This window comes from Propithecus coquereli, unplaced genomic scaffold, assembly GCF_000956105.1.
Source record: "Propithecus coquereli isolate 6110/MARCELLA unplaced genomic scaffold, Pcoq_1.0 Scaffold122, whole genome shotgun sequence".
In the NCBI taxonomy this organism is placed as follows: Eukaryota; Metazoa; Chordata; class Mammalia; order Primates; family Indriidae; genus Propithecus; species Propithecus coquereli.
The window spans coordinates 3,333,423-3,402,610 of record NW_012136303.1 but is presented as its reverse complement, the minus strand read 5'-3'; the positions used below and the strand labels follow the sequence as shown (position 1 = coordinate 3,402,610).

Genomic DNA, 69,188 nt, shown 5'->3' with positions numbered 1-69,188 from the left:
GCTACTGAATTTGGTTTTGCTAGTATTTTTTTGAGAATTTTTTGCATCAGTGTGTTTTTGTTTTTGTTATTATTATTATTATTTTTTGGTTTAGGATGATTTATTATGGGAACTTACTTATAGAAGCATGGTCTTTGGTGGCCATAAGACAGGTAGATCTTCCACACGGCAACTCCTGAGACCCAGGGCTTATATCTTAGGGAAGAAGTATACGTGGTCTGGGAAGAATGCGTAGGTGGTTAAAAGTGTCATAGCCTATTATGTATGCAGTAACATCAAGGGTTGTTTTGAAGGAAAGTGAAACTTACAGTGAATAGGTGTTCCTACATAAAGACTAATGCATTAGCTAGACACTTTGGAGACATTCCTGGACTTGGGGTTAGTCAGGTGGATTAGTGTTTAAAATAAAGTCACTTTTGTCCCCACAAATAAATTGCATAAACATTGCATAAAAGATGTTAAACAAAAAGCACTCATCCCCTTAAAAGGAGAGAGGGAGAGGACAATGAGGCTAATGACCATCATGGCATGGCCAAATAACACAGTCTTAGTAGGTAGTTATTGGACCTTTTTGACCAATGGATCTGTGCTTTGCAGGTGTGTACCACCACTGAGTTTCACAGCCTTCGGTAAATAAAGTGATTTGCAGTTCTCTTTTACTGGGCATTCTTCTATCGTGAAACTATTTGGTGAAGAGAAGCTTGAGTTTCCAATGCACTTCCATCAACTTTATTGGAGCTGGTTTTGTACTATGGTCACCCATTTACCTTCCTTCATGATTGATTCTCTGAGAGCCAGAGGACCCTGCCTTGGATGCTCAGTGGAAGAACACCATCTGATGTCTCCCAGTGTCTTGCACTGTCGCTCTCCCGTAGCAGAGAGGTGGAGAGGTGAGAGGCCAGGGCTCACTCCATTCCAGTGAGACAATCACTTCCTTAGGCTACTGCCCTGACCGCTCAAAAATGGGATCTGCCTCTGGGCTCTAGTGAGGGGAGAGGAACCCACCTCCCAGTTGGCCGATCAGAAACATGTTACCCATATAGACAGGCGTACACCCCCGTTTAGTTGAAGTGGGCATGGCTAGAGGAAGGGGAAATGTCAACTAGTTTGGCATTTTTTTTCTTCTTTCACCCATGGATATAAAATGAGCAGATACTTTGGGATGTGGTTATTGGTTATCTTTGGATAACAAAACAATAAATAGGGTTTCACACAATATAAACCTGGCTCTTGCAGTCAGTGAAAGCTGCTGTTGCTTGAATGATGAAAAATTGTTTCAGGTACAGGCTGTGTTCAAGATGTCAATTATCAAGGTTTTGTTAATCCCCTAGAAGTGCACGGCTCTGCCTTGGATCAGGTCAGTCATCTTCCTCCAGAACTGAGCTGGAATCCATCCCTTTGAACTTTGTCTATCTCATTTGATGGAGAGTGATAAAGGCCAGATTGAGTGACTAATCCATTCAAAATGAAGGTAGAGCATGTTAGCCAAGGAAGAGTTAACTGAACTTCAAAAAATGACCTTGATTGGGAGGCAGAGATGGGAGGATCCCTTGAGGCCAGGAGTTCAAGACTAGCCTGGGCAACATAGTGAGGTCCAGTCTCTACCAAAAAATAATCTTAAAAAAATTAGCTGGGTGTGGTGGTATGTTCATGTAGTCCCAGCTACTCACTCAAGAGGCTGAGATAGGAGGATCCCTTGAGCTTAGGAGTTCAAGTCGAGCCTGGGCAACACAGCAAGACATCTCTGATGATTCGTTTGGTCCCTGGCTGCAGCTTCAGTTTGCTCTGTGATGGGGCTCCCGCCTGCTAAGTGTGATGCTCCGCGTCAGTGTTCATCAGGGATGTTAGTTTATAGGTTTTTTTTTTCTGTGGTGTCATGGTCTGGCTTTGGTATCAGGATAATGTTGGCCTTGTAGAATGAATTAGGATGTGTTACTTCCTTTTCAGTATTTTGGAAAAGTTTGAGAAGGATCAGTGTTTATTCTTCATTATATGTGTGATAACTTCTCCAGTGAAGCCATCAGGTCCTGGTTTTTGTCCCTGGTACCTGGGCCAATGGGGAGCAGGTTGACACAGGTTGAGCATCTTGTTTTGGACTTCTTTGAAGATAAGAATAATCAAGATTTTTTTTTATGTTGTTAGCGACATGTTTTGGGGACACATTAGCCATCATGACATCGAGTTCTGAGTTAGCAGGAGTGAGGAAGCCTCTGATCTCGCCTTCCCGGCTGGACTTGCTCTACCCCCTCACCGTGCTCTCAGCCTCACGCAGGGTGCCAGCAAGAAACTCTCTTCCCATGCTTGCCATGCTGAGTAACTTCCCATGGTGGCCCCCCCATGGGCCATGGGAGTGGCATGTAAGGCAGAAGTGAGCAGAGGGGGGACTTAGCAAATGGTTTGATCAAAGTGAGACTTGAACAAGAATTTGGTTAAAATGCTTTCTTGATGATCAGCTAGAAATTCTGGGTATTTCATGATAGATATAGATGAAGAGAAATGAGTTCCTTCCCTAAATCATTTTGAGTTGAGTTACAGGTCTTGAAAAATCTTGTTTGAACCCTATGTCAAGTCAAACTTGTATGTCTTCATTCAGTAAACATTTATTGATCATGTCCTATATGTCAGACATCGTTGTAGTTACTGAGGATAAAGTAGTGAACAAAAAGACACAAATCCCTGTCCTCTATAGCTCATAGTCCAGTATGATGTTCCTTGTCACCAGCCAGGTAGGAAGGGTGGAATCACCGTCACTGTTCTTGTTGGGTACCCAGGAACTTGGGGACCAGGTGGGTGCAGTGACTTTCCCAGGTTCCCTCAGCCCTGCTGAGCCAGGCCTACCTCTCTCACGCAGATCATCTTCCTGCAGACCAGGCCTCGCCAGCTGCACACGGCTGCCCTGCTGAGCAGCTGCAGCAACGGCTACATCTATGCCTGGTCCCTCCACGGGAACGGAGGCCTGCTGGGAAGATTCCCCGTGGACCTCAAAGACAATGGGGGTATTGTCGTGGGTGCCATGGCCACTGACAAAAATGACTGGATCCTCATCACAGGGGATTGCAAAGGACAAATCAAGGTGAGGAAAAGCCGGCATTAGGATTGAGGGGCTGGTGCCAGCCAAGCTTTTGGCCCCCTCTTGGTTGCACATGGCCCTTGCCTAGTGCCTGCTCTCTCTGGGTACTGGTTTCATCTGTAACACGATGGGGGGAAGAGGGTGGATTGCCGTAGAAGGCCTCTCCTGCTCTGTACGCCCACAGAAATGAGGGAGGGCTTGGTGCAAAAGGCCGTCCAGGAAGCCTTCCCCAGGGAATCCCATGCTCCATCATCGTCCTCTCATGACTCCCTCATCCCCAGTCGTGTGGCTAATCTGCCACCAGCTGTCTCAGGAACTGATTTTGTGCCTTGTGATAAGACATGAGGCAGGATTATCTTGTCCTTGAGCCAGTCACACCCTCTTTGCCTGCTAGCCAAGGAGTCTGGCCTAGAAGATCCCTAAGGCCCCTCCTGGCCCTGAGTGGCCAGGTGTCTCAGAGACGTAGATAAGAGCTGCCCCCGGAGTGAAGAGGAATGGTTTGGGAGGAGCTCACAGAGCGAGGTGGGGTCTGGGTCAAGGGGTGCTAGGCCACTAACCCATACTTTGTGCCTAGATCTGGGACATCAAGGATTATTGCATATTCACTGACCAATGGTCATCCCAATTCGATGGGGGTAAGAGCGTCTCTGAAATAGAGAACAAGTTCCGGGTCTTAATTCCTCAACAGCCTGGGATCAGCTTCTCATACTACATTCCCTTGGAAGAGAAAGAGGTAGGAAGATTACTAGAAGGTTGCTCAGGAAAGTGCCTGTGAGGCCCGCTAATGAGCCAGGACCGTGGTTCCCTTACTGAGACGATGAGCTTTCACGTTTCTTGGTCGTGGTTGTCTGGCTGATGTGGGAAAGTCTTCGTTAACCAGAAGCGATCAATAACCAGTGATACACAAGAATACACACACCAAATACGTGCACTTGTACACGCACACACAAGCACACACCCCCTTCCATGGGCTTTGATCTTTGCAACAAGGACTCTGAAGTCATGAATTCTTTTTAAAAATAATTAAAATATTTATGTGTTTTCTTGAACAGACAATACATTTACATGGATCAAAAATCACTTGATATTTCCCTGATGACTAATAAAGTCGAGCACCTTTTCATTAGTTATCAGGAAAATGCGTCTTCAATAATGGTGCTGGAAAAACTGGGGATCCATATACAGAGGGGTGACATCGGATCCTTATCTCACACAGTATACAAAAATCAACTAAGATGGATTAAAGACTTAAATGTAAGATCTGAGACTATAAAACTATTAGAAGAATACACAGGGAGAAAGCTCCATGACATTGGCCTAGGCAATGGTTATTTAGATATAACCCCAAAAGCACAGGCAACCAAAGCAAAAACAAATGGGACCACATCAAACTAAAGAGCTTTTGCACAGCAAAGGAAATAATTACCAAGGTGAGAGGCGACTCACAGAGTAGGAGAAAATATTTGCAGTTGGGCGCGGTAGCTCACCCCTGTCATCCTAGCACTCTGGGAAGCTGAGGTGGGAGGATTGCTTGAGGGCAGGAGTTCTAGACCAGCCTCAGCAGCAGTGAGATCCCATCTCTAGTAAAAATAGAAAAAAATTAGCCAGCCAGCTAAAAATAGAAACAAAAAATTAGCTGGGCACGGTGGTATGTGCCTGTAGTCCCAGCTACTTGGGAGGCTGAGGGAGGATTGCTTGAACTCAGGAGTTTGAGGTTGCTGTCAGCTAGGCTGATGCCACAACACTCTAGCCCAGGCAACAGAGTGAGACTCTGTCTCAAAAAAAAAAAAAAAGAAAAAGTATTTGCAAATGATACATCTGATAAGGGATTAATAGCTAAAATACATAAGGAACACAACTTAATAGCAAGAAAACAAATAAACCAACAAAAATTGGGCAAAGGACCTGAATAGACATTTCCCAAAAGAAGACATACAAATGGCCAACAGATTCATAAAAAAAATTATCACTAATCATTGGGAAATACAAATTTAAAACACAAAGAGATATCACCTAACATCTGTTAGAATAGATATTATCACAAAGATGAGAGATAAGTGTCAGCAAGGATGCGGAGAAAAGAAAACCCTTGTGCATATTGGTGGGAACGTTAAGTAGCACAACCACCATGAAAGACAATATAAAGGTTCCTCAGAAAACTTAAAATAAAACTACCATATGATCCAGCAATCCCGCTTCTAGGTATATATCCAAAGGAACTAAAATCAATATGTCGAAGGTATTTCTACATTCCCATGTTGATTGCAGCATTGCTCACAATAGCTAAAATACAGAATCAACCTAAGTGGCCATCAATGGATGAATGCATAAAGAAAATGTGCTATATATATACACAATGGAAAACTATTTGGCCTTAAAAAAGAAGAAACTCCTGTCATTTGGGACAACATGGATGAATCTGGGAGACATGTTGCTAAGTGAAATAAGCCAGGCACAGAGAGACAAATACTGCATGATCTCGCTTACACATGGAATCTAAAATGTCAACCCAGAGAAGTGGAGAGTAGAATGATGCTTACCTAAGGTCATGAACAAGTTAGTGTGGGATATGTCCAGAACTAGAACTCGAGCCTGTGTCCCAGGGCCCCTCCAACCAGGCTCTGCCACCTCCAGCCCTGTGTGCCCTCTGATGAGCCTGTGTGGTGGTCGTGGTATAAGTAGTTCTCCTGTACTGTCCTCTACAGGTCGTGGATGGCCAGACCATTTCCCTGGTTCCCCCCAAGCTCCTGATTACCTGGAAGGGCCATTTGGATAGTGTGACAGACATCCTGTATGTGGACAGCTTCCAGCTGGTTATCAGCGCTGGCCAGGACCGGAACGTCAAGGCTTGGAAACTCTCCGGTGATGCCATTGGTATGTGTCCTGCTGAAGCTCAGCTATGCCCTGTGGCCCTTCTTGTCCCTGGCCCTGTTAGAACGTAAGCTGGCATGAACCTTACATGCTGTGGGGAGGGGATGTCAGGCCACAGCAGCTGCCTTTGCTCAAATAGTATCACAGGATGTGAGTCTGCCCAGTTGGCCATTCAACAGTCTGTCCATTCATCCACCAGCTACTCAGCCATTCGCCCATCCACCCAACATTGTTTGCCTTTGTCTATTTCTGTAGATCGTATATCCGATAAGGTATATTTCTCTTTTTTAAAAAAGTAAACTTAATTGTTATATATAAGGAAAAATGCATGAACCAAAAGAGTTTAGATTGATGAATTTTCAGAAGGTAAAACTATACTCATATAGTCACCATTCATATCAAGGAGCAATTAGTATAACCACCATGGAAAACAGTATGGAGGTTCCTCAAAAAATTAAAAATAGAACTACCACACAATCCAGCAATCCCACTGCTGGGTATATATCCAAAGGAAATGAAATCAACATGTCAAAAGAGTTATCTGCACTCGCATGTTTATTGCAGCATTATTTATAATAGCCAAGATATGGAATCCACCCAGTTGTCCAACAATGCATGAATGGATAAAGAACATGTGGTATCTATACACAGTGCAGTACTACTCAGCTATAAAAAAGAATGAAATTGTGTCACCTGAGACAACATAAATGGACCTGGAGGACAGCATGTTAAGTGAAATAAGCCAGGCACAGAAAGACAAATACATGATCTCAGTAGTATATGGGAGCTAAAAAAAAAAAAAGAGTTGATATTGTGGATATCACAGAAGTAGAGAGTAGAACAGTGGTTACCAGAGACTGGGGAGGGGAGGGAGGAGAAGAGGACGGGGAGATTTTGGTCAACTGGTACAAAGTTACAATTATTAATAGACAGGAGGAGTGAGTTCTGATGTTTCATAGCACAGATTGGTGAAGATGGTTAACAGTAAGGTATTGTATACAACAAAATAGTTGGAAGAAAGGCTTTTGAATGTTCTCACCATAAAGAAATGATAAATGCAAGAGTACTGGGTACACTGAATACCTTGATTTGATCATTATATGATATATATGTATCAAAACATCAAATTGTACCCCATAAATGTGTGCAATCCCAATGTATCAATTAAAAAAACCAAAACCAATACTCTAGGGGTCCCCCGTGTGCCCCCGACTCTGACCACCACACTTGTTATGTAGCAGATCTCTAGAACTTTCACATCTTGCATGACTGAAACTATACCTACTGAATTGCAGCCCCCATTCCCCTCCCTCCAGCCCCTGGCAACCACCATTTCTGTTTCTAAGAGTTTGATTACCTTAGATTCACAATGTTCCTAAGGTTCATCCATGTTCTAGCATGTGACAGTGTTGCCTTCTTTTTAAAGGCTGAATATTCCATTGTATGTGCACAATACATTCTCTACCCATTCTTCCGTCGGTGGACATTTAGGTTGTTTTCACCTCTTGCATATTGTGAGTAATGCTGCAGTGAACATGGCAGTACAAATATCTCTTTGCGATCCTGTTTTCAATTATTTTGAGTAGACACCTAGAAGGGGATTCCTGAATCATATGGTAGTTCTATTTTTAATTTTTTGAGGAACTCTCCTACTGTTTTCAGTAGTAGCCTCACCATTTTACATTCCAATCGTCAATGCACAAGGGTTTTAATTTCTCAAAGTCTTCACCAATACTTGTTATTTTCTGTTTTTCTGATAGTAGCCTTTCTAATGTGAATGAGGTGATACCTCGTTGTGGTTTTGATTTGCATTTCTCTGATGATTAGTGATGTTGAGCATCTTTTCATATACCTGTTGGCCATTTTGTATGTCTTCTTTGAAGGAATGTCTAAGTCCTTTGCCCATTTTAAAATCAAGTTATTTGTTAACAAATAAAATTTGTTTGTTATTGAGTTGTAGGAGTTACTTATATATTTTGAATATTAACCCATTATCAGATATATGGTGTATATTTGCAAAATATTTTCTCCCATTCCATAGGTTGCCTTTTCACTCTGTTGATTGTTTCCTTTGCTGCTCAAAAGCTTTTTAATTTTACGTAGTCCCACTTCTCTGTTTTTGCTTTTGTTGCCTGGTGCTTTTGGTGTCATATCCAAGAAATCATTGCCGAGACCAAGGTTAGGAAATGTTTCCTCTACATTTTTGTCTGGGAGTTTTAGTTTCAGGTCTTATGTTGAAGTCTTTAATACATTTTAAGTTGATTTTTGTGTGGTGTAAGGTAAGAGTCCAATTTCATTCTTTTGCATGTAAATATTCTGTTTTGCATACCATTTATCTTTTATTTTTTTTGAGACAGAGCCTCACTCTCTTGCCCGGGCTAGAGTGCCGTGGCGTCAGCCTAGCTCACAGCAACCTCAAACTCCTGGGCTCAAGCGATCCTCCTGCCTCAGCCTCCCGAGTAGCTGGGACTACAGGCATGTGCCACTATGCCCGGCTAATTTTTAGTTGTTTGGCCAATTTCTTTCTATTTTTAGTAGAGACGGGATCTCGCTATTGCTCAGGCTGGTTTCGAACTCCTGAGCTCAAACTGATCTGCCCGCCTCGGCCTCCCAGAGTGCTAGGATTACAGGCGTGAGCCACCACGCCCAGCCGGCCGGATGGGATTGTTTTCTTAATTTCCTATTTGGCTTGTTCATTGTTAGTGCAGAGAAATCCAACTGCTTTTTGGGGATTGATTTTGTATCCTGCAACTTTGTTGACTTTGTTAGCTCTAGCAATTTAAAAAAAATCTTTATGGTTTTCTACATGCAAGATCATGCCATCTGTGAACAGATAATTTTACTTCTTCCTTTCTGATTTGGATGCCTTTTATTTCTTTTTCTTGCCTAAATGCTCTAGCTAGGTCTTCCTGTATTTTGTTGAATAGAAGTGACAAAAATAGACATCCTTGCCTTGTTTCTGATTTTAGAGGAAAACGTTCAGTTTTTCACTGTTGAGTATGACGCTAGCTTTGGACATTCCTATATGGCCTTTATTATTCTGAGGTAATTTCCTTCTATTCCTAATTTGATCAGTGTTTTTATCATGAGATGACATTGAATTTTGTCAAATGCATTGTCTGCAGCAACTGAGATGATCATGTGGTTTTTATCATTTGTTCTGTTAATGTTGTATGTAACATTGATTGATTTTTGTACATTCAACATGTTTGCATCCCAGCAATAAATCCCACTTGGTCATGATGTATAATCTTTTCACTGTGCTGTTGAATTCTGTTAGCTAGTATTTTGTTGAGGATATTTGCATCTCTATTTATCAGGGATATTGACCTGTAGTTTTTCTTTTCTTATAGTATCTTTGTCTGGCTTTAATATCAGGATAATTCTGGCCTCATAAAATGGGTTTGGAAGTGTCCCCTCTTCTTTAATTTTTTGGAAGAGTTGGAGAGGGACTGGCGTTAATTCTTTAAATGTTTGGTAGAATTTCCAGTGACTCCACCTGTTGCTGGGCTTTTGATTACTGATTAAATCTCCTTACTATTTATAGGTCTGTTCAGATTTCCTATTTCTTCATAATTCATTCTTGGTAGGTTGTGTGCTTCTAGGAATTTATCCATTTTTTCCAGGTTTTCCAATTTGTCGGCATATAATTGTTCATAGCAGTCTCTTATGAGTCTTTGTGTTTCTCTGGCATCAGTTCACGTCTCCTCTTTCATTTATGATTTTATTTGTTTCAGTCTTCTCTTTTTTTCTTAGCTGAATGCTTGCCAATTTTGTTGATCTTTAAAAAAATAGCTCTTAGTTTTACTGATTTTTTTGTATTGTTTTTCTTCCATTTTGTTTATTCATTTATTTATTTTTTCAGGCAGAGTCTCACTTGGGTAGAGTGTAGTGGTGTCATCACAGCTCACTTTCTACCTCAAACTCCTGGGCTCAAGTGATCCTTCTGCCTCAGCCTCCCGAGTAGCTGGGACTACAGGCATGCACCACCACGCCTGGCTAATTTTTCCTATTTTTAGTAGAGACGGGGTCTTGCTTTTGCTCAGGCTGGTCTTGAACTCTAGACCTCAAGCAATCATCCTACCTCAGCCTCCCAGAGTGCTAGGATTACAGGTGTGAGCCACCACGCCTGGCCACTATTTTGTTTATTTATACTCTAACATTTATTATTTCCTTCCCTCTGTTAACTTCGGGCTTAGTTTGTTCTTCTAGTTTCTTGAGGTGTAAAGTTAGATTATTTATTTGAGATTTTTCTTCTTTTTAAATGTCAGCATTTACTGTGATAAACTTATTTCTTAGTATTGCCTTTTGCTGCATCCCATAAGTTTTGGTTGCTGTGTTTTCATTTTCATTTGTCTCAAGATATTTTCTAATTTCTCTTTTGATTTCTTTGACTCATTGGTTGTTTAAGGGTGCATTGTTTAATTTCCACGTATTTGTGAATTTTCCAGTTTTCCTTTTGCTATTGATTTTTAGTTTCATTCCATTGTGTCTGAGAAAGTCTTTATTTCCCCCTCAAAGGACTTCCCCCAGGAGTCCTTTGAGCTTCTTGTACCTAGATGTCTAGATTTCTAGCAAGTCCAGGGAAATTTTCCTCCATTATTCCCTCAAATAGATTTTCTGACCCGTGTGTATTTCCTTCTTCTCCCTCAGGGATGCCTTCGATTTTTATATTAGGCCTCTTTACATCGTCCCATATTTCTTATAGGCTTTTTTTTTTCCTCTTGTTTCTCTGCTCTGTCTCTTCGACTGACTTGTTTAATTCAAAGGTGTTGTCGTCTAGCTCTGAGATTCTTTCTTCTACCCGACCTAACCTATTTTAAGACTTTCCACTGTATTTTGTATTTCCTTGAAGGAATTTTTCTTTTCCAGAAGTTCTGTTTGATTTTTCTCTGATAATTCCATTTCTTTAGTGAAATTTTCATTTATTTCTTGCATTGTTTTTGTGGTTTCTTTGCGTTGGGTTCCTATTTTCTCTTGTATTTCATTGAGCTTCCTTACAATGAAAGGAAGCTCCCTACCTCTGGGCAAAGCCCACCAGAGAGGGGCTGAAGTGGCCCCACTCAGCCAGAAAGTCTGTGTGTGGAGGCAGGGCTGTCTGAGACCCGCAGTCTGGAGCAGGCCTTGCTCCTCTCCACCCTCCCCTATTCTGTCGTTTCACCCGGTGTCTGCTGGCAGACAGGACCTCAAGCCAGGCTGAGCTCCCCCACGACTGTGATGTGGGCCGGGAGGTTCCCTGCCCAGGATCCCTGCCTGAGCTGGGAGTGTGGTCCTCCTGTGGGTGAGGGGTGCCCCATGAGCACACTGTAGCTAGGACTCACACTGCACTCTCCCCCCGATCTTCCCCTATGGGCACCCACGCCTCCTGAGATTAATTCACAAATATCCCCTCCGTGCCTCTGGCCAACACGATCAAGACCTGGGGGTACCCGACCTGGCCTGTGTGCCCATCCCTGAGACCCTGGAGATCATCCTTGACCATGCCAGGGAGAAGCGTGCTGGTCCCGAACTGCCCAGGGGGTGCCCAAGCACCAAGGATTTCATGTCCCTCCGCCTCGGGGAGTGCCCCATTCTGATGGGGTCACTGGGCAAGCAGCACTAGGGAGGGCTGGCGGGCAGGGAGCTCACAATTTGAGCACCCCTTGACCCACTGCTGGACTCCAAAAGGAAAGGTCTGAGCCCTGCTCTCTGTGGAAGCCTCTGTGTGGCGGCTCAACTGTCTGTCTTGGCAGCCACAGGTCGGGGAAGGGAAGGAGGGAAAGAGGCTGGATGGAGGAAACCTAGCATTCTGGCCCTGCCCGCCCCTCTCTCCCAGAGGCAGTATGCGCAGAACGGCCAGACTCTGGAGTCACGCAGGTCACCTGGGACCCACTGGACCCCTGTGGCTCCTGTAGGCTGGGCTGAAGCTGGGAAGTGTCTGTGTGGGAACGAGCAAGACAAAACCTGAGGAGTCGAAGCCCTCTGGGGAGGACACAGTCAATTGTTTTTTTGATGCACAGAAATTTTTAAATTTAATGTCTGTTTTTGCTTTTGTTGCCTGTGCTTTTAGTGGGTAATTTTGAATTTTTCTCATCTGATTTTCTAACAAAGACTAAAGTTAATGCCTTTACCTTCTCTTGAACAAGACGAGGACCTGAATAAGCAAGCTTTAACTTCTTTAACTCCCCTCTCCTACTTGTCGTATTTTGAACTTCCTCCTCCTGCCTTCAATGTTTTTATTGCCTAACATTTTCGTTCTACCTTGCTCTTGATTTCAGGTACTGTATTTTTTAGTATTAGAATGCCCATTTTGATTCTTTCCTATAGATTGCAATTCTCTGTTGAAATCCTCATTCCACTCCCCATTTTCTTCATATTTTCCTTAATTTTATTTAACATTATTTATAATAGTTTAAAAGTTTTTTTAATCTGCTAACTCCAATGTCTGAATCATCTGAAGGGTCTGCTTCTAATGCCTATTTTTTCTTTTGATTAGCGGTTATATTTGCCAGCCTTTTCACATGTCTTATATGTAAAACAACAACAACAAAAAAACCTTTTCTGGACTTTGTATAAAAGAACTGTGGAGACTGAAGTTGATATTATTTCCTCCTAGAGTGTTTGCCCTTTCCTCTGTTTATGGCTGTTCACCTCAATCCAAGCAGGCATTGAGCTGGGTTGGGGCTGGGCTGCAGCTTTAGGGAGACCAATTTGCCTCTGTCTGTCACAGTGAAGTTTGTTGTGTTTGTTGGAGAGATCTCTTCAGTGGGACTCTGTCTCCCAGTGAGCTCGTTCTGTTTTGCTAGCCCAACCCCTCGAAGCCAAGCCTCCCCAGAGCTCAGCAGATGTCCTAACAGGAAGAGCGGCTGTGCGTTTAGGACTCCACTAGACTTAACCCATCATGCCGGCCACAATGGCTGGCAGAAGCTCTGCTGGTTTCTCTCCTGTCTAAGCCAAGTCTGATTCTTACTCAGCCTGTGCCCAGACTCGGGAATGCCCCCCAGCCAAGAAAGCAGCTCCCAATCTCAGTTCTTCTTGGAAAGACTCTTCCTCTTCCGTAATTTTAGTCCATCCAATCCTTTTTGCTTCTATGGCTGTCCAATGATTTTTTTTAAAAAATGATTTTGTTACCTGTCTTATTTTTCTTAAATTTTAAAACTCTGTAGCAGGAGAATGGCCTGACTCACTATTCCCTACTCAGAAACAGGACTCAAGTTTCCCTATGTTCACTACCTACTTTTTACTCCAGCCCCGTTCTGCTCCACCCCTACCCCAAATTCACCTTTGACGGGTGTCTGGTCGTTTTATGCTGTTGCCATTTTATACCTGAGCTACCTGAAGCCCACCTGAGGATCATTCGGTCACTGCCCCAGTACGCTCCCATCTCATCCCACCTGTGGGCAGGGTGCTTTAGGCCTGAGCTCCAAGCGTGTCCTAGGGCTAGTGTCTGGTTCATGCAGATATTGTTGCGTACCCAGCGTAATGCCTGGCAGATGGTGGGCACCCAGTATTCGGGCGAGTGCATGGGCTGGGGGTAGCGGGTTGCTGGCTAACACTTGAGGGTGGAGGGTAAGGCACAGAGGGTTCAGAGGAGAACACTAGTCCTTGTTCTGAGCACGGTGTGGTCAAATCACAGGAACGTTCGGCCTGACTATGTGGAAGGTACTCCATGACGCCGCTGGTGGTCTTGAAGAACAAAAAGCAAGCGTAGAGAAGGCCGACTCCACAGGCACCACCCAGAAAGCCTCCCACCTGGAGCTGCGGTGAGTTAGCACAGCACACTTGATCTTCTCTGGCCGGAGGAGGGAGATGCCATGAGCCTCCCCAGGCTCTAGGAAGCCTCTGCCTGGGTTGGGGAGAGCTGGCCGTGGTCGGGGAGGGCCCCCGGAAGGCCAGAGCTTGGGACCTGCAGGCAGCTTGACTTCACAGGGGGCAGCTGTGGCAAGAGAGCCTGAGGCCGGGTTCTAGCCCAGCTCAGCTGAAAGACTGAGCCGTGAAAGGGGGAAAATATAAAACCCAGGCGCTCCCATGGGGCCCTGCCCCGGAGCCAGGCTCAGATTCACCAGGGCCAGCTTCCCTGCAGAGGTCGTTTCTGCACGTCCAGGGGATTGCCTGGGACCCATGGCCAAGGCTCTGGTCCTGAGCAGACATTTGTGTTACTTCCCTGGTCCACAGGGAAGAGCAGGCGGCTTGCTACTTGTTCCTTCCCATCTAGGTTTCTCCCCTACCCACTCCATCCACTCCATCCTTATTCCTGACCAAGTCTGAAATAATTTTGGTTCATTCAAAAAAGAATTTATGGAGATCCTGCTGACTGCTAGACCTTGTGCTAGGTTCTAGAGATCCAAGACATTCCAGACAGGTCCTGCCTCACGGAACTGCAGTTTTATGTGATAAGTGTTGGGAGTATTAGAACAGGGATGACTCAGAGGACAATCTACCTGATTGAGTGAGTGGGTCAAGTAAGGAAGGCTTCATAGGAGAGGAAATTTTAGATTGGGTTTTGACACGTAAGTAGGAGTTTGCCAGGCACCCACAGAATCTTTGTGGTTCTTGACATTTCTGTGGGGGATATCAAACAAGGCAAAGGTAGGGCTTCTCTGAGGGAGGGGGGTGGAGGATATTTAAATATTCCACAAGGGGTCAAAGTAAGGCCAGAACAGAGTATCAGGTCTCCAAGGAGGAAAGCACAGGTGGTGGAAGAGTGGCAGGGCTTTCTGGGCCAAACGAACCTGGGTTTTGCTAACGTTAATTACACACTCGCTCAGTGAGGGGCCCTGGGGAGTCTGGCCTCCCCAATCAGGCCCTTGCAGGGTGGCGGGTGGGGGGACATCACAAGAAAGAAAGCCCCTCACGCTAGGGAGGAGCAGGATCTCGCGGAGGCCCTGGCGTACCAACGGCGGGAGCAGGTGGCACTGCTGGCCCTCCTGAACGAGAAGGCAGATATGGAGGTGGAAACTTGGGACAAGCTGCAGAAGCTGGCCCTGATGTCCCCACGGGCTGGAGAGCGCTTCCCGGAAGACATCGAGGACAGCTGGAGCAAGTGGGAGTCGCAGGGCAAGCAGGTGAGGCTGGGGGAGCATGGGGATGGGCAGAGAGGCTCCCCTGCCCCCCATGGCTTCACTCTGGGCATGACTCCTGCAGGTGAGCAAATTCTTAGGAACAGCATACAAGCCCAGGGAGCGGTGGCGCAACACGGGGTTCCTGTCCACCCACGTGCAGTATGGCTGGATGAAGCAGCAGGTGAGGCAGGACAGGCCGTTCCCCGAGAAGCTGGGGCGGAGGCCAGGGCATCCTACCCCATCAGCAGCCACCCTGTGTCCCACACGACCCTTCAGTGGGGGTGATGGGGACATTCGTCCTTTTAAAGGACTCTGGGCCACAGGCAGCTCTGGGGTGAGGCTGGTCTGGCTGGTGTGTTTGCCAGGCCCCTGGCTGAGGCTGTCGGCGCAGCTTAGTCCTTGAAGACAAGCCTCGTTGGGCCTATGGGACGAGGTCCTTGGTCCTAGCACCTGGCTATGGCCTTCAAGGCGTTTACCATGGCCTGGGGCTGCTCATCTGCTTGTCAGTATATTTCCTGCCTGTGTCCCCGCCACTGTGGGTGCCCAAGAGCAGACACAGGTGTCATGGTGCCACAGTGAGGGACAAAGCAAGTAGATGGAAGGAGTGGCTCTCCTTGGGGAGAAAAAGAGGGAACGAGGGACTTTGGAGAGACCAGATTTGAGCTCCATCGTGCGTCTGGCCCGGGGAGGTTGCAGCCTCTCCCTCCTGTCTGCCACAGGGGCGTTGTGGGCGCCCCTCCTCTCTCTGGTGGGGATTAGGAACAAATGAGATGATGGCAAAGGCCATGTCCCTGCAGGGGAGAGCTTGGTATGAGAGGGACCACTCCGGGGAGCTCTTAGCACCTAGGCCTCACACAGGGTCCAGCCCGGGGCCTCGCTCTAAGAAGGGAACAGTCTGGGTGCCGACCTCACGGGGTTGCTGCGAGCACCGAATGATGGTGTGGAGGGAGGGCTGGGTGCTGGGCCTGGAGTCGAGCGGGCGTGGGCCCGTGGGCCGTGGTCGTTAGTGACAGCCACAATACTCTGGCGACTTCTCCTTTTGCATGGGAAGACCTCCGGGCCCTTCCTTCCTGTGAGCCTGTGTTGGTCCCGGGTGCGCTCGGCTCCAGCGGGTGCCCGCGTCCCCCTGCTCTGTTCCCGCAGATCTCGCCGCAGGTCTACCAGAGCCTGCACTTCGCTGAACTGACGCCCATCCAGCAGCCCGACTTCCCGACCAACAGGGGCCCGCATGTCCGCATGGTGCCCCATGACATCCAGAAGGACCTGGAGCCTGGCCGGGAGCCGACCGCGATGGAGGCCATGGCCAGCATGCTCCCCGCCACCTCCTCCCCCTCTTCCTTTCTGTCCCTGACAGCCTCAGCCTCCAGGTTGCCGGACTCCACCTTGCCCGCCTTCCCGAGGCCCAAGTCCTCCAACTTCTTGCTGCGCCCCTGGTTGGCCTCCACGGCCCAGTCCACACACTCGGTCCCACCCCCAGTGTCCAAGCCCAGCCTGCAGAGGTCGGCGAGCCCCATGCCCGGGCCTCTGAAGACCACCCTCATGTCCTCCGTGGAGAAGGGCCCCCACCTCAGGTTCTGAGGTGCCCTGGCCTTCTCCCTACTCCTCCAGCAGGGTGCCCCGGCCCGTGGGGTCCTGCATGTCCCTGGCTTATGCCCTGCTAGGCCCAGAGGGTGTGGCCCTCCCCCCCTACCCCCGTCTGTCTCTCTGGTGAAGTCCGCCTGTCTCCACCCGTCTTCTCTCTGGCTTCGCACCAGAGTCCTGGAGAAGAGAATAAATTTTCTTAGATGTGGGAGTTCCACAGGCAATGAGATTGGGTTGAGTGTCCCTTGCTGCCTTAGGTCCCCACTTATCTCTGGGACTGTCACATCCCCTGGGCAGACTCTGGGCAGAGGCAGGGAGGAGGGCCCCTCCCCTAGGACACATGGGTGCAGCTGGCTGAAGCCCGGGGTGGGGGTTTTGCAAGCCTCGTGCTGACGTGGCGGGTGGGTCACACTTCTGGGGCAGGGGGTTGGCTCGGAACATGGTTCAGCCCGTCCGATGTCTCCTGCTCCTGGTGTCTGTCTGTCCTTCCTCACCACGAAGAACCCTGTGTTTCCAAGCTGCTCTGACCCGTCTGCAGCTTGGTTCTCTCGGGGCCTTGGTTTCTTGCTCCCTCTGGGCCTCACAGCAGTGTAGAGGGGCGGATTGGGAGGACTCCTACAGCAACTCGGGCACAGAACCCTCCCCACGGTGTCCGTGGCCTGGCGTGGGGCGACCGGGGGCTGCTGGAGCCCTGCCTTACTCTCAGAGCCCCGGCCAGGCCGGCCCTGGCAAAGCCGCCCCTGTGATGAGATGAGCTTCTGGCAGGGTGCAGTCTGCGAGCTGGGGCCGTCCCTTCCCTGGCAGAACCATCAGAGTCTGGTTCGGAACAATGGTCCCTGCCCTGGCAGGCGGGGAGGAAATGGCAGAGCTGTGACTCACACGGCTCACCTAGGGCCATTGTTCAGTCACACCCATTTGGCACCCTCTGCCTCCAGGCCTGCGGTGGGGGCTGCCAGGGGCCCACTAGCATTTGGGAGTCACAGGGCGTGAGTGCTAGAAGGCCCCCCAGGGCTCAGCTGGTCTAACCCTGTCATGATGTGCTTATTTTTTAATGGGAAACTGAGGCCCAGAGAGGGGCTTCATAGGGTCACAAAGCAAGTTAGTGGCAGAGACAGGAATTGAACCTGAGTCTTAGAAGTCCCAAGGCACTATTCCCCTTCCCCAGCTCAGTGGTATAATCAGTAGGTACGTGCCATGTGCTACGTAACGTGTTAATATCTTCACAGCACCACCACATATCCCCATTTTATAGATGAGGAAACTGAGGTGCAGGCATGTGAAGGTCACTTAGTGACTCGGTGGCAGCCAGGGCCCAGGGTCCTAGCTCTTTAGCACCGTGTGTTGATTCCTTGAAGGCAGGGGTGGGCCCAGGAGGGACAGGCAGGATTTGGAGGGAAAAGTGTCCTAGAAGGAAACTGGAACATTCTAGGTGTCTTGAAAGGTGTGTGTCTGGAAGGCTGGTGCCCTGACCCCGCCGCAGGACTGGTGTTTCTAGGAGGCCGGCGTGGCCTGGAGCTGGGTGCTCAGTGCGACATAGGAGGGGAGGGCCTGGGGCGGGGAGGCGACATGCGTGAGTTTCCTATTGCTGCTGTAACACGTTACCCAAAAGTAGTGGTTGAAACAGCACAAATGATTTCACAGTTCTGGACTCTGAAGTCTGAAATCAGTTTCACTGGACTCAAGTGAAGGCGTCGGCAGACCCGCGTCCCTTCTGCAGACTCCCCGGGAGGACCCGTCCCCTGCCTTTTCCAGCTGCCGGGGGCCGTCTGGGAGCCGGGGCGTTCTCTGGGTCACGGCCCAGTGTCAGGCTGCCATCTGCTCCTGCAGTCACGTCCTCTCTCACTCAGACCTCCTGTCTCTTTCTCTTTTTCTTTATTTTCTTACCCAAATTCACACACACTCAAGTCCCACTTGTCTGTCTCTTTTAAGGACGCTGTGATGACACTGGGCCCAGCCGGGGAATCCGGGACAATCTCTCCATCTCGAGTCCTTAACTTAATCACATCTGCGGAGTCCCTTTTGCCATGGAAGGTGACTGTCACATGTTCCAAGATGAGGACACGGACATCTTTGGAGGGGCCCTTATTCTGGCTACCACAAGGTATATCCAGCAAGATTCTCACCCTTCCTTTCTCTTTGGTCCCTGGTTGGCCTTGCGGATGCTCATGCCATCCTCACTGTGCCCCCGCCAAGCAGGGCAGGTGGTCATTGCCCCCATTCTACAGATGGGGAGACCAGGCCCACAGAGGAATGACGACCTGTATAAACTGAGGCCCCACCAGAACCTGGCCCTGGGCCCCTCAGACCACAGCTCTCTCCAGTCTGATTCATCTGGCTAATTTATCACGAACCTTAAAAGAGAACATAGGTCATGATGTTCTTCATATATGAAGATATCATTCTTGGGGGTCAGAGGTGGCGAAGCTTGAGGCCCCACCAGCCAGACCCCACCACCCTGATCCCCTCATGCCCTTTCAGATTCAGTGTCCATGCAGGGGCATAGCCTGGGGCCACGCTTATAGGGAGGTGGCGCCCACATCACCCCCAGACAGCCCAGGTCACCGGGTACCAGGCTGGCAGAGCTGAGGCCTGTCTGTGGAGCCAGTCGGGGCAGGGGGCTCCAGAGATCAGCTGCCACATGGGCTGGAGAAGGCTGGGGAGGCCTCTGGCCCTTGGATTTTCAAGCTGGGTCTGCCTGAGTCCCCATGAGCCACTGGAAGGGGAGGCAGACGGGGCAGGAGGTCCTGGGCCTCCTTACCCCATCGCAACAGCCCCTACGTGTGAGCCTCTAACACGCAGTTAGTGGCGAGGGTCTGTGCAAGGCGGCCTGTGGAGAGAGGGCGCTGAGGTCAAAGCGTTGGGAAACTACTCGCTCTGGTGCACAGATACCCAGCCCCTGTCCACGCACCAAGAGGTCCTTGGGCCTCCCTTTGAGCAGCCCCAGGGTCTAGGGGCTCTCATGGCACTTCATGGGTGTTTGTGGGGCTTAAAGCTTATACAACATTCCCTTAAGAAAACAAATCTGCAACGACAGGTACAAAAACCAGACTCAGGCCTTATCAGGGGCCCCGAAGCTTAAGCCTCATTAGCTTCCCAGGAAATCCGAGCCTGGCAGCCCTCGTTGTTTTTCACTTTCCCAACAAATGTCCATTAAGTGCTTTCTGGTCTAGAAAATTCTTCCTTACAGTAGAGCTGAAAAAGGCGCCCATTTGGGGCCCAGGACGGGCTGGACCAAGAGGCTCATGGCTTGTGTTCCTGGGGTCCCAGGTCCTCCGTCTGCCCCCAGGAAGAGGCGCTGGGAACCAGGAACAGTGTGCTCAGGGTAGGGGCACAGGGGTGAGGGGCCCACCTGCCCAGGCCAAGCAGACCCCCGGCAGGCCTCCCCTGACCTGCCCACACAAAGCCCCTTCTCAGCTGGTACTTCTGCCCTTGCATCCTGGGCTCCTGGATGGCCCCTAAATGCTGGTAACAAAGTACCACACACTGGGTGGCCTTCAACACAGAAATCTTTTACCTCACCGTTCCCAGGCCACACTCAAAATCAAGGTGTCAGCAGGGCCACCTTGAAACCTGTAAGGGAGAATCCATCCTTGCCACCTCCAGCTGCTGGCGTTTGCCGGCAGTCCCTGCTTGCTGTTCCTTGGTTTGTGGATGCGTCCCCAAGCTCTGCCTCCGTTGTCACGTGCCATCGTCTGCATGAGTCTTCCTGATGTCTTTGGTACGGACACTAGGCATATCGGAGTGAGGGCCCGTCCTACTCCAGCATGACCTCGTCTTCACTAATGACGTTGGCAATGGCCCTATTTCCAAATCAGGTCACGTTCTGGGGTACCGAGGGTTAGGACTTCAACATATCCTTTTGGAGGACACAGGTCAACCCGTAGTAGCCCTCTAGGTGGGGGGAGCAGAGGAGAGTGTGGCCACACTGGAGATGTTTTCAGGTTCTAGAGCTGGCACCGGAGGCCAATCTCCACGGTTGGGTGTGGCCAGGGACAGGAGGTGGGACTCGGACCACACAGATTTGGAAGTGAGTCGTGGGACTGGGGCGAGGTCACAACTGGGATTGGAAAGGACACCAGGATGGGCAGGGCGTGGGCGGCTGTGGCCATTCTCATAGGGGCTAGGCACGTGCTTCTTACCAGCCCAGGGTGAATTTCCAAAGCCTTCTCTTGCCCACGAGCTCCCTGGAACAAGCTGATGGCCTTCCTAGGCATTTGCTCCACTTCACAGCGGGCCAAACTGGCGCTCAGGGAGGGATAAGGGTTCGCAGCTGGAAACTAGTGGAGCTAGGATTTGAATCCAGGTTTTTCTGAGCCAAAGCCCTCTGATCCTTCTGCTGTGGCCTGCTCTGGGCAGCATCTCAGGAGGAGAACTCGGGAAATGGGGAGGCGTGTGGGGTATGCGGTGAAGGTGGCAGGGGGCCAAGGCCAGGCTCAGGGCCACCCCATCTCTGCGCAGAGGCTGTGGGGATACATGGGCCTCAGCAGTCACCAGGAATTGGGGGGTTTTCTTAAAGGCCTCTGCACAGCCCTGAGCTGGAGGGTGATCAGGGTTTCCTTTAGAGACCAAGGTCGTGACTTAGTGGCCATCTGGCTGGACACTAGTGGCAAGGACAGGCCAACCTGTGCCAAACCTCCACCTGGCCCTGAGACTCTGTGAGCCCTTCCCTCCGTGGACCTAGCCCCGCTACAATACCCTCTTACTGCGTTTCCCTACACGTTTTGGTTCTGGCGTGTTGTAGGCACTTAAGAAATAATCGTACGGTCTGAGTCCCACCTCCTGTCCCTGGCCACACCCAACCGTGGAGATTGGCCTCAGGTGCCAGAGCACGCAGGCGGCCCCCCAGGCAGCAGGTGCCCAAGACGCAGCCCTCACAGGCCCCAGAACGCAGACAGGGCTGAGCTCCACTAACAGCGACACGAGTGGCCCTGTCTGTCCTGCTGCCCATGCTCAGCCCCTCCTGCCAAGGCCCTACCTGGGATGTCAAGCAGAGAGTTCCAGAGCACCGTGGTCAGAAGGAGCTTAGAACCCAGGTGGGGAAATGAAGGCTAGCGTCACACAGAGCTGGCATGTGAGGACCCTGGACTGGAGGGCCTGTCACCAGCCCCGGCCGGTGACCACACGCCCCTTCCAGCTCCTGTCCCCTGCTCCCCGGGCCCTGGCTCCTCTCTGCCTCTCCTCTGCCTTTTGCACCAGCGGCCTTAAAACCTACTTAGATTTAGCTGTTTTCTGATTCTAAAAGTAGCACAGGCCGAGAATAGAAAATTAGGAAAATAATAGAAAAGCACAAAGGCCAATAAAAACCATTGGGATCCTATCACCCAGAGACCATTTTGGCGCATTTTCTCCTAGATTTTTCTCTTCCTCTGTGAACTCATGCACATACCCACATACACTCGCACACTCACGCACACTCATGCACACAGCCCCTCCTGGGGCTGGACCTTCTCCAGGGTCTAGAGCCTCCGCCAAGCTGCCCTTGAGAGAGCAGGAAGACACGTCTCCTGTTCGCCCCTAACCACGCACCGCAGACGTCAGACAAGGCAGCGAGCAGCCCTTTACCTCCAGTGGAGCAGAACTGTTCCCCGGCTGGCTGGGCTGAGGGGCATGGCTGCGGGCTGGCAGCCTGAGTGTGGGTGTCCCTCCACCAGGACAGGGGGCGTGAGGGCATCCAGGGGAGTGTGGGGACAGCTTTGTCCTCAGAGAGAAGCCATCGTTGACCGTGTTTTCTGGCACCACTTCCAAGTTGCACACTTGCCAAACACTTGTTGAGTATCTGCCGTGTATCAGGCACTGGGGACGGCAGAGTAAGGAAGACCCTGGCCTTTTCTGTTGGGGACACAGATCACTCCTTCACAGTGTGAGTGCATCTTCTCGGACGTTCATCGCAAGGCTGTCTGCCTTGAGCGCATCCTCCTCCGTGCCAAGCGCCGGGCATCCGGAGGTGAGGCAGGCGGATCTCACGGGAGAGGGGCAGGTGCTGGAGAGCAATCTGAGACGGCTGCCTGGAGGAGGGGGTCTCTAGGCCCAGCCAGGACCTTTGTGTTTGCTGTTCTCTGCCAGAGAAGGTCTCCCCCAGAGGGAATGGCCTCTCCCTTGTGCTCTGCTCAGATAGGCCCTCAAATGCCCTGCCGCCCTGCGCTCTGTCACACCGGCCCAGCTTTATCCTCTACACGTTGTTCCCTGTGTACTGCTCATCACTTGTCCCCTCCCCCAGCACGTCGGCTCCCTGGGGACAGGACCAGGTCCGTCTCGTTCCTGGTTTCTATGGCTGGCACGGTGCTGGGCACATAGCAGGTGCTGGATGACCGTAGATGGTAATGGCCGTCAGCTCAAAGCTTACTTTCCGCAGGAGGTCTTCTGAGGCTGCGCCCGCCTGCTTCGGTTTGCCTCGGCTTCCCTCCTCCAGGCTGTGAATCCTCTAATACGGAAACAGTGTTTAAATACTTACAGGTAACCGCCTTACCTTCCCTGCCCCCAAGCCTCTGCACCCTGCGCCCCTCTTGTCATTCCCAACTCACTGGCGTAGCCATGGCATTCCTAGAAGGTTGGCATGTGGGTGGCATGTGGGGTGTCTTGTGGGGTGCCATGGCTTACTCGGACGTGGTGGTGGGGTAGGTTCTAAGTCTGGATGACTTTGCACTTTCTACTCTGGGCAGGACGAACAGGGCTGACGTTTCCTTCCTAATGTGCAGAGCTGGTTGGACTCTTGGTCCTGGGGGTTCTGCCCCATACTCCCCAGCTAGAGAAGGCGGAGGCTTGGGGGATACCCAGCCTTTCTTGACAGGCTTGGGGACAGGAAATGTTGATAAGGCAGGTGAAATCCAAACACACTTGGAGACCTTCAGACACGGCGGTGGTGGTTCCGGGAGGCTGGTGGAGCAGGAGAGATGTTGTTAGTGGTCGGGGACTCTCAGGCACGAGCTATCATGAGCAGGGTGGGGCAGCTGGGCCTGGCCTGCACCAAGGCCCGACCTTTTCAGGCTGCCTGCTGCCAGGGTCTCTCTGCCCAACATCCTGGGTGTCAGCCGGTAAGCACCATCATAACGATGGCCCAAGCAAGCCCCCAGGGCTTGGACACCCTCAGACTCTTGGCCTGCCCTGTATGCATGGGCTCGGGGCTCTCTCTCTTAGATCAACCCTGGCCTGCAGGGCCTCAGTTTCCTGGATGAGAAATGGCAGCATTCTGCCTCTCTAAAGGCCTTTTCTACCTCTCACCAACCAGATGAGGCCGACAGAGCAGGAGGCTGTGTGCCCATTGTGTAGATAGGGAAATTGAGGCCCAGAGAGGGACTTGGCTGGAACCTAGGCCTCCCGCTTCTCAACCCTTGCTCATTTGTGGATGAGCCACCATGTTCTTGTCCAGGGAATGATGCTGGTATGCTTGTGACCCTGACCCCAGCCTCTGCAAGGACCCTCAAGGACTGCCCCCTTGGGACATGGGAGAGGCCAGGCTACGCCGGCACCCTGCCCATCCGTAGCGGCCTCGTGCCACACCGGCAGCCGGCTGCACGTCAACACCCCTGCTTGGTCCCTGACTCTCGGGTCTCGACCTGCACTGTCACCACCACCGGGCAGTCCACGGTGTCAGGACCCGCTCTGTCTGTTCACTCATCCAGCTTCTATTCATGGGGCACCTACTGAGGGACAGGCTCTGTGCTGGACTCTGGGGACCCAGCAGGGAATGAGACCAACATGGTGTCTGCCCTCGAGGACCTCACAGGAGGTGAAGAGGGAGGATGATGGAAGTAACCACATTCCGTCTGGCACGGAGCACTGCGACACTAACAGAGTGGGGGTGGGTAGACGATGGGTGGGGCAGGAGGTAACAGGGAGTCGGTTGAGACCAGGACCAGGGAGCCAGCTGGCGAACGTTTGGGGGAAGAGAGTTCCAGGCGGGGGCAGGGGTGCCGCTGGGGCAAAGGCCTTGACGTGAGATGGGCCCAGAGGGCTCGCAGCACAGCGAGGTTGCCAGGGCCCAGGGCCAGGGGCGCGGCGGAGATGAGGTCGGCCAGGGCGGCAGGGTCTTGTAGGTCAGGAATAAGAGTCTGGATTTACCATGCATGAGGTGGGAGCCATTGCGGGGTTTGGAGCTGAAGAGTAACAGGGTCTGCCTGGAGCAGGGCTGGGAAGAAAGCCATGATGGTGGAGCCAGGTGCGGAGGGCAGGCAGTGGGGTTCAGGCTGTGTGCAGGAGGTGGAGGTGGCAGGATGTGCCGACATGCAGGAGGGGACGTGTGGGGAAGGAGAGGTGGCGCGCTCAACTCCCGGCATTGCAGGTCTCGCTGAACGCCCGGAGGTGGGCAGTCTTTCCCCCACTGTATACAAGAGAGTAGAGGCTCAGAGAGGGAAAGTGACTTGCCCAAGATCACCCAGCATGGAAGCCAGAGCAGGACTGGTACCCAGACTAGGCCGACCCCTGAGCCTGGCTCACCCTCCCAAGACACTCACTGGGTGCCCTCCTGGTGCTGCCCCAGGCTGGCTGGGTGACCATGGCCAGTGGCTAAACTTCCCTGAGCCTTATCTGGGGATTGAGGAAGCCCCTCCTGGTGACCCTGAAGATTTATATAAGAAATGTAATTTCCTGATGGGCGGCACTCCACAGACAGTCCGGGGCTGAGGGGAGAGGAGGAAGTAGCTACCTCCAAAACCAGCAACTGCCCATCACCTGGGGTTGCACACCTCTTGAGACAGGGGGTTCATTCCTGCTGCAGTGGGACTGTTAGAAAGTCCTTTCTTGGGTGACACTCACTTCTGCCCACCACTCTGGCCCAGCTCTGTCCAGGAGGGCCACTCGAGGCTGGGGGGAGCCAGGCCTGCCGCTGTGCTCCTTCAGCTTCCCACAGGAGGGGCCTAGCCCTGCCGGCCTGCAGGGACTCCAAAGCCTTCTGCCTCGTCCCCGTTGGGGATCCACAGCCACGGAGCCCCAGGGCTCCTAGACTTTCCTTTCCTGACTCCAGAATTAGATCCCACAGCCCTGAATCACCCAGCTCTGCGGGCAGGGCAAGCGCTCCATGAAGGGGGCTTGTCACTTGTCGTTTTTTATTGCTCATCCCCCTGGCAAAACCCAAGGTCTCAGTGCCTCCTGGCATGGCTCTGGGCATGGCTCCTGGCATACCCATGCTAACTGGAAGGGATGGTCTAGGAACTTCCCTCCTGTCCCCAGGGGGCCTTCAGGAGGTAATGTCCTTGCTTGGCTGCCTTCATGGGTGGTGCTGGCAGGGTAAGAAGGAGGGGCACTGGGAGCTTTGCTCTTCTGAGCCCTGGGGGCGAAGGAGGCTGCCCTCCACCGCAGACCTCTCCTGGGGGGCAGAAACTCCCCGACCCCTGGGCAGGAGGCTTGCCTTCCCCTTCGTCCCGGTCAGACTCCTCCTGGAGCCAGAGCCCCAGGTCACTGCCCAGGGCTGCTGCCCGAGAACCGAGCAGAACAGGAGGTTCTTTGTTGGCTGCTGGGGGCAGGAGCAGCCTCCACGTGTCCACAGAGGCGGGAAGGCAGTGGGGGCCCCGGGGCCCAGAGTCTGGAACAGCTTTCCAGCCCACCTAGAGCTTCCCATAAGCCCTTGGGCCCCATGGTCAAGAGAGGGGTGGACGGGGTCCTCTGGCCTTGGCTCCCTGGCTGTGACCATGGTGGATGGTGACCAGCGGCCTCAGCCCCTCCTCTCCAGGCTGAGTCGTCCTCAGAGCCCTGGGAGAGGGACAGAGACCTGCAAAATGACCCTGTGGGACTTCCCGCTGGCCTGGTTGCATGAGGGCTTGGGGCCGGATTTGATTTGGAGGAATAAGGAACGTGGTAGGTCCCTCCCCTCAGCGTGTAGCAGTTCACATTCATTTCACAGTCCACAGTGCCTTCCACACCGGGGTCTCGGGCCCTCAGTCCGCCTCTGGCGGGGAGAAGGTGAGGACTAGCATCTGGTGTAGATGGGGAAACTGAGGCTCAGCAGGCCCCTCCCTCAAGGCCACACAGCAAAGGTGTATAGGGTGGGAGCAGGGCCCAGGGCCCTGTCTCATGGCTGGGGCACTCACCCCTGTCTGTCCAGGGGTCTCAGAGTCTCAGAGGAGCAGAGGCCACCCCGCCATCCCTGACCTTAGCCGGGCTGGGCCTGGTGTCCAGGGATTAGCAGGATTAGCTCAGATCCTGGGGCTTGAGCTGGGCTTATCAGAGGCGCCACTCTGGGGACATTGGGGGATGGTCTGGCGCTCTGTGCCTGCGGTTCTGTCTTGGTCGCCTTAGAGAGCTGATTCGCACCCTGGCCGGCGGCCCACGCCTCTGCTCCAGTGCAGTGGGTGGGCTGAACGGCGGCGGCCAGCCTTGTGCATTACGCGCCTCGAGTGGGAGTGGGCAGGAGGGGGACCGAGGGGCCACCTTTGTTCTCTGCAGGGTCTGCCCCAGAAACAAGCCCTCCCTTGGCCGGAGCAGGCCCCTGCCCCTGCTGGGCTGAATCAGGGTTCTGTGGTGAGACTCGGATGAGACTGGGTCCCACAGGGCCCCAGTGTCCTTGTCTGTGCAGAGGGGCTATTCGAGGGCACTGTGGACTGCAGTGCTCAGCCCTGGCCCCATGCACCTGGGAGGATGGGTGGCGTGTGGGGTGAGGGGCAGGGGTGTGGGGCAGGTGAAGGGGGAGCCAGTGGGGAGCAGGGGGCTGAGCCTCATGCAGTGGGTGCTCTTCATACACTAAGGAGACTCAGCTATTGAGCACCTGCTGGGCTCTGCCCCATCCTGTCCTTTGTGCCACTGTCTCCACCATCCCTGGGGCGGCACTGTCAGAACCAGCACTCTGCTCTCCACTCTCGGCTCTGCTGGGATCTGGAAGGACTGTGGGAGGGCGGGAGGGGAGAGCAAGTGTGTGGGGTCCGGCAGAAATTGCTGCATCTTTCCGTGCCTCGGATTCCTCACATCTGTGGGGATGCCCCGTCCCCAGTTTGCGAACCATATGATTGTCCCCCTGGAACCTGGGAGAGTTAACTTGAGCCCTCGGGGATGGGGATGGGGCAGGGCGAGTGCCTCACAAGCGTCCACAGCAGCCCTAACCACAGAGAACATCACTGAGGTGAAAGATCCCATTGACCGCAGCCCTAAAACTGGCAAGATATCCAGGATTCAATCTGGCAGGAAAAGTACCGAATTCACTCGAAGAAAGTGATGACACTTTTCCTGAATGAAGGATGTTGAGGGAAAACCAGAAGAAACAGAGAGAAGATTCCATGTTCCGAGAGGAGAAGAGCTGACATGGCCAAGAGATTTATTCTTCAGACATAAAACCAGTGCAAGTCCAACCACCTTTTAAAAATGCAACTTGACAACCTGATTCTAAAGTTTGCCTGGAAAAGAAAGGATATGAGAGCAGCCAAGGAGGTTTTGAAACACCGGCCGGTCACAGTTGCTTATGCCTGTAATCCTAGCACTCTGGGAGGCCGAGGTGGGAGGATCACTTGAGGTCAGGAGTTCAAGACCAGCCGGAGCAAGAGCAAGACACTGTCTCTACTAAAAATAGAAAAATTAGCCGGGTATGTCAGGGTGGCATCTATAGTCCCAGCTACTCAGGAGGCTGAGGCAGGAGGATCCCTTGAGCCCAGGAGTTTGAGGTTGCTCTGAACTATGATGATGCCACAGCACTTTAGCTGGGGTGACAGAGTGAGACTCTGTCTCAAAAAAGAAAAAAAAAAACTAAATTAGATCCCTACCTCACACCATGCACAAAAATAAATTCCAGATGCATTAAAGAGCTTTTATACATCCATATTTTGTGGTTGTGCTATCCATTATAGAGTGCATATATATAAATATATAAAATGTGTATATGTGATAAAATTAATAGAAGAAAATATGGGAGTATATTTCTATAAACTTGGGGGCTGGGAATGTCCTTTCTTTTTTTTAAATATTTGTTTATTTTTAATTTCACAATATTACAGGGGTACAAACATTTTGGTTACATAGATGGCTTTTGTACCGTTTCAGTCAAAGTTTTAAGTGTGCCTTTCTGACAATGCACACAAATTAGAAGCCATGAAGAAAAAGATTGAATTGGTAATATAATATGTTCAAGAAAATCTGTTGAACAAAAGACAATTGAAGCAGAGTTCAAGGCAGACGACTGGGAGAAAACAGCTGGAGGAGGAGTGAGATTGGGAGGGGCATCTGGGGGAGGCAGTGGGGTGTCTACGGGCTCGCTTTTACCAAACCTTAGTATGATCTGGCTTTTTAAATAACAGGAATGGTTTGCATAAAAACTGCCAAAATGATGCCAGGAAGTTGCTGGAAGTGTGTGGCTTCAGGTCCACTGATTGCTGGGAGGGGTGGGGAGCGGCAGGAGCATGAGGTGACCCCTTGAAGCCCGTTCCACTGTGGGGACCACGGGAGAGCAGGCCCTGGGGCCAGGTGCTGGGGGAGGCGGGGCTGGCACGGAAGCCTGGCAGGTGGCCAGAGGGGTGGATCTGCAGCAGGGCAGGGGCCTGTGCAGGGTGCTCTGGCTGGAGACAGTGTATTTCTGATCAATCCGCCCTTCTCAATGCCAACTGGACCTCTGCCTGCTAGGAATTCCCTCCCCGGCAGGCTCTGGTTCCTGTTGCCAGTCCAGCTGGGCCAGCCTGCCCCATTCTGGGGCCCTCCTGAGAGCCAGTGCCACCCCCTCTGGGAGGACTGGGCCTTCTACTGCCTGTCTGGGGCCAGAGGTTGGCACTAACCTCAGTGATCATTTACCCAGCACCTCCTGTCCTAGATGCTCTGTGCTGAGAGCTTCGTGGGCAGAGTCGCAGTAGATAGTGGCGGTAGATACTGTTTTCAGAACTTCTGTAAGATCTCAAATAAATGCTAAAACAGGTGGGACTCGGCTATGTAAAGATTATGCAGAAAAAACATCAGCGGCTGAAGACCGGGAAACAGAAACTTTTGGAAAAACTGAGGTCTGGAGAGGGTCTCTCCTGCCCAGCGTCCTGCGGTCAATCGCCTGGATGACGCTGAGACTCTCCACAGTGGGCGGGGGCGGGACCTCTCACCCACCGCCTCATCTGATATAACAGCCATTCTGTCCCTGTTATACAGAAGGGGGGACGGAGGTCCCAAAAGGACGGGGTCTTGCCCAAGGTCGCACACGGGTCAGGGCAGAGCTTATCTGAAGCCAGAGAGGCCTCTCGTGTGCAGGAGCCAGACTGCCCGGGCTTGAATCCTGGGGCTGCCACTTCCTGCCTGTCATCTCCGGCAAGTCACTTCACTGCCTGGAGGCTTCCCTGTCCCCGCCTGTGAAATGGGGCATCCTGGGCTGCGGCGAAGGTGCTTGGGCACCCCGCGTGTGATCAACGATCGACAGCCGTCATGCTCAGACGGCAAATGCTTGCCACTCTCCCTCTTTGGGGCCACAAGACACTCAGACCGGGGCTGGGGCAAAGAATAAACTTTAATCTCTCTCAGGGAGGGGGGTCTAGTCAGACTGCTCTTTTGGGGGCACCACAGAGCCGTGCACTCGCACGCGGTACAGGCAGGTGAAGCGCGGGTTCCCCCAGTTGCTGGAGACCTTCACCTTGACTGCACTGAAAGCCCGGGCCGGCTGGTTCTAGAAGAGAGAATCGGACACAGGGCAGCTCACTCCCAGACCACCCCCTCCCCCACCGTCCAGAGGGGCATCTGGGAGTGGAAGGGAACTCTCCCATTTCACAGGTGGGGAACCAAGGCCGGAGAGGGGAATGGACTGTCCCAAGGCCACATAGCAAGTCAACACTCAAGGGATTGTGTGGAAGGTGCTAAGGCCGGAAGGACAGACATACTGTGGTTGGGAATGTCCCAGCCTTGGGGCCCTACAGCGTATCTGCTGTGGGACCCTGGGCAAGCCCCCATGCCTCTCTGGGCCTCGGTTTCCCCCTCTGTCACGTGGGAGTGGGACTATCTGCTTCCAGGATTGCTGTGGGCATGAAATGTGATCCTGGGGCCAGGCAGCTCACCCGCACCCAGCCCGTGACAGAGGCTCTGTGAGCGCAGCCCCCTCCCCATCTGCAGGGGCAGACTTGGCCTTCAAGATCCCGCCGGATGGTTTCAGCCTCCCAGGGAATTACAGAAGGGGAGACTGAGGCTCCAGTGAGGAAAGGAATGGCCCAATCTCACACGTAATTTGTGGTTGGGCTGCGATTTGTGCAAGTAATGGCCTCTTTCCCACTCGCCCTGTCAAGCTCCATGGCCATTCCAGGAGCCACCCCTTGGGTCCTCCTCCTGTCCCCAACTCCTCCCCTCTAGGCCTCAGTTTCCTCACCTGTGGTTGGGTCAGGTGCTGATGAGGGGGTCGCCCAGTATGCAGACTCTACCTTTGGAGCCAGCAACCCCTGCCAGATGGGCACCTCTTGCTCCACACTGCCGTCCCCGGGAGGAGTGCAGCAAGAGGGCTCTGGGGCAGATAGGGGGCATGGAGGACGACCAGGGGTCGGGCTGATTTCCCTGGGGTCCTGCTCTTGGCCCTGAGCAGTGGCTCCATCTCTCTGAGCCTCAGTTTTTCTTGCCTGTCGAGTGGGTTAGTAACGACTGGGCTCCTCCCAGGGCTGGAGGGGGGGAAGTAGGGTCCCCTGGGTAAAGCCTGCACACAGCGCACGTTCGGCAGGTGCTCAGCACAGGCAGCTTTTCTCAGGTACCTGGAGTGGGAACATCTGAATGGTGTTTTCTGGCTGAAACTGAAATGCCCCCAGGAACACCTCCTCCTTGGGGGAGCTTTCCATGCCCTGTGGAAGCAGAACCGAGGACAAGGTGTCAGATACGAGCAGGGCCTTCAAGGGTGTCTCCCTTCTCCGGTTGAGACTTGCACACCTCCCAGGATGGGGAGCTCCTCACCTACTTGGGCACCATTCCATTGCAGCACAGTGTAATGCACAGGAAAGAGCACAGGGCTGGGAGTCAGGGGCTGAGGGTCTACTTCTAACTTTGCCATTGACTTGCAGTATTAGGGGGTGTCCCCAACCCTTGTCTGGGCCTCATTTTACTGAGGAGATCCAGATAATTCTTTGGAACTTCTAAGCCAGATGGGGGCTCAATGTCTTGGCTCTGAAAAGCTTGGGTTGAAATAGAGTAGCTGCTTCTCCCCTACCCTTGAAGGCTGAGAGCTGACCCGCTGTCCCCAGCCACTCCCAGCCTTAACCAAGCCACATCCAGCCCTCTAGCCTGCATGAGCTGTGCAGACACTGTTTATCGCAGGCCTGCAATGCCACCATCATGAGGTTGAGCATCGCTCCCTGCTGGGGAGTGCTCACATAGATGACAAAGTCCTTGGGGGCGGTGTCCAGGCTGCCCGACAGTGAGATGGTCTTGGGGATGTGTTGCAGTGTGAGGTTGGACAGGTAGACCTTCTGAGCCAGTCGGATGGTCACCTGGCCTCGATCGCCCTCGAAGGCCCAGCAGTTGCCAGGGGTCATGTTGGGCTAGAAGAAGCAGGTGCGAGGCGGGGTGATGGGGTGTAGGGGAGCTTTCCTCATCCTACCTTGCATCCCCTACACTTTCTAGGTCCTCCCAGATGAGCCAGTCCTTGTCTACAAAATGTGGCTCAAGTGCTACCCCCTGTAGGGGTCTCCCCTGACTGTTTATGGCAAGGACAAGCCCCTTGATCCCAGCAAAGTGAGTGTAGGGGTCTGCTTCATTCATTCATTCATCTATCCATCCATCCATCCATCCCTCCCGTCATTCCTTACATGGTCTGACCATCACCCCATGACTGAGGCACCATTACCACCCCCGTTTTACAGATGAGGAAACTGAGGGACAGAGCAGGGAAATGACTGGTCCGGGGCCATGCGAAGCTGGAAGTGCAACCCAGGCCCTTTGACCCTGGAGCTTGCCATGAACCACTACAATCTCCTGCCCCATAAAGAGGAAACAGAGGCCCAGAGAGGGAAAGAGTTTGGCCAGAATCACACAGCAAAGGCACTCATTTAGTAGGTCCTGAGCTTTTTGGAGACACAGCGTGGACAGTCCTTATCTGGAACAGTAGATGCTAGGATGGGGGTGCAGAGGGGTGTGGCCTCCTGGGGAAGGCCTCCTGGGGGAGCTGGGACAAGGGACATTAGGAGTTAGCTGGGAAAGTGAGCTGAGGGAACAGCACAGAGAGGGCCCAGTGTTGAGCCAGGCTTGGCGACGTGGGAGCTGGAGGGAGCTTGGTCAGGATGGAGAGGGGAGAAGGGCCGAGGCCCAGAGTCTTTGCGGGGCCGCCTCTCACCTCTGCTCTAACCGGACTGTAGCCCTCCCTGGCCTGGGTCTGCCAGTCACTCTGCACTCCCTGGACGCGCGCTTGGCCTGGGCCCTGCCGTTCCCTCTGCCTGACGAACACCAGGAGGACTCCCCACCCAGCTGGGCAAGGCCGCTGCCCCAGCCTGACCCCGAGGGCAGAGCTCTTGGGGCTCCTTGACGATGGAGCCCACAGACAAGTCCCCTGTGGCCTTGGCACCCCCAGGGCTGGCCATCAGGACGAGATGCTCGGCTGGTGTTTGCTGAGCAAAGGCACTTGCTCTGTGACCCGGACAAGCGCCTTCCTCACTCTGGGCCTCAGTTTCCTCCTCGGTGAGGCAGGATTCCCAAGGCGTGAAAAGCTCGGGTTTGAATTCTGGCTCTGCCACATGCCAGTGACCAGCTGTGTGGCTGCAGTCAAGTGACCTGACTCTGAGCCTCAGTCTCCTCTGCAAAATGAGTATATCACAGGCCCGTCCCCAGGGTGGCTCTGAGGGTTCCCTGACCCTTAAGGGCTGGGGCGTCTGGCCCCTTCCAGTGCCAAGAGCAGGTTGCCCTGTGTCCTGCCCCTGGCCCCAACCGCAGTGGGCCCTGCTCTCTGTCCTGCCCCCGCCCCGCCTTCTCTCCAGCCCACACCGTGTCAGTTGTCCCCCTCTGCCCCCTGCCCTTGCCCCATCTCTGTCTCCTGCTCCTGCCTCTAACCCTGCCCCTGAACCGCCCCCTTTGATCCCACCCCCAACCTCTGCTGCCAGCTCTGGTCCCCAGACCCTGCCTGACCACGCCCCTGCTGCTCTCCCCGCCCCTGCCATCTGCCTGCCTCAAGGATCACGTCCGGGGGCTGCGCGTAGTTCCACAGCCGGATCCAGTTCCAGTAGGAGCGCGCCTTGTCGTGGTTGTAGGTGGCCGATGTGTGCTCAAAGTCGATGCTGGCTCCTGTATGGCGGGGAGGTGGGTCTCAGTCGAGCAGCCTGGCTCCTGCCTGGTGGAGGGGACCCCATGACTGGGCACTCCCTATGAGCCAGACGAGCACTTTGGATGGCTCACTGGCCCTCTCTGGAACTCAGTGTTCCCCTCTGGGAAATGGGAGCAGCAATAGTAGCAGTCACAGCAGTAATAGCAGCATTCGCTTCACAGGGCTTCCCTGGTGCTGCCGTGAGTTAATACGTCAAAGTGCTGGCCCCACATTTCACTGAGCCTGGGGTGCCCGCACCGGCCACTGCTGCCCGGCCAGGATCGTCCCTGCGTTTGCTCCTGAGGGGCTCTTCGGGGGGCGTCTTCTGCGTTATGTCCCTTGATCTGGAATCATGCTCCCTCCTCACCAAGTCTCAGCCCAAATGTCCCCCCAGGAGGCCTCCCTCTGCCCAGGTCCCCTCTATCCTGAGGTGGGCAGATGGGGGGGGGAGGTCACTCACCTATAGACTTCAGGGCAAAGTCCGGCTTTTCAATGTAATCTCCTTGTATCATCTTCATTATTTTCTGGGCCATTTTTTGCTGAGAAGGCAGAAAACACCAGCTGTGCACTGGCACGTTCTTCCAGATCATGATCCCCTCACGCGTGTCCACAGCAGGTGACAGGTGCTGCAGGACACCCTCTTCTCCCTGACAGCCTACCCCCGTCTGCGGAAGTCCATGGCTGGGTGCGCACAGGGCTGCCCAGTCGCTGTGCTGTGAGGAAGCCCAGGCTGCAGAGAGCCACCCCTCACCCATCCATAGGGTTTACCAGTGACCAGATGTCACATGAGGGTCCTGGAGTCTCAATGAGGTTAAGGGCTCAGCAATCAGGCAGACCTTTACTGCTAGGGGGCTGTGGGCAATTTACTGCCCCTCCAAGCCTCAATTTTCTTCTGTAAGATGGGGACAATAACCATGTCTACCTCTCACTGTTTGGAGGGTGTTGTGAGGGTTAGAGAGATCTATAAAGCCCCTACCATGTGCCAGGACTGTTCTCAAGCTCCTAGGGATTAAAAAAAACCAAAACAGACCACACTCAAAAGATCAATAATAAGAGTGGCATTAGATTTCTCAATAGCAACAGTACAAACTTTATAGAATACAGTGGTGAGCTTCCTTCAAAATTATCAGGAGATACAATTTCCTATCTAGAATTCTATACCCAGCCAAACTATCAATCAAGTGCAAGGGTAGAATAAAGGTGTTTTTAAACATGCAAGTTCTAAAAAAATAAATATACTTTTTCCTTCACTGTTTTATAGGAAGTCATTGAGGGATGTACTCCATCAAAATGAGGGATAAAACCAGGAAAGAAGACTTGGGATAGAGGAAACAGGGCATCAAATAAAGGTAAATTAGGTGTTTGGGACAGGATGGCCAGCATCTCACCTCATCTGACATGGCTTCCATCTTCTGGAGCTTGGCAATAAGGAGGTTCATGCTACCTCGGAGGTCCTGGATTTCTCCAGTGTGATGTCGCACTTTCTCCTGGTACATCCTTATCAGGAAGGAGTGAGAATAAGAACAAATTAATTTGTGATGGTGCTGTTGTTACCCTCAGATTCCCTCTTTGCTAGTTATCCTTCAAAGAACTAGCTCCAGATTCTTCCACTCTCTTGGGCCCATCCCTAACCACCTCACCCCCAGCAGGGTCTTATCTCTAAAGCATTACTCATTCTCTTCCTTCTGCTTGGAACATCCTTAAGCCCTTCCAAATATTCCTGAGTATTTTGTCTGCAATTAAGGATGCTGACACCAAGTGGTGTCTTGTTGGTTAAAATTTCTTCTCAGCTACCATTTGCCAAGTACTGACTATGCACCAGGAACTATTCAAGAACTTTTCATCCTCTTTAATGCCCATAACTACCCAGAGCAAGGTGGGCGTTATGCCTCATCTCATAAATGAGTAGTCAAAGGGAGAGAGATTAAATGACTTGCATAAGGTCATTCAGGTGGGAGGTATGGGAGCTAGGATTTAAACCCAGGTTGGTCTGACTGCAGAGCCTATATTCTTTTCCATTATACTCCAGATTCTGGCTGTATCTCTGGTTTTAGGTAATTATATGACTACTCAAATGATTACTCTTACCTCAAGCTCTGCAGTGGACTATTTATGCTGTCATCCTGGTGGAGTGTTGAGAAAAGCAAGGGATCTTCTTCAGATGGCCTAATCTTGGCCCAATAGAGCTTCATCCATCCATTTTCTCACAATCATAAATCCATCCATTCATCCACCTTCCTGTTTGCTTTTCCATTCATCTATGCACTCATTTATCCAACTCTGATTTACTCTTCTTTTAATCTATCCATCCACACCCCATCCATCTACTCTTCTATCCATACACCCTACTCGATTCATACACCCATCTATTAACTCACCCACCCACTCATTCATCTGTCTCATCTGCCCTCCAATCTATCCACTATCTCATCCATCCATTCTCCCATTTACCTATTCATCTATCCTCCCATCTCTCCCCCAGCCCTATATCCACCACACCAAACCTCCTATCCATCTAGTCATCCATCCTCCCATCTATTCTTCCTCCACTGACATTCCCATCTGGCCATCCAGTCATCCAGCATTGATAATGGCAACCCTGTGCTTGGCACTGAGCTGGACATTGCTGGCATGAATCAGACCTGGCTTCTTCCTTCAAGAAGCTGCCAGCACAGTTGGGGACACAGTCATGATTACAGAAAATTATGGGAGGAAAGAGGGCAATGTGACCACCTCTGGCAGTGTTTCTAGAGGATATGACATTTATAGGATATGAAGGAGTTCATAAGGGGGAGGAGAGGTGAGGGAGGGACAGGCCTCTCAGATCCCCTTTCCAAGGCCTTCTGAGACTTTTTGCTGTCCTCCAACAGGGAGATCTGGCCACTTACTTCCTCCTCCTTCCTCCCCAGGAATCACAAAGCAAATGGGTATCATTTCATTTAAGCAGAAGAACAAAGTGCCCTCAGTAGAGCAATGTGTTCCCTGTTCTCACTATCCCACTTGAGGTGGGTCGTTTCTGGGAATGACTGACAGGAGAGCCATCCTGGAGGAGGGACTGTTGCATCTGGTCTTTGAGAGTCACGTTGGGCAGAACAGATGGTTTCTAGGCGGGTGGCATGACAAAGGCAGAATTTTGGATCTGGGATAAGTCAGCAGCTGGGTCTGGATTTGGTGAGAATGAGGGGAGCTATGGAGGTGACACTGGCTGGCTAGGGTGAGACCAGTCAGCTGCGGGGCCTGAAGAGGGCACACACTCACCTGCCAGACTTCCACTTTCGATGGTAAGTGAATAGAAAACATCCAGAATCCTGTGGAGCCATGAGAGTAAGAGCGAGCCATTTAATACGGAAGGTGAAGAGCTGAGGCTCTGGAGTCAAGGCCTCTGGGCCGAAATCCCAGTTTTGCCACTCGCTAGCCTTGTGCAACTTAGGGAGAAGTTACTTAATCTCCCTGTATCTCAGTTTCCTCTTCTGTAAAATTGGAATAACAGTAATATCCACTTCATGATCAAATGATAGCATATACATAATATGTGTCACATAAACCAAATAATCTGTGTCTTCTCCCCCTCCCCTGTCCCAACCCTACTGGGAATAATGGGAAAGAGAAGAAGACATTCCGCATTTTATGATCTCCATGCCGACTGAAATACCACCATTGGAACCATTATATAAAAGCCTTTAAAACTTATTTGTTCTTGATATAACATGAAACAAACTAGGAATAGAAGAGAACTAACTCAGCCTGATAAGGGTCATTTATGAAAAACCCACAGCTAATATCCTATTTAATGGCAAAAGACTGGATGCTTTCTACCCAACAATCAGAAACTAGAGAAGGATGTCTGCTCTTGCTATTTCTATTTAACATGGTACTGGAGGTCCTAGCCAGGTCAATTAGTCAAGAAAACGATGTAAAAGGCATTTAGATTATCACATAGGAAAAAGTAAAACTACCTCTATTTGTAAATGACATGATCTTGCATATAGAATTCTAAGGTATCCAAGATTAGGTGTCTTGTCTAGTGTCAGAACTAAAAATTGAGTTCAGCAGGGTTGCAGGATACAAGATCAAGATACAAATAATCAATTGTATTTCTATACACTAGCAGTGAATAATCTGAACATGAAGTTAAGAAACAATTTCATTTCCAATAACATCACAAAGAATAAAATACTTAGGAATAATTTAACAAAATAAGTGCAACACTTATACTCTGAAAAGAACAAAACATCTTTGAAATAAATTAAAGAAGACATAGAGATATTCATCAATAATGGAAAGATGTCCCATGTTCATGGATTGGAAGACTGAATATGTTGACAATACTCTTTAAATTCATCTACAGATCAATGCAATCCCTATCAAAATACCATTGACCTTTTCCACAGAAAGGGAAGAGTTGGTCCTAAAATTCATACGGAAATCTAAGGAATCCATAATAGCCAATACAATCTTTAAAAAGGACAAAAAGTTGATGGACTTACACTTCAAGATTTTAAAACTTACTACAAAGGTACAGCAATCAATCCCAGGTAGTCTTGACAGTAGTCAGACAACTAGATCAGTGAAACAGAATTGAGAGTCCAGAAATAAACCTTCTCATTTATGGCCACATATATGTTGATTTTCAACAAGGCTGCTAAGACAATTTAACGGGGCAAAGAATGGTCTTTTCAACAAACAGTACTGGAACAACTGGATATACACATTTAAGAGAATGAAGTTGAACCCCTACCTCGTACCATGTATGAAAATTAACTGAAAAATGGATCATGGACCTAGATGTAAGAGCTAAAACTATAAAACTCTTAGAGGAAAGCATAGGAATAAATCTTTGTGACCTTGAGCTAGGCAGTGATTTCTTAAATATGACACCAAAAGCACAAATGATAAAAGAAAACATAGATAACTTGGACTCCATCAAAATTCAAAAATTTTATGCTACCAATGAAACCAACAAGAAAGTGAAAAGACAACCTACAGAATGGGAGAAAATATCTGTAAATCATGTATCTGTTGAGGGACTTGTATCCAGACTATATAAAGAACTCTTACAACTCAGTGATAAAAAGACAAATAACCCAATTAAAAAATGAGCAAAGGAGCTGAATAGACATTTCTCCAAAGAATATCCACAAATAGCCAATGAACACAGGGGGAGATGCTCAGTATCACTATTCATTAGGGAAATGCAAATCAAAACCATAATGAGATACCACTTCATACCCTCTAGGATGGCTATAAGAAAAAAAACAGATAATAGCAAATATTGGTGAGGAAGTGGAGAAACTGGAACTCTCATACATGCTGGTGAGAATGTAAAATGGTGCAGCCACTTTGGAAAACAGTTTGTTAGTTCCTCAAATAGTTAAACATAGAGTTACCATATGAGCCAGGTATACACACAAGAGAATTGAAAACATGTCCACACAAACATTGTACAGGAATGTTCACAGTGGCACTATTAGTAACAGCCAAAAAGCAGAAACAACCCTAGTACCCATCAACTGAAGAACGGATAAACATACAGTGGAACATTTTCAGCCATGAAAACCAATGAAGTACCGGTACGTGTTACAACATGGATAGACTTTGAAGACATTGTGCTAAGTGAAAAAAGCCACAGAGGCCACATAGTGTTTTACCCAATTATACGAAATGTCTAGAATGGGCAAATCAACAGATAGAGACAGAAAATAGATCAGTGCTTGCCTAGGGCTGGTTGGGGGGGGTGGCGGGGAACAAGGAGTGACTGCCAGGGGCTGGGGGATTCTTTTCTAGTTGGTGAAAATATTCCAGAATTTGATAATGGTGATGGTTGCACAGCCTTGTGGATACACTAAAAACCACTGAATTGTATGCTCTAAAAGGGTGAACGTTATGGCATGTGAATTATATCTCAAGAAAGCCGTTACGTGAAAAAGTCCTATGTGTTGAGTTAAAGCAGGAAGTTCCCTTGGACTCGCTGCTCACTTTCCTGTGGGGAGCTGGTTCTCCCTCCCTCCCTGCCCCCCGCCCCCACCTCCAGACCAGTATACTTGAGTGGAGGGGAGATCCCTTTGCTTGGGAAAGCCAAGCTGTGACGTGGGGGGCGGGGTGGTGGCTGAAAAGAAGCCACAGAAACCCAGAAAGAGGGAATGACAGTTGTCATAACGTGGTTTGGAGAGAGCTTTACAGTTTTCAAAGCATTTCTGGGCCTCCAAAAAGTGTTCTTGGTCATCATTTCATTTAATCCTCACAGCAACACCCATCAGACAGATGGGGAAACTGAGTCGCACAGAGGAGCAGTGTCTTGTCCAGTGTCCTATAGTCGGTGCAGAGCCCTGGGCTACTTTGACCTGGGACTGGGCAGGGCCCCGGGGACGCACCGAAAGCACAGAGGACCAGGACACCTGTCTTCTCCATGACCTTCTGGCAGAGCAGCTTGCATCTGGAAGACAGGGAAGTGGTGGCCGAGGCGGGGCTGGCAAGTCCCTGGCTAGAGTGCACCCTCCTCCTCCTCACTCCTTTCTCCGCAGCGTGCTGTTTGCTCCCCCCTTCTTCTCTCCCTGGTGAACGCATCCTTCAGGACTCAGCTCAAGTGTCCCCTCCTCCTAAGCCCTCCAGCGTCAACACTCCCAGCCTGGCACTGTTTTGGGGTCTGCCTTTCCCGCCTGACCGGGAGCTCATGAGTGGTGGGGGCCGAGGCTGGGCCCAGAGTAGGCATCAAGGAGACGTGTAAAATGTAGACTGTGAATGAATGAATGAGGCGCACAGCCGTGCTGGAACTCAGAGGCATTTACGTGGACAGGAAGGGTGAAGGGAAAATGGGACGGGCACTCCCGGCGGGAAGAACAGCACGCGCAAAGGCTTGGAGGTGCGGAGGGGAATGGGGTGTCCAGGGAGTGACCACCCTAGCCTTGCTGGCCCGGTGTGGGTCCACAGCAGGAAGCAGAGTGAGGGCAGCTTGGAAGGAGGGGCTGGAGCAATGGGAGCCACAGTGGGTTCTGGTGGGAGGATTTGATGAAAGCCAGGTCTGGGATAGCTATCTGGTCTGGCTACCAAGGGGAGGTCCAAACCAATGGAGGGCTGCTATGGTCTCCAGCTGTCCGTCCCCAGCCCCCATCGCCCCCCACCCCCGCTCACCTGCAGGTGTTGAACAGGACTTGCTGGGCCTGAGTTCTCAGGAAGCAGGCCACGAAGGTGACCCAGGCTGCAGAGGAGACAGAGCAGCAGAGTCACCGCACTCTCATCTTTGTCCCAGTATGAGGACTCGCCGACTGTCCTGGGCCTGGCGGGGGGGCGGGGGCGGCCCGGAGCTGGGAGACCCTCTCAATCTGCGGCTCGAGCCCAGGAAAGCCTTTGGCTCTGCCTGTGGGTAGGCGCCGGCCTGGAGTGAGCGTGGGTCCCGTGGGTGAGCAATGCTTGCCACCGCTGGCCCCGAACGGCCGGAATGTGCCTGTGCCGACTCCCAGACACCAGGAGCTGGGCAAGGCCACGGGCCTTGGCTGGTTCTTCTGGATGCCCAGCATGGAGCGAGGCAAAAAGTAGGGGTTCGGGATGGGTGGGAAGGCGGGGGGTAGTACATGGGTGGGTGGAAGAACAGAGGAGAGGATGGCCGGCTTGGAGGACGGGTGAATGGGAAGGTGGCTGAGAGGATGGCAGGGAGATGACCGGGCGGGTGTGGCTGGCAACAAGTGAAGGCGAGTTGGTGAGTGACTCGAGGGAGGGATGGACGGATGGCAGCAGTGGCCAGGCCGGCAGAGGAGAGGAGGGCTGGCTGTCAACTCTTCCAGATGGCAAGTGTCCCTCCCACCAGAGAGATCCCGGCTGGGATGCCACCTCTGACTAGACCTCCAGAGCACCCCCCGCAGCTCCCTACCACCCCTAGCCCAGGGCAGGCCTTAGCATCCCCCTCAGCCCGGCCTGACGCTGGGCTCTCTCCCCAGGCCCACGCTGATGGCCAGGGAGGTTCTTCCGTATATACGTACACATACATCCCAGCATGCACTGAGTCAGGCCCAGAGCTGGAGCATTGATGCGGACAGGCAGCAGGAAGGCGTCATCTGCGGAGAGCACAGGACTGTCACGTCACTGCCGGCCTCTGGGGTATGGTCTTGCAGAGACCTGGGCAGTGCCCAGAGCTCGGTGTGAGCGTCCCTGTCCGTCTGCCCCTGCCCCTTGCTGGGAAGACCCCAGAGCTCCCCTCCCTGCTCACTCAGGTTCGGGGAGGAGTCCTCTATTATCCTGCAGGCGTTCCGGCCTCGCTGGGCGGCCCTGGGGATGACAGGATTCACAATAGCATTTCGTAATTTACAAGGAGCACGGTGTCACCACATTCCAGACAGATAAACTAAGTTACAGGGAAGTTTGCCCAAGACCACCAGCCTATGAGTCCGGGACACACCCAGGTCTGGCTGACCCGAAATCCAGGTCCTTATTGAGGAAAGGACTCAGGATTGCTGTGGCAGTCACAGGTGGTTGTCACCATGTCCCAGAGGCTGGCAGAAGCCTGGTTTTGTTCCTTTGTCCACTCCTACTCCATGTGATTTTAGACCATCCTGACTGGTTGAAGCCCATTCCTTGGCCATGATTGGTTCAAGGTGAGGGAGGTCTGCAGCGGAGAGGCGGGGTGGGGGTAGGGGGTGGCTATGAGGGTATGGGACTTGGGGAAAAGATTTCTTTAATGCCCACAGGAAATGATACCCACTGTCCTTCCATCCTAGACAGCCACGTTTCTGCGTGACACCCAGAACTGTGGTGGCCATCTTTTGACTGCAAGGGGAGCAAAAGGAAGAGCAAAGCAGTGGCAGGAACCTGGGTCTTGAGTGACAATGCAGAACTGCGGAACTAACGCACTCTGGAGCCACCATGCCTTGGGGCCTCTTAGTATGTGAGATAAAAACATTTTCTTTATTTCTTAAGGCAAAGGTCCCCAAATGTGTTTTATTATACCCCCAGTCTATTTATATTTATTTATGAAGAAATTAGATATATGCCTAATTGTGCTAATATATTATTTACTCTTTCTGAATGTACAGATTCATTTATACATTTCTGAGGAATATAAACTAAGAGAGGATAAGCTAAAAAAATATACATTCAAGTTCTAATACTTTCTTCCCTCACCCCAATGGATGGTTTTGTATACCCTCTGGAGAGATACATCCCATTTGGGGGGCCCAGAGGTAGGCATCACTCTGAGTTGGAATTGCTGTCACCTGCCTCTTACCAGAGGCTTCCCGACAGATAAAGACAGCAGAAATACTTGTGTCCTTGTTTCGTGTCCGTCCCTCACTAGACTGTGAGCTCCCTGAGGGCAGGGAGCACATTGGGCTGGTGCAACACTGTGCTCCCAGTTCTCTGTGCAGTGCCCAGCACACAGTAGGTGCTCAATAAACTGCGCCGAAAGGATGGCTGCTCCACCACTTACTGGCTGGGAGACTTGGGGAAAGCCATCGTCAAACCTCTCTGGTGTCAGCTGCCGCATCTGTAAAGTGCGGTTGACGATGCCCGCTCACTTCTAAGGAGGGCAGAGGGACAGCACTCATAACCTGCAAAGGGCCAGGCAGAGAGAGGGCCTGCATCCTCACCTCCTGGGCCTGGCACCGTGGGCCACATTTTCGGGTGGGCAGCCCGGGTCCCCGGGGCTCCTTGAGGACCGTGGCATCGATTCCTTCGCTAGGATTGGGCGATCTCGTGGAGTTGGCGAGGAGGAAGTGGCTGCTGCTGCTGCTGCTGCCGCTGAGCATCTCCTGGGAGGTGCCATGTGGAATCTGCCCAGGTCATGTTGAACAGTCGGCACTGTGACCTCACAGAGCAGGTGGGGGTGGTGGTGCCCAGTCTCCAGCCTGGCCCTGGAACCTCCCATCACAGGCAGCCATTGTGACCAACTCTCCACTTTTTTTTTTGAGACAGAGTCTCGCTCTGTTGCCCAGGCTAGAGTGCCATGGTGTCAGTCTAGCTCACAGCAACCTCAAACTCCTGGAATGAAGTGATCCTCCTGCCTCAGTCTCCTGAGTAGCTGGGACTACGGGCACGCGCTACCATGCCCGGCTAATTTTTTCTACATATTTTTTAGTTGTCCGGCTAATTTCTTTTTATTTTTAGTAGAGACAGAGTCTCACTCTTGCTGAGGCTGGTCTCGAACTCCTGACCTTGAGCGATCCTCCCGCCTCGGCCTCCCAGAGTGCTAGGATTACGGGCATGAGCCACTGCGCCCGGCCTGCTCTCCACTTTTAAGATGGGGAAATTGAGGCCTCAAGATGGGAGGGACCATGCCAGTGTCTTGAGCAGCTGGGTGAGAGCTGAGGCTCCAATAAGCAGGCCATGTACTTCCTCGTTCCCTAGACCCCTTCCTGCCCCGGGCTTCCCAGGTTTACCATCTTTTTAGGTTATATGTGAACACATTTTGCAATGCGGAGCTTCTCACTGGCGGACATCATGCATAACACAAAATCACATTACATGTGTTGCTGTTTTAATAAAGTTCTAGTTCTTACTGGGGAAAAATAAAAGCAGAACAGAGTGGAAATGTTTAGCTAGGTTTTTTTCTGTCAGCCCTGCCTGTAGAGAGCCTGACCATTTGGAGAGTGAAGCTAAAATGAATTCACTTTTGCCCCCTTGTGGCAGTTGCTCTAAATTGCAGGCTAAGCACCTGTGGGAAGTGGGATAATGGTCCCCCAAAGAGAGCCACATACCAAATTCTGAACATGTGAATATGTTAGGTTATGTAGCAAAAGGGAAATAAAGCTAGCAGATGGAATTTAGGTTGCTAATCAGCTTACCTTGAGATGGGGAGAATATCCCAGATTATCCGTATAGGCCCCATGTATTACAAGGTTCTTACAAATGTGAGATGGAAAGAGGGTAGCGTGAGAAGCGCTCAGCTCAACGTTGCTGGCTTTGAGGATGGGGAAGGAGCCGGGAGCCAGGGAGTGAGGGCAGCCTGTAGAAGCTGGAAAAGGCAAGGAAACAGCCTTTTCTAAAGCCTCCAGAAGGGAACGCAGCCCTGCCAATACCTCCTTGATTTTAGCCCAGTGAGACCCATTTTGGACTTTGAACCACCACAATGGTAAGATGATAAATTTGTGTTTTAAGTCACCAAGTTTGTGGCAATTTGTTATAGCAGCAATAGGAAACCAATACAGCACTCCTGAGAATATTCAGTGAAGGGGAAACTAAAATGCTACCACTAAAACCGTTACAAGGTCTTTCAATTATATACTCATTCATTTATTCATTCAACAAACCTAATATGTATTAGTCATTGGATACAGGACCGAGCAGAACCAGCCCCCATCCCTGGGATGCAGGCACAGTGGCCGGCAGGACATCTCGCACGGAGCAGGTGTTCACCAGACGGTGCCTCCATTGCTGTGGGGAGGCTGCTGGGCTCTGGGGATGGGCTGGTGAGAATCTCCCTCCTTTGTGTCTCCTGGCTGTCACCCAAATGTCCCTGGAAATGTTGAGGAAGATGAAGCGTTCGTGCAGAGAGCAAACACTGACAGTGGCTTCGGTCAATATTTGCACCTCTGTCCCCGAGTCTGCTGTTTGCCTCGCCTGTGGTGAGGGGCGGGTGGGCAAGCTAAGGCCAGGAGCAGGAGGTCAGAGAGCTCACATGGGCTCCGCACACTCCTTGTGGCCTCTAGAATAGGGGCAGGGGAGCACTGGCTGGGAGGCAGGACTAGCTCAGGGAGGCTCCAGCCGCTCGGGGAGGGCCTGATGGTGCCTGCGGCCTCTGTTGGCTCTGTGGGTACTCGTGGGGACCCAGCCCAGGGTGGGCCTGGGCTCTGGGCCTGATATTTGGGCTGGTGTGGAGTCAGCGGGAGCCACAGAGGGCTCTGGAGTGGGAGAAGTCCCAAGATCCCTCGTGCCTGTGCCCCAGGTGAGTTATCCGGAGGAACAGAGGGGCCTTCCCTGCAGCTGTGCCATCACCCCCCATGCACACAGACACACACAGACACACGAACATACACATACACCCTGATACCAAGAAACAGTCCACTATACACACATACACACACGCACCTAACACCACGCACTCGCAGGCTCGAACACTTGGTAGACCAAACCCACATATGCACACATGTACACAAAACTCCCATCCGCATTCACGTATGTTTGCATAAACAGGCATGTAACACTACAAACCAAGATGCCAACACGCCCATTTCATGTCCACACGCACACATAAAAACACGCATTTCCTCTGACGCCAGTAACGATGACCTAATGCACATGTGTACTTGTGACTATGTACACACAACCACACACATACAAACACATGTATAACCTGCACGCACACGTGCATATACAAATTTCTCCACGCGCACACACAGTTCGTTGTGTCCCATGCAGCCAGGGCGGGGCCTGGAGTTCGCGGTGCGGAAGAGGAGGTGCTGAATCCATTGTGAGTGGGATGTGCGTCTGGGGAGAGGCGGGTGTTAAGGAACAGGGTTTGGGTCATCCCCACTTTCTTCTCCGTTCCCTTTTGAATTAGGGCTCAGTGTGACGTGACCAAGATCGGGGTTTAGTAGTCAGTGACAAAGGTCAGGAATCAGTCAGCGACTGGGGTCAGGGTTCAGTGTGTGACCAGGATCAGGGCTCAGTATGTAACCAGGATCAAGGCTTAGTCAGTGGCTGGGGTCAGGGCTCAGGTCGTCTGCTCCTCCTAAAAGGGTCATGTTTCTGGGAGAACTTGGAGGCACCAGGCTTGAGAGGTGCCATCCTCCTGCCTTTGGGCACCCCCTTCCTCCTGGGTCTTAGCTGGACCAGGCTGGGGTGATGAGGGGACCCTCCTAGGACCCTCTTAGGAGCAGCCTTCCTTCCAGATATCTCCCGGCCCTTGAGGCCAAAGCTGCCCGACCCCAGGGTCTTGCCGAAGTTGGCAGCCAGGCCTGGCTACGTGGCAGCCGCATGCGCATGTGGAGGAGACGCTCTGGCAAAGGCCGTGTTTGCAGGGAAAACACTTGCGACCACAAGCAAACCTGCCACTCCTCGGGTCCCTTCCCAGTGGCCCTGTGTACCAGGGAGCCTCATATAGCAGCCTCCACACCTGTCCACCTGGGGCAGACAGCTCGCCTGCTCACAGAGCCGCCCGAGGTAGGAATGGGGATGGCACCGGCACTCGTCCCGGGAGGAGCCTCGAGTTCTCTATCTGGTCCGTGGGGTACTACCTCCAGCCGCCTTCTGCAGAAGCATCCGTCCCTCCCTGGCCTTGCTGTGGGACTTTTGGCCAGTGCCACCTTGATGGGCCTCAGGAGCCCATCTGCACTCATTCCCGCCTGGCTGCCCCTCCCTGAGACCGGCACAGATCTGTCTGCTCAGCTGGGCTGGGAGGGCTGGGGGCCCGGGTGAGAGACCTGCTTTGGGGCCATTCCTCACCTGGCCAGGATGAAATGAGGACAGGAGGCACCCTGGGTTCTCCCCAGGCTGGGTTTGGACAGCTGGACACCAGGTTGGGCTGTCACGTGGGGCTGGACTCTGGCATCAGGTGACACAGCCGTGGGCCTCGGGATGGTGGGCCTGGGCTCTCTTCTTGGGACAGGAAGCTGCCCTCAGCCTCCCGATTCGGGGTCTCACCATCCTCCTCTGCCCTGGCCTGGGGTCTGCACCCCGCTCCAGTCTGTTGGGTGGCCTTAGGCAGGACCATTCTTCTCTGGGCCTCGGGGACCCTTTCCAGACCCCTTCCATAGTTCCAGATGAAGCAGGCGGGGTAAAGTGTTCCCAGTGCACAGACGCGAATACTGATGTCTGGGCGCCTGGGGCAGAGCTGGGAGCTCAACGAGGGCTGGGTCATTTGGGCCAAGCTCCCTAATTCTTTTCCCACACCCCAGACCACAGATCCTGGGGCAGCGGCCAGGGCAGCCATGGCTGGGGCGCTTGGGCTGGGCCTGCTGCTGGCGCTGCTGCCGGTGGTCAGCGCCTCCATGCCAGGCACCGTGGTCAGACTCAACAAGGCGGCGCTGAGCTATGGTAAGAGACCGAGCGTGTGCCTGCGAGCCCACGTCTGCACGTGTGTGTAAGATCCTCAGTGTGCTGTGTCCCTGGCCCCCAGACAGGCCTGACACAGGGCAGCTCAACAAATATTTATTAAAATGGATGCAGAAGTGGGAGGATATGTCACGTGGCCAGTGTGCAAGTGTGCTCATGTGCTTTAGTGGCGTGGGCATGGGTCGATTTGAGTGGTTATTTTTTGTGTATATGTCTACCTACGAGTTTGAAATTTCACGGTGACGTGCCCGTGCAGGGACTCATATGTCGAGGAGGGCGTCTGCCCATGGCGCATGCCTGGATGTATGCGCACGGAGTGGCTGTGCGCCTTGGGTGCACACGTGTGCTTGGGAGAGGTGAGTTTAGCACAGTGTGCAGGGAGCTTCCTAAAGCCAGGTCCCTGCTGGGCTCAGAGTGACGGAACCAGCCCCTCTCTGGGCCCCGCTTAGGGGCAGGCTGTGCCCTGTGGCTTTGCTGCTAGATCCTTCCAAGTCCTGCCCCATCCCCTGGGGATGGCACGATGAGGAATCCTAGGCCTAGGGAGGGACAAAAACTGCCAAAGTCCAGGACCCCAGAACAGAAATCTTTATTCATCCTCGGCTACCTCCTGGGGAGATTTTAGGGTCCTCCCCAAAGCTGGGAAGTCAGAAGCTGTTTTCCCCAAGGCCAGACCAAGCTCAGATTATAGCGCGAGGGACTCGGGTTAGACAGCAGAAGCAACTTTCAATGGCCCAGGCCACAAAGCAGTGAGGCAGTGGTTCAGGAAAGCAGCAGGGTCCCCCTCCCTCGGGCACACACAGCCTTCCGGGACCTTGTATCCGGGCAGATGGGCCGGCAATGAAAGGGGTCAGTGATCCGTGCCGGAGTGTGACAGGTGTATGCAGCCATGCATGGATGCCTGTAGGAAGTGACGTGAGGCCCGCCGCCCTCGCCGCCTTCCTTCCCTCTGCCTGTCCTGTGTGAGCCTCCTTTGTCCCCGGGGAGTCCTCCCTGGCTCGCCTGCCTGTGTTTCTTCCTGGCAGAAATCTGGCGGAGGCCCACACTGCACAGTTGCTTCCAAGGCTGGGCTGGGTTGTTCTTACTGTGTCCCCTACCCCGTCCTGCAAGCCCCGGAGTCCAAGCCCTGTGTCAGGGAGCACTGCACATGGAGTCTGAGGCTGGGGTGTGAGTCTCAGCTCAGCTGCATATGATCAGGCCTGGGAGGGACATCAGGAACACGAAGACCACCACCTTTACGCTCTGTCTGGGGAAACTGAGGCCCAGACAGGCTCAGGGACTTCCCGAGGTCCCACAGTGAGTCTGAGCAGAGCTTGGGCCTGTGACTCCTAACTCGATGCCCCCTTCCAGCTCCATCCCCTCTCATTTTAACTCACTTCACGTTTAATCAATACCTTTCTCGGGTCCAGCAGCACAGGTGAGTGAGGAAGCCCAGAAGCTCGGGCGTCAGGTGTCTCAGTCCAGAGCCAGCTTTCCTGGCCAGGTGTCCTCAGCTCTCTGTAAACTGGGCGCGATAACAGGAACAGTGAAGCACTTGGAAGGGTGCTCGGCCCTACGGGAGTGCCATGTACATGGTGGCCACTGTTGTTACAGACGTAAACAGCAGCAGTGACGGCGAGCACTTACTGTGCACCGAGTCCTTACAATGACCCCGAGTGACAGATGCCATCGTAGTCATTGCAGATTTATGGATGGGGGAACTGAGCACGGGGCAGCCGTGTGGGCAGTGAGGAGCAGAGCGGGGGTTTGCACCCAGCACCTGGGGGACTCTGAGTCCTCAGCCTCCCCGCCCAGGCGACCCCGCCGCTGCAGACCAGGCATGACTTGGAAATGCTCCTGCTCGGGGACCTGGGAGAGGATCCTGGAGGAGGAGGAGGGGGATCCAGCGGGAGCCTTGCAAGAGAGCAAAGGACGTTGCTATTTTTGAGGACGAGGTAAACAGGCAGGATTCTCAGAGGCAGAGTGAGGGTGGCAGGGTGTGTCCTGCAGAGGGCCCGAGGCCAGCGGTGCACCCAAGGTGGGCTCCGGGGAGCCAGCTGCCCTCCCTGTGCGCTTCAGTGCAAGCCCCGCCTTCCAGCCCGCGTCCCCTCCGCCCACGGTGCGGGCAGCTGGTGGTAGGTGGTGGGTTCCTGCTGCTCAGTGATCTCACCCTGCCCTGGCCCCACAGTGTCTGAAATCGGGAAAGGCCCTCTCCAGCGGGCTCTGCAGGTCACTGTCCCGTATTTCCTGGACCGGAGTGGAGAGGTGCTTCAGCCCACCAGGTGAGTGCTCCCACCCTCCAGAGAAGGTGCTCCTGCCTGCTGGGTGGATGACCCCCCAAGGCGAGTGCTCCTGTTCACTGGGCAGAACCCTCCAGTCCCCCAGATGAGTACTCTCACTTAGGGGCGGGTGCTCCCCCACAGCTGGACCAGTGCTCCCCTCCCCAAGCCAGTGGGTAGCAAGAGGATCTAGGAGAAGGAACCGAGGTGGCCCAGTGCCTCTGAATTTGTGGATTTCTACCCTCAGGGACCAAGACCATGGGTCCCCAGGGCTGGCAGGACCCTCAGCTCCTTCCTTTAAAACCTAGACACTGAGTTTAGACACAAGTCTGAGCTGAATTTACGCCCACATTCAACCCCCTTAACACATAGAGACTCAAAGGCAGAGGTAGGTGAGGTCATCTCAAATTGAGACACCTCCAGGGGCCGGCCAATTGTCACCATCTACATGGGAACACACACTCAATATTGTCAGATCTTTGGGTTTCCCAGATATCCATAATCTATCAAATTTTGAATGACGTCAACCAGTTTTAAAACATTTAAAACTCTAGGATACTGGAACAAGGAGTGGGTAAAAATAACCTGGCCAGAAGGCCACCAGCTTGAGAGCCCTTAGGCAGGGCTGGGGCGCTGCAGCTCCTGGCGTGGTTGACAACGGTGGAGAACTGGGAGTGACACGAACACCCAACAAGCGCTGTGGTCTGGCCACACAGTGGACACCACGTGGCTGTTTGAAAACAATGCCAAGGGCCCTCGTGTGTAGACGTGAGAACACACCCAGGATGGTCGTTGAGGGAACAGGTGCAGGTCCTAGGTCGGCCTGCGTCCCTAGGAGAGTCGTGGAAAGACGTCACCCAATGCTAACAGTGAGGATGTCTGATGGTGGGGTTTCGATGTGACCCTTATGCTTTAAACCATTTTGTTGTGTCTGAATTCCTCCCCCCACTACTATACAGGACAAAAATGACTTTCATGTAGGAAAAAGAAATCGTAGGTGAGCTGGAGAGTGCTTAGCAAGCAGAACAGGCAGGTTTGATGGGGTGCGTCTCTGTTGGCTAGAACGCTAGAGAGGGAGTTCTGCCTTCTGTGGAGCCCACGGCCTTTTTTTCCCCACCTTCCCAACTTTCCAGACTGCTGGCAGAAATTGTCACAAGCCTGAGCAATCATCTCCCCCAAGTCCTGCCCAATGCTGGGGCCCCTGCATGTTTTCCCTCCCAGCTGGTTGTCCACCTTTGGCTTGCATGCCCCCCGTGATGGAGAACTCACCACCTCTCCCTCACCTCATGGTCTCAGTTGTCGGAAAGTCCTTCTTCATAACACCAGCAGCGTGGGTGTGCCTCAGAGCATGGTTTAACAGGGGCCTCTCTGTCACCTTGATTACTGTCCTGCAGGATCCAGATTCTGAATGTCCACGTGCCCCAATTCCACCTGAAATTCATTGCTGATTTTGGGATTCGCTTGTCGGCAGCAGCCAATTTTACTTTTAAGATCTTTCGGTGAGTGAATCTCATTGTTGGGGCGTGAGAGGAGTGTCCGGGATGCTCTGAGGGGCAGAGTGAGGGGAGGGGGTTGGCAATTCCTCTAGGATCATCACCCAGGCCCCCCAACTCTCTGCCGGTGCCCTCTCCCTCCCACCCTGGGAGAACTCCTGAGAGCCCAGACCCTGCTCAGCAGCCATGCCACTGGGCAGAGTCGCTTCCCTTCTCCAACCCTCAGTCTTCTCATCCGTAAAGTGGGGTGAACCATCGTGGGGTGGCTGTGAGGGTCGCAGTGAATGGGTTCGTCGCTATAGTGATGACACTGCCCTCCCTTGCGCAGTGCGAGGCACACCGAGGATGCTCCGTCAACGTAGCTATCAGAATTATTTCCATGCATCAGGCACGTTCCATGTTATTGCGTTTAATTTTCAGACTATGAGCTGGGCATGCAGAGGGATCTGTTATTTTATCTCCTCCGCCTGATACTACAATTTTATGAGTGCTTACTGTGGGCCAGGCTCTGAGGTGGGCGGTTTTACAGGATTATTTCATAGAAAACTCAGCACGGCCCTGTGAAATAGGCACCACCAATCTTACGTCCATTTCACAGAAGAGAAAACTGAGGCTCAGGGCGGCAAACGGCTGGCCCAGGGTCTTGCGGTGAGAGGGCCCAGGGAGCCAGAGGTCACACTCACCTGCTGCAATGTCTGTGACCCTGAGTGGCGTTTTGGCGGGGGTGTCTAGGCCTGTCCTGGGTGGGGCTGTCTACTGTGAGTGGAGGTCAGGCACGTGCCGGGGGACTCGCGGGGTCTCTCGTCAGCCGTGGTGGGCTGTGCTGGGTGGCGCTGCGGGGGCTCAGGACCGGCCTCCCTGCAGTGTCCCAGAGCCCCTGGAGCTGACGCTGGCTGTGGAACTGCTGGCTGATGCCCGCGTGGCCCAGAGCTCCATCGGGACCCCCGTGATCAGCACCTCTTACTGCTTCCCACTCCTAGGCCGCTCCAGCGATTTCGATGACAGCAACAGGTGAGTACCTGGCGCGGGCAGGGCGGAAATGCCAGGTGCTAAGGCTGTGGTGACATTTTTTGAGCTTCCCACTCAGGATTTTATGTAATGGCCCCGATGGCATGAGACGTGCCCATGATCATGCCTGTGTTATGGCCGTGGACACCAGGGCGCAGAGACGGGGAGGGACTTGCCCGAGGTCTTTGCTGGGACGGACCTAGCGTGGGGGGTCCGGGAACTCAGGAGCCTCCCCCGTCTCTCCCCCAGCACCTCCCGAGCGCTGCTGGTGCCGGTGCAGGAGCACATTAAAGCCGTCTTGAGTAACAAGGTGAAGCGCTTGACGACGTCTGGGCAAGGAGGGCATCCCTCACCTGGAAGGCTCGCTGAAGGAAGGGCGGGTCTCAGGCATGGGGGGCTTTGCTTGGGGTTTTTAAAAATAGAAGGCCCTTCCTGGGTGCCTCCGATTTCCCCATGAAGGCCGGGAAGGGGCTGGTGCGATGGTCCAAGGGCTGGAGGGGAGGGAGGTTCACCCTCTTGGGGACACCCAGTTTGACGCTAGAGGGTGGGGTGGGGGCGATGCTTTCCTGGGCCCGTGGTTTATGGAAAGGAGACAAAGTCACAGTGGGCAAGGCATGGGCGCTGGAGCCAGATGTGGCCTGGCTGGGTGCTGGCACCCTTCTTCCCAGCTGTGCACTGTGGGCTGGTCACGCAGCCTCTCTCTGCTCCTGACTCCACGAAGTCCCTCCTCCGTGGGGTTGTGTGGGGACTAGTTGTATTTGCATTTGAGAAGGGTTTCGGACAGCGTTTGGCAGAGCGAGTGCAGCTGTTGTTGCTATTTTAGCTCCTCTCATTCTCTGCATGGGGCTGACCTGGGGAGAGATCACCAGGGTCCCACTGCCCCTGGGGAGCTGGTTCTCCCTCCCTGCCTCGTCCCATCCCAGCCCCACCTCCCTTTAAGGAACAGTGGTAGAGACCAAGTCAACAGCCACCTAGAAGTAGACTGCAACATTCCCATCTTACAGATGAGAAAACTGAGGCTCAAGGGGTATAGGGGGCTGCAGGCTGCCCAAGTGGTCCCTCGACCTTGCCTGTCGGTCCAGAGCTTCTTCTCCCTGTGGCCCCCTGCTCCCCTCGCAGCCAGCCTCCTCTGGGCAAGCAGCTGCAGGCGGCACTTCGGGAGGGGAGGGCCCTCCCCTCTTCCTCCCGGCCTTGCCTGGTCCAGTCTCACCAGCTCGGGCCTGGCCAGGCTGTGAGTGCCCCCGGCCTTGCAGTTCCTCCTCTGCCCCCACCTTTGATCACACTGGCCCCGGCTTAATCTGCTTCTCTGGCTGCCCGCTGTGCCTGGAAGAGCCTCCAATCTCCCTGGCCTGGCATCTGAGGCCTGCCACGGGTACCAGCCTCTCACCAGCTGGCCCTCTGGGGCCCCCTGCAGCAGGCTCCTGCCTCAGTCACCCAGGCCCAGCCTGTGGGCACCTGGGCTGTGCTCCCAGCCCCTGTTCTGTCCCCAATGCCCACAGGCCCATGCTGCCCCCATCAGCCTTGGGCAGCTTCTCCTGCTTCCTCAGTGCCCAGATGAGGTGCCAGGAGACGCCCACCGGGTGGTAGAGGAGGGGGGGATTCCAGGCTTGGTGCATCGGCCAGGGGAGGCTCTAGACAGGGACCCTCGCCCCTCCCACCTGAGGACCCCCTAACCCCAGCCTCCTTTCTCTCTTGCTGCAGCTGTGTCTGAGCGTCGCCAGCCTGGTGCAGGAACTCAACGTCCACCTGGGCACGTTAATCGGTAAGACCTGGGAGCGGGGGTGGGGTGGGACCTCTGGGACCCTCTGGGGCTCCTAAGACCCTTCAAAGACTCCCCATCTAGGTCAGGGTTGGCCTCTAGGAGGTCAGTCATAGGGTGACTCAATTGTGGGCTCCCCAAACTGCCTAATTATTCACAGGATCTCAGAATCTCCAAGTTCTAGAATGAAGTCTTTGATTCTGTCATCTTTTTTCCCCCCAAACCAAGACGCAAAGTCCAGCACTTTATTAAATAAACCTAGCTTGTGTCCCAGGCCTGGTGCTGTGCTCAGCACTCTATGTGAATTGTCACCCTTAATTCTCACAGCCACCGTGCAAGGGAGGTTCTATTATTACCCACATTTTACGGAGGAGGGGTCGGAGGCCCAGAAAGGTTGAGTGGTACAACCTGGGTAGCACAGCAGGAACCCAGCCAGGCAGGCCCCAGAGCGAGATCTCCCAGACTTGATGCGGTGCAGCCTCCTGTCCTGATTTAACATTTCCCTTAAATCAATTTCCTTTTTCTTAAATTATTTGCGAAGAAAACTTTCTATCACTATCAAGAGTCAGAAACCAGCACTAATACTCATGGCATCACCAGTTAGATGGTGGTTATTTATCGTTTCTAATGTGGCCTCACCATAAATGCATAACTGTCCAATTGAAGAATTAGCCACAGAACACGTCCCATAAAGCCCAGGCACGAGCCCCAGACCCTGAGCCCGTGCCGAGCCCCCTCTAATGATATGCGTGCCCATCCCTGCACCTCTGCCTCTCCGGGATGGTGCGGACAGGTTTCAAAGTTTCCATTAAGACAGCTGCAAGGTCCCTTCCAATGGTGGGAATCTGGTTTCTGAAATCCCATGATACTGAAAATGCGAATGATTGTAGATTCTAAGATTCAATGGTGCTAAGATTCTCCAATGTTAAGACTCACAATTGAAAGATTTTGAGTTCAAATTTTGAGTTCAGATTTTTGAGGGTTCTTTAAGCAGCTCAGGGAGGGTGGCTGTGTGACCCAAGGGGACCCTGTCATTGTCCTCTCTTGCATCCTCAGAGCCTCTGGGTGCCAGGCCCAGGGCTGGGCACAGTCTGTAGAAGGCTCCGGGCGGGTGGGAGTGGGGAGGAGACCCAGGTGCCAGCTGTAGGCTGGGTGCAGGCACCGTGGCTGCCTCGGGAGCTGCTCCTGCAGGTGTGTTTGGGAGGAGCAATTCATGCCTGAGGGCTGGGCAGTCCTAGGCTCTTGCCATGAATGGCGTGTGTGTGTGTGTGTGTGTGTGTGTGTGTGTGTGTGTGTGTGTAGGGGGGTACATCTCGGTTTGCAATGGCCTCTCCTGCCTGGAGATTTCAGGGTCCTCGCGCTCCCCTGGACTTGCTCCCACATCTCAGACCTCCGCATTGGTCTTCTCTGTGGGAACTTCTTCCCCTCCCCCACTTTCAGGACTGGGGGTCTTACCCTGAGCTCAGGCTCTGACATTCCACTTCCTCCTAGACACCACCTCCGGGAAGTCCCACAGGCTCCTCTGACTCAGCACGTCCTGGGCAGAACTCAGGGTCTTCTGCTCCAAAGTGTCCCTGTTCCTGTTTTCCTCCTCACGGGCTGCCCACCAACCAGGCAGGGCACAGGGCCAAAGCCTTCCTGTCCCCTCCACCCCTGTCAGGCTTGTTCACCTGCGATTTTTCCAGAGATCATTACCCAGGGGTGACCGACTGTAGGAGTAGGCGGCTGCCTTAGGCTGAGCCCCCGGAAGCCGATCGACCCAGAGGGAGGATTTTAGTGTGAGTGGTTCGTGTGAGAGGTGCTCTAGGGGGCAGGGCTTGGGAAGGGGCGAGCGAGGCAGGGAAGGAGGGTGATCGTGAGCAGGTGACTGCTGTGGGCAGCAGTGGCTCTGTCCGTTGGGCAGCTCTTGGGACTGAGCAGAGCTTTCCTGACGGCTGGGGTTGAGCCTGTGCCTGCCTTGCCTTCCAGCTGTGTCCCACCAGCAGCTCACCCTTTGCAACCTTCCCAACCAGAATATTCTGAGCCTTCGGTAAACTCGCCTCAGAGGAGGTGGGCGCTTAGCAGTTTCTGGCTGAGAGCTGAGGTCGGGCTTCTATGCTTTTGTGCTGACTGGCTGCAGCGGTACGTGCCCTCGGAGTTCCTGACCCGGTTACACTCCTGGGCGGGACTGAACCGTGCCAGACTGTGTGTGTGTGTGTGTGTGCACGTGTGTGCGTGTGCGTGCACGTGTGTGTGTGTGTAAAATGCCCCCCAGGATTGTCCTGAGGATTGAATGAGATCGTGTACGTCCAATGTCTGGACCTCGATACAGGACCTGAGCTCTCCTCTTTTTCTGTGGGGGTATCTGTGCCTGGTCTGACCCCTCTCCTTCCTTCCAACGCTGGGTCACTAGTTTTCTACCACATGGGAAGCGGAAACCCTGGCTGTGAGAGCTGTCTAAGCTGAGAGGCGGCAGGCCGTGAGTGGCCAATCTTGGGTGTGTGCACTTGGCCGCTCGAACGTGCCCACCAGAGCCCTGCCTCGCCTCTTTTGTTTCTTGGCCTGGCTCTGGGCAATCAGATAATATTTTCTGGATACACGCGGCGTTGGTGGATAGTACTAAACGCGCCATCTTTTCTTCTCCAACCTGCTTCATTAAGGCCTCAACCCCGTGGGTCCTGAGTCCCAGATTCGCTACACCATGATCAGCGCGCCCACGATCACTAGTGACTACATTTCCTTGGATATCAGTGTAAGTGCCTCCTCGTCAGCCCAGAGCTGGGGGCTTGTTGCCTCTGGAGTCTTTGGTGTCCTGGGAGCTTCCTAAAGAAGCAGGGAGTTGAGGGGAGAGGAGCTGGGAGCGTGGCACACAAGCAAAGGTGTGAGGCTGGACAGGTGGCGGTGGGGGTGGCGTCTAGGAGCCCAGGATCTGCCGTGGAGCCACTTCCCTGCTGCCACCCTGGTGCTTCTCTCCCTCCCCCACCCCACAGGCTGTTCTCTTCCTGCTGGGCAAGCCCATCGTCCTGCCCAGGGATGCCACCCGCTTTGTGCTGCCGCAGCATGTGCGCACTGAGGACACCATGGCCACCGTGGGCCTCTCGCAGCACCTGTTCGACTCCGCCCTCCTGCTGCTGCAGAAAGCCGGCGCCCTCAACCTGGACATCACAGGGCAACTGGTGAGGGCTGGACCTGCCGCCAGGGCGCGTGGGGCAGGGGTGCCCTGCGGCCCAGCCTGGGGAGACCCCACAGAGGCCAGATCGTGGGTGGGAGGGGCAGCAGGGGTTTGGGGCCACAGGAAAGAGCTAAACAGGGTCTGTGATTCCCGTCCATGAGGGGCAAGTGGTGATCTAGCTTGGGGAGCGGCTGCCCTAAAACCTTCGTGGCGTGGGGGGCTGATTTCAGGGGTCAGATGACAACCTGCTGAACACCTCCATGCTGGGCCTGCTCATCCCTGAGGTTAGTGATGTTTCTGCCATTCCTGGGGCTGAGACGTGGGATTGGGGTGGGCGTTCTCTGGGCCCTGGGATCTCTGCCGGCTCGTGTCTGTCCCAAGTGGGGTTCCGCATCCGACCTAAGTCTGCTCCTCCTCCGTGGCAGGGAGGCCCCTCCTTCTGCCCAGTACCGCGTTCTTTCTCCTCCTTGTGCCTTTGCCCGAGCGGTGCCTGCTGCCCGGGGTGCCTCTTCTCCTGCCTTTCCCTTGTCCATCCTCACGACCAAGCTCGGGGATCACCGTCCAGGGCAGGACCAAACCTCTAGTCCCGCAGCCTGGGGTGGCCCCGCCTCTGTGGCCCAGCCGCGTACGGCACAGCAGTAGTTCGACCAGCGTTTGGGGAGTGACCGACTAGACAGCCCACCCAGGTTTGCCCGGTGGGGCCCTCCTCCCACTCTGCCTCCCCAGGTGGCCCGCCAGTTCCCCGAGCCCATGCCCGTGGTGCTCAAGGTGCGGCTAGGTGCCACGCCTGTGGCCACGCTCCATCCCAACAACGCCACACTGAGGTTGCAGCCCTTTGTGGAAGTCCTGGCCGTGGCCTCCAACTCGGCTTTCCATTCCCTCTTCTCCCTGGATGTGGTGAGTGCTCTGGGCCAGGCGGGGGTGGTGGAGGCGGGCGACTCTCAAGGAGCTCTCACTGCCTCTTGCCCTCTCCTCACTCGCTTTGTTCGATTCGCACTGGTCTCCTTGCTGTTCCTCAAACAGGGCAAGACATTCCTGCCCCAGGGCCTTTGCACCCTCTGAACCCTCTGCCTAAGACTCTGCTGCCTTCGCTCTGGGCATGGCTGGGCCCTCCTCATCTTTCAGGTCTCGGCTTAAAGGTCGGAGCCTTAGGGCAGCCTTCCTGGCCCAGCCTGAGCGAGAAGGTCCCCAGCAGCCTTCTCCTTGCCACCACTCTGCCTTCGTGGCACCTGCCACTCTCTGAAAGGATCCTCTCTTGTTACTTTGGCTGTTGTCTGCCTCCGCCACGGGCCTGTGGTGGGTTTGCGGGGCAGGGACCCGGCCTGCCTTGTGAGTGCTGTGCCGTCCCCGGTGCTCACCGCGCGGCCTGGCGCACAGCAGGTGCTCCGTGCGCACCTGTTGCCTGAATGTGTGGGCAGGTGCAAGGGAGGCTGGGTAGCTGGTGGCCCACCGACGGCTCCCTCGTGGCTCTGTGACCACTTACCCTGCTCTCCCCACACACCCAGGTGGTAGACCTGAGCCTCCAGCTCTCTGTGTCCAGGGCGAAGCTCCAGGGGACCACGTCTGTGCTGGGGTAAGCGAGACCTCCTGGACCCAGCGGCCTCAGTGTGTTCTGTGCAATGGGCCCACAGCCCCATGGGTCACAGTGTCGGTCAGGGGAGCCTGGGGCTGGGGGGCTGCGCTAGGCCCATCCAAACCCTCCTGCTTCTCTCTCAGGGACATCCGGCTCAAGGTGGCCTCCTCCAATGTGGGCGTCATTGATGTGAGTGCAGGGCTGGGCGGGGTGTCTCCGGAGACCCCCTGCTGGGTGGGTTGGGCCTTGAGCCTGGGGAAGGGGTGTGTGTGCATGTGTCTGTATGTGTCACCGTAACCAGGCTTCCCCAGGGTGTCTGGGGACAGTGGCCAGTCAGCCTGCCTGCCTGTCACTCTGTAGTTGATGACTCGCCACCCAGCCCTCAGCCCAAGAGTCCATCAGTCAGTTGGACGAGTCAGAATGTGGGCTGTCCCTTCAGCTGAGTGACGCGTTTGGGCCACGGGCCACCAAAGCATCCACTTGTCAGCTGATGTGCCAGTCAATGTGCTGCCCCCTCCACCCGGCTGTCACTCTGTCTGTCTGTCGGTCATCTGGTGGCAGGCGGTCTGCTGGCCAGTCCCCCGCTGGTCACAATGCGTGGCTGCCAGCAAGTCAGGGCTTGTCCTTCAGCCGCCCCTTGGGCAAGCGTTGCTCTCCGGTGCCTGACCCAGCCCTGGCACGTAGCTCGGCTCCGCTTGAACCCAGGACATAGGTGACCTGTCCTCCTTCCTTCTGCCTCCGCCTCTGCCATCTGTCTGTCTGTCTGTCTCTGTGTGTGCTTATGTGTGTGCTTAACTGTCCGTCTCTCCTGGCCCCTCGGCTGGAGTGGGCCTGTGTCCCCTCCTCTGCCACTGGCTCTGTGGCCGCAGACGGATCAAGTGCATGCACTCACGGGCAGCGTGTTTGAGGAGCCCCTGCTGAAACACCTCAATGGTGAGCTCCTCCCTCTGCCCCAGTAGGGCCCCTCAGGCCCTCTCCTGACCTCACCCCTGCCCTGTGCTCAGTCCTCACCCGCTTCCCACCTCCCTGCTCCGAAATTAAGAGGGCACCTTGACACCTTGACACACATGGGCAGCTGTGTGATCTTTGCTAAGTTCCTCTCCCTCTCCGAGCCTCAGTTTCCCCTTCTGTAAAATGGGTAGAATAACAACGGCATCCACCTCCTGGGCGTCTGTGAGGAGTCAGTGCCATGATGCACATGAGAACTCCTGCTCAGGGCCGGCTCCAGATGATGATCTGTTACCACTCCCAGCACGACTCAATCCTTCTTTCTACCTGCAGCTCTCCTGGGCATCGGAATTGCCCTCCCCAGCGTGGTCAACCTCCACTATGTCACCCCCGAGGTCTCTGTCTACGAGGTGAGAGCCTTTGGGTGTAACCAGAAGGGCCTCCTCTACCACTGGAGGGAGGCTGGCTCCGCGAGATGGGGGTCATCCTGCTCCCTCTGCCTTGTAGAGCAAATTGTGGGGGTCAGGGTCAGCCAGGCCCGGGGGTGCACCCTGCTCCCGCCAAGACCACACCGTGAATCCTTAACTGCATGAGATGGACAATTCAGGACATCAAGAGGCGCTGGTGCCAACATTCTGCCCGCCTGTTAGTCCCCATCAAATATCACAGCAGGCCACACTCGGGGGATTTGACCCATGGGCACGACCCCTGTGGGGTCTGGAGGAAGATGACAGAGTGGCTCCTTCTAGCTTTGTAGACAATCCTCTGCAGCCTGGATCGGGGTAGGGAACTTCCTGAGCTTTCTAGAATTGCTTTCCCTGGATCTGAAACTGTGAACCCAGGATGAGATTCTATAACTTTTTTTTCCTGTTTTACCTGGGATAGAAGGGGAAATTCGCTCAACAAGACATATATAGAGCAGAAAACTGAACCAAGGTCTCTCAAGCCCAACATCTTCACGTGCTGTTCACACCCGCTCAGTGTGCCCCGCCAATGTCTTCCCAGGGAGGATGCCCTTGTTCCTTAAGAACTCTGGTCCCAGGGCACCGGGGTGATGCACCCACATGAGAAGGAACAGTTGGTGCACAGAGGGGCAGTGCTGTTAGTGGGAATTCCCCCAGACTCCCCCAAATGGGCACAGTCAGTGGCTGACCCCCCTTGGCACTCCTGAATCCAGCCAAATGGGACAGAAGTCAACGGTCGCTGGATCAGCACCGTCCTATGGAACTTTCTGTGAGGATGGAAATTTGCACTGTCTAAAGCAGTAGCCACTATCGGCCACAGGCATGTGTGGCTAAGGGCTACTGTGTCGGACCACGTCCCCCTAGACTCTGCGCCGTACTGGGCAGGAAGCGGGTCTGGCTTGTTCTCTGCTGGGTCCCCTGTACCTGCCACAGGGCTTGTCTTGTAGCAGAGGCTCAATGAAGATTTGTAGAGCGAATGAATGAAAGATTAGCGGCTCTCCAGAACATTTCTGCAGTGCAGCGGAGAGAGTAGGGAGTAGGGAGCGTCCTCTGCTGGGGAGAACCAGACTTGGAGAAGATACTTGATGGTTCTGGAATTCTGGTCCCCAAGCAGCAGTAGTGCCGACCACTGGACACACATCCAGTGCTGGACCCACTCTGAGTGCTCCTCCTGAGGGGTCTCCCTGCACCTCACAGCCGCCTTACCACCCCCAAGTGACAGAGAAGGAAACTGAGGCCTAGAGAGGTAAAGGAGTCTTCTCGGGACACACAGCAATAATGGCAGAGCGTGAACTTGGAGCCAGGCTGATGGGCGGCTGGGGTCCTCCCTGGCCTCGTGCGGCCTCTGACCTGGTCCATGGTTTTCTCTGCCCTTCAGGGCTACGTCGTGATATCCAGTGGACTCTTCTACCTGCACTGAGACAGGATGACTGCGAGGGCTGAGAGTGTGCCAGCTTGCTGCTCTGGGGACACTCTGACCTTACGCCATGGGAGAAACTGAGGCAAAGCCACACTCAGCTATCGCCAGCAAGCCAGACTGCCTAGCCAAGCTGTTTAATCTTCGCTGAGTGCCTGGGTCCCCCTCTCTCACTTCCTCCCCAACTCTCCTCTTCCTCTTCCCTCACCTCTCTGCTCCTTCCTCTGTCCCCTCCTGGTGGGGAGCACACTGCTCCTCCAGGCTGTGTAGACCTCCCGTCTTGCATTAAACAACTTCTTTTGAGCTGCAACTTCCAGCCAGGCCTGGTGAACTCTGCGTATCCAAGACAGTCCCTAGGTCCTGTCTGTCCCTGGAGGCACCAAAGCTGCCTGGGAGAGGAAGAAGACGTGACCACATCTGTGTTGACCACATTTGTTGACTCTGTCACCCGCTTGCCCAGGGGACCTCCTTTTTTGAAAGACGGCCCCGAACAGCAACACAGATGAGCTGGAAGTTAAAGCACCATGGTGGCCCTTTAGGCATTGTGCCCTTTGTGTGGTGGCCTGCTCCACCTTGTTACTAGAAACTCAGAAGAGCCCCGTGATGGGGCAGGCAGGTCCGGAGTTCCACTTTATAGATGGCGCCAGAGGAGAGGAATGTACCCAGAGTCTCAGAGTGGGGCGGTGGCAGGTCCCTAGGATTGCAACCGTCCTAGCATCCGGACACAAGATGTCCAGGTCCTTCTCCCATCGATCAGCTCCCCCACCCGGACTTTGTCCTTGAGCCACAAACTTCAAGTGATGGGAGGTTCATGCCTTTCCTGGCTGCTGCTCCATCTTTGGTTCACTCTGGGCGTGAGCAAGCGTTTTGTTCCAAGGAGGCAGATCTGCTTCCCTGGCCTCTGCCCTTCTGGTCTCACCGAATGTGTCTAAGTCCTTCTCCCTCTGAAAGTTCTTCAAGCTCCATGGGTCAGAACCGACAAGGTGGCCCAGGGAAGACCAAGGAGTGCAAACACTGGCAAGCCAAGGACGTGTGATTTTCTCCTTCCGATACGCTAATCTCTTAGCCAGAGGTCGGATTTCTTCCTGCCTAGATGCGCAGGATTCACGCTCTGCTTGTGTTTCCTTTGGTGCCTAAATTTCCACCATCAGTAAGCAAAGCCTTTGATCCAGTGTGACACTAGCCACCCTCCCTGTGGGAGTTCAGGTTTATTCCTGAAGTCTCCAGTGTGACAGGCTGAGGGGACTGGACCGAGTCCAGGGTCTTGGTGGTGGAAAGAGGTGTGGGTAGTGCCGAGAGTGGAACGGGGCACCCTGGAAAATCCAACCTTGTGAATTTGCTCAGGACAGCATGGCTTTTATTTCATTTGGTTGCTTAGTTAATGAATTCTTTAATCCTACTGTTATCGAGGGTTAGTATAGGCTCAGCTCTAGGCCACGTTGTCTGGAGTGTGGGAGAGACACAGCCCCAGCCCATAAGGGAAGTTAATAATCTAGGAAAATATTATGAGCTCAGTATGTAGGATCTTTCCAACCATTGGTTCAGTCCAGTGATCCATATATCCATCCACCCACCCCCACCCATCCATCCATCCATCCATCCACTCACCCACCCCCATCCATCCATCCCTCCATCCATCTATCCTGTCATCCACATGTACACCCATTTATTCAATCATTTTTTCCACCCAGCCAGGCTTTGTTTATACCCATCATGTGCCTGGTTCAATAATAGATGTTCTTTCAAGAGGAGAGAGATGAAAAAGCCTGACTCGAGCTCCCTGCCCAGAGGGAAACCCACGGTCTGCCGAAAGAGAGCAGTCCAGTCCCCGAGAGATGCCATCGGTCATTCAGCGAGGTGCCTGCCGGGCAGTGGCTGCTGAGAGGGCAGATGAGTGCAGCAGTCTGAGTCCAGTGAGAAGACAGAAACCACACGGGAGCTTAAGCAGGGGGAGTTTAGTGTGAAGAGTTATTCACTGCGGTGAAAGAGTAACTGTGAGCTATAAGGAAGCCTCGTATGGTCCTCTGGGGCTGAGGGACAGCGTCTAAGGAAGGACACACTTGGAAGGGCTTCAGGCCTCACGGAGAAAGCGTCGCTCAGCCTGCTGGACAGCAGAGACCTTGGCTGTTGGGCCAGGTTGGAGCTGGCCGGGGGTTGCTGTGCAAGCAACTTGGGCCCTCAGAGCCCAGAGGCGAGCAGCGGGGTGGGGGGGCGTGGCTTGCAGATGGAGCTCAGTGTGTGGCTCTCTGGGCCACAGGTGGCTGCGTACAGGCCACACCGGGCCACTTACAGAGGAGTCTGCGCACCAGCATGGACAAGAGGCCTTCAGAGGGGACGGGCCACCCAGTCTCAGGCCACGGGACATGGGGGTATCTCTGTTTCTGTTTGGAGAGGGCTGCAGAAGGGCTGTCCCCAGGCAGAGGCTGCAAGCTTGCAGAGGGATCCAGGCTTCGCCCACATCCCAGCACAGCCAACCCCAGCCTCCGCTGGGACTTCTAGGAAGCCTCTTCCTCTCCTGTTGCTCCCCAGGGCCCTCTCCTGAGAAAGGTTCCCATCACGCTCACTTGAAAGGAGAAAACTTAACTGAGTCCATCTCTTATCACAGAGCGCACGTCGAAGGGTGTGTTCAGAGCCGAGAGGTGGGAACAAACCGCTAAGCGGCACCGTGGGGCACAGAAGGAAAGGCTCGGGTCCTCCCAGGTCTGGCGCCTTTGCAGATCTCCCACTCGTCCACCTGCGCGGCCCACTCCCCACCCTGAATGTGCACCCGGCGCGTTTCCTCTCTGGGCCTTCGCCCTGCTCCTTGCTCACTCGGGGGCCTTCGTCACAGCCTGCTCCCCCCACACACCGGCTCAAAGGCAGCGTCGCCCTGCTGTGGCATGGGGGGACCTGTCTCTCTCCACAGCCTTCCTCCCTGGTCACTTGATGCCCTTATCGGTGCCCGTGGCTTCCGCCCCCGCTGCATGTCCCCGACCCTTCCCGGAGGCCAGCGCACAGCAAGTGCATGATAAATGTGTGGATGGTGAGCTGCTTGCACGTGTGCATGCCGGAGCTCTGGCCCAGGCTGGCCCCACACCCAGCCCCAGAAGAAGGTGGGGGTGCTGGACTTGGAGTCCCCCTTATTGGCTCCCAGAGGATCTATGGGGAACTGAGCTTCAAGACTGGCCCAATCTTCAGTGTCTGAGAGGCGGGGGGAGGCAAGTGGGCTAGGGAAGGCTCCCTGGTGTAAGGAGCCGCAGCTGGCCCTGGAAAGATGGCGAATTTGGAGCAATAGCAGGGAGGGAGTCGTGAGGGACCAGGCAGGGCGATTCTGGGGCCAGGGGCAGGGAGGTCAGAGAGGCCGGCAGGAGCTCCAGTGGGTCCGCCTTGGCAGGTCTTGGCCTGGGCTCTGGAGCCCCTTGGATCCACACTCCACCCCCAGCTGTGCCACTCACTCGCTGTGTGACCTTGGACAGATGGCTTGACCTTTCTGAGCCTCCATTTCTCTACAAAGTGGAGAAGATTGCCAAAGTGCCCATATCATAGGGCAGTTCTGAGGATTAAATGTGTGACTTGCTCTAGCGTGGTGCCTGGAACAGGTGGAGCGCACAGTAAACGGGTCCTGTCATTGCTATGATAGCATCATAGAGTTCTGCCCCCCCACTGTAAACGGGATAAAAAAGTGGTCCAGGGAGGTTGAGGGGGCCGCCCCAAGACACACAGCTTGGGAATGCGGTGGCTGGGACTGGGGTTCAAGTGTCTGAACCCACTCAAGGGGTTCCTCATGTCTCCCCACCACGCGTCCTTCCTGCCCCCACCCCCACCGTACGCAGATGGCCCTGGGGGAGGCAGGGAGGGCCGGTGACTGGAGCCGGAGGCACACGGGGTGGATTTGGAGGTGGTGGTGATGTGAGGCCTGCCTGTCTGCCGTCGGCTGGGGACGGGTGGGTGGGGATGAGGCGATGCTATCTGCAGACTGGCTCCTGCGGCTCAGGGCCCGGATGGGGCAGAGACTGCCCTCGCCCTGTTGCAGCTGGTTCAGCCACGCCGCGTGACCTCAGGCAGCACTGGCTCCCCGTGGCCTCAGTGGCCCTGTGGGCTTCCTCAATCTCCCAGACCCATGGGCTCCCTGTGGTGTGGGGGAGGAGACCCCAGTCCCCCCGCAAAGGCCTTTGAGGTGCCCCCAGGCCAAGCCTCCCCGAGGAGCTCACGGGAGCAGAGCAGAGGCTGGCACCTGAGGCCTGGCTTTAGCCCCAGCTCTGTGGCTGGCTCGCCCTGTGACCCTGAGGTCACCCCTGACTTCATTGCTCCCCAGGTTTGGACGTTGAGAGAAAGCCCCACACCTGGCCTGTACCGTGTCCCAGCATCTCTGGCAGGAGGGTCCCTCTGAGGACAGCCCACTTAGCCACAGCTCCTCTGCCCTGTGAGTGAATCTCAGGGGCACACATCCCACTGGGTTCAGCTGATGTCTCCCAGGCCTTTGCATGTGTCAGTCCCCCCAAACCCCTCCCCCTGCCTTGTAGAGCTGGTCTGCTCGGCCCCTGCCATCGGCCCCGACGTGCCCTGCTCAAGGGATCTCCCGGCTGTGGCGAGAAGCCTGTTCTTCCATCCCTGCCCTGCCCCTGGTTCAGTGGTGTCCGCCACCCTTGCCTCCCTCAGGAGTGGCTGGCTCTGCGGTCGGTGACTTGCATGGCACCTGCTCCCCCTTCGGGCTCCAGGAACCCTCAGGGCAGGAACCCAACTGCCCTGTTCACTGAGGCAACCCCAGTGCCCTGCACAGAACTGGCACACAGTAGGCACTCAACGCGTGTTTGTCAGGGAACGAATGCATGCCTACTGTGTGCCCAGCCTTGTGGAAGGTGCTGGGTCTAGGAGAGGGGCCAGTGTGAGCATGGATGCCCGCTCAGGCAACCAGAGCCCGTCCCCAGCACCTGCCCTCCTGTGGTCACCGGGCTCCCTGGACACCCTTGTCCTCGGTGTTATTTACGTTGGAACAGACTGAAGTGTCACGTGAGCATCGGGTCTCCTGTTCTTTGGGCCTTTAGATAATTATCTGGGCCTTATTAAATCCTCAATTATCCAGGCAGCTAATCGGGCTCCTGAATATAAGGGCTTCCTCGTCTCAGGGTCGGGAGGCAGGGGTCAGTCATCTGCAGGACTTCCCCAAGCTGGTGTCAAGGTAAGGACAGTTCCCTACCTGTGGAACCCTCCCTAGAGAGTGTCTTATCCAGCACTGGCATTTTACAAGTAAGAAAAGTGAGGCTCAGAGAGGGGAAGAGACTTGCCTGAGGTCACACAGCAGATGGGTGGCAGGGCCAGGGCTTGGATCTATGATGTCCTGACCCACAAGCTCCACACCTCACAGTGCCCTCTTCAGATGGTGCAGGACTTGGGAAAGGTCAAGGACACAGCAGAGCCAATGGGCCTCCTTGGGTTCCATCTGAGGCTGAGGGGACACCAGGGAGGGAACACCCCGGCTGTGCTTTGTGGGAACTCAGAGCTGAGCTGGGCAGCCAGAGGTGGGGGCAGCTGGGAGCATGTGCCAGGCAGAGTCAGGGAGGATGGGACTCCTGGCGGAGGAGGACATGAGCGAGGGATGGGAGTGGGGTGGCAGGAAACGCTGACCAGGTAGGATGGATTATGCACATGGTCGGGTTCAAACTGGGATCTTTGAGGCTGGGGGCAGTTGGGGTTAGGGGAGGCTTCCTGGAGGAGGAGGCAAGGGCTGAAGTTAGGACTTGAGGGATGAGCAGGAGATGGGTGGGCGGAGGGAGGGAAGGCGTTCCAACAGGGAGGGACAACTCAGCGAAAGCACGATCAGAAACAAAGCCCTGGCGTTAACCATTTGTCCCGGAAACTCCCACATGACCCTGTTACCCCAAGACACTTGTTATTCCAAGAGGACAAAACCCCCACCCGGGTGACCCCAGCACCTGGCACGAGTTCTGGCCTGGGAATGGGGAGTCTGGGGTGACGCTCAGCCCCCCCCACTGCGAGATGGGGCTGGGGCTGGAGGAGACCGTCACCAAGCCTCTCCCAGGGCTGTCACCTGGCACAGACCCTGCAGCCCCTCTGGGGATGATCTTCAAAGACAGTCTGCGCCGGGCGGTCTCGGACGCGAGCGCGCGCCAAAGCGCACACGCATGTGTTCACGGGTCGAGGAAGCTCTACGATCTCTTACTTTTAAGCCCAGATAGATATTTACAAATGGAATGGGACGTGAGAGGTCACGCTTTCGCTCAGTGAATATTGCCGTCTGCGCGAATGTTCTCCCGGCTCTTTCTACTCGGGCAGCTTTTCATCCTTTAGGTCTCAGCCTGGATGTCTCTGTGACCTCCTGTGACCACCTCACCCCGTAGCCCGTCCCCTGGCTTCTCACTTGCCTTCCCCGCAGACCGTAAGATTCAGGAGGAGCGGGGGTGTCTCTGCCACCGGCACCTTGCAGCCCGGTCTGCCCGGCACGTAGTAGGCACTCAGTAAATGCGAGCTGAATGAATGAATGAACACAGGCGTAGGCTTGGACTGGGACGATGGGCACGCAGTAGGGGCCCACCTCGGTTTGTGGATTGGGGGAGCCCTCGGTGCCTGAGCCTCTGTCGGCGACAGTCCGGCTGGCACACCCCTCCACGCAGGCGCGGCTCCCGCGGGCCCCTCCTTCATTCTTTTCAGCCAAAGCTCAGAACTGAAAGACACACTTGGCCCCTGGTTGGGAGAATTTTAGGTCTTGGTAAGTAGGAGGGAGGGATTCTGGGGACAGCGGTGGGGTAGGGCTTTCCTGGGAACCTTGAAGGGTCTGGGGTGGGAGGTCCTCGTTCGGTTCACTATTCGCCGCTGTGAGACCTCCCGCGGGTGCCTCGGTTTCTCTATGGGTGAGGTGATGGAGGCCTGCAGTTGAGATTTCTGGGCTCCACGTGGAGGCGAGGCAGAGATGGAGGAGCTGCTGGTGGCACTGGCTGCAGGGCCAGGTGGGGAACACAGGGCTCCCCACATCCACGCTGCAGTGGGGCTCCCCGAGTCAGGGTGGGGCTGGAGTTCCCTCTGTGGCCCCAGCACTGGGCCACACTTGACCCCGTGGAAAACCGCAGCCGAATCTCCCACCAGCCCCATACTGCAGGCTGGTCAGAACGCATCGTGCCCACGGGCGTTTGTGGCTCAGAGCGGGAAGTGGCCTACTGGCGGTGACTCTGGAGGCCCGCTGTTTAATCTGGATCCCCCGATCCCCTGGGAGAAGGCAGTGATGATGTCTGCTAGAATGGCTGGAGGCCAGAGGCTCCTGGGCCCCCGACAATAGGAGGCTGGATCTGCCCCGAGATGGGAGGTCCCCAGGGGACCCAAGGCCTGCTGGGCTGCACCCAATTCCGGCCCCTCGGCACAGGTGGCGCCATGCTGCGGATCCTGTGTCTGGCACTCTGCAGCCTGCTGACCGGCACACGAGCTGACCCTGGGGCGCTGCTGCGG

At 54.0% G+C, this 69,188-nt stretch overlaps 3 protein-coding genes across 3 annotated transcripts in view; 2 read left to right on the top strand and 1 right to left on the bottom strand.

Moving 5' to 3' along the window:
- Positions 1-29,939: 29,939 nt before the first annotated feature.
- On the bottom strand, positions 29,940-43,417 carry SUN5 (Sad1 and UNC84 domain containing 5). The gene is made up of 13 exons (XM_012665761.1): positions 43,282-43,417; positions 41,907-41,965; positions 41,680-41,754; positions 40,835-40,901; positions 40,078-40,139; positions 36,965-37,014; positions 35,795-35,829; positions 35,095-35,203; positions 34,167-34,245; positions 33,572-33,687; positions 31,788-31,955; positions 31,176-31,262; positions 29,940-30,112 (listed from the first exon to the last, which is right to left on the bottom strand). The coding sequence occupies exons 1-13, from the start codon at positions 43,356-43,358 to the stop codon at positions 29,981-29,983; spliced, it is 1,116 nt and encodes a 371-aa protein (XP_012521215.1). The 5' UTR covers positions 43,359-43,417; the 3' UTR covers positions 29,940-29,980.
- A 3,219-nt stretch (positions 43,418-46,636) lies between these two features.
- Positions 46,637-62,064, top strand: BPIFB2 (BPI fold containing family B, member 2). Its single transcript, XM_012665762.1, has 16 exons — positions 46,637-46,792; positions 47,527-47,665; positions 49,848-49,941; positions 51,333-51,437; positions 52,296-52,442; positions 52,689-52,749; positions 54,141-54,201; positions 56,838-56,929; positions 57,168-57,353; positions 57,580-57,633; positions 58,076-58,246; positions 58,855-58,922; positions 59,066-59,111; positions 59,792-59,855; positions 60,204-60,280; positions 61,713-62,064. Exons 2-16 carry the CDS (start codon positions 47,560-47,562, stop codon positions 61,752-61,754), a joined length of 1,374 nt encoding a protein of 457 aa, XP_012521216.1. The 5' UTR covers positions 46,637-46,792; positions 47,527-47,559; the 3' UTR covers positions 61,755-62,064.
- A 7,049-nt stretch (positions 62,065-69,113) lies between these two features.
- The window catches only part of BPIFB6 (BPI fold containing family B, member 6), an 11,587-nt gene continuing 11,512 nt past the window's right edge, over positions 69,114-69,188 (top strand). The window contains exon 1 of the mRNA XM_012665718.1: positions 69,114-69,188. This exon is cut by the window's right edge and continues 25 nt beyond it. Coding sequence (XP_012521172.1) covers positions 69,114-69,188 — 75 coding nt within the window.

Bases quoted from the DNA above. Each gene is read 5' to 3' on its own strand.
- SUN5 (XM_012665761.1), bottom strand. From the start codon at position 43,358: ATGCCACGGTCCTCAAGGAGCCCCGGGGACCCGGGCTGCCCACCCGAA. The intron at 40,902-41,679 runs GTACGTATATAC...TCTCCTCTGCAG, and splicing joins GTGCATGCTGGGATGTATGT to CCTGGGTCACCTTCGTGGCC. The intron at 30,113-31,175 runs GTACCTGAGAAA...TCTCTCTTCTAG, and splicing joins TTCAGATGTTCCCACTCCAG to AACCAGCCGGCCCGGGCTTT.
- BPIFB2 (XM_012665762.1), top strand. From the start codon at position 47,560: ATGGCTGGGGCGCTTGGGCTGGGCCTGCTGCTGGCGCTGCTGCCGGTG. The intron at 54,202-56,837 runs GTAAGACCTGGG...TGCTTCATTAAG, and splicing joins CCACCTGGGCACGTTAATCG to GCCTCAACCCCGTGGGTCCT. The intron at 59,856-60,203 runs GTGAGCTCCTCC...TTCTACCTGCAG, and splicing joins CCTGCTGAAACACCTCAATG to CTCTCCTGGGCATCGGAATT.